Consider the following 72,089-nt stretch of genomic DNA (forward strand, 5'->3'; position numbering starts at 1 on the left):
GAAGCTTAATGAACAACATAAATGAAGTACAAAGTAAAAAAATTTCAAAGTCACAAAGAGCAATGATGTAAATAAGATTTAATTCCAGATTTTGGATACCATTCCTAAAACTGTAACGAACTTGATAGGGTATATAAGATATAACTATCCATCCACTTGTAAAACATTATTTTCCTCTCCAATTTACCCTTGAAACAACTAGCGTTAACCAAATAGTCTCAATCTTAAAACACTTACACCGACACACCGTACTATATATGAAAATAGATATCATCACATATTTTTTTCAGATAAGATAAAAGGAGTGAGGAAGTATATATACATTGACAAACAACCATAATAACTAATAAGTAATGACATCTATTTTGGATAAGATTATTATTGCAAGGAAGTATGAATATTGTGACAAATAGCTGAAAATTCAGCAGTAATTATGACATTTTATTTGAGATGGGACATAAAATTGTAAATGTCCCTACGTTAGAACAAATAGAAGAACAGCTAAGTTATGGCTTGTTGTGTCAGACTCAAAGTTTGTACATGTGCTCAAGGTTTTACCCTTCTTATGGTGGGTGGTCCTAGCCCTTGTGCACATGTTTTTTTTTTCCACAATTACATATTATTATCACTATACAATTTTTGAAAAATATCTTATTATTAATATCATGCATATATACAAGTACAATTGATACATGAATGATTCACACGGAGAAGAATATTCTTGATGTTATTCCAACGCAAGGTTGAATGGCTAACTATTAGTCACCTAAAGCCAAAAAAAAAAATGCCAATAAGGTAAAATCTTTTAACGACAGAGAGAGAGTGAGAGTATGTGTGCGCGACTAATAAAAATTAGAGAAGAGAGTAGAATTTCTTACAAGTCACGGTTTGTGAGCTAATTTGGCAAAATCTTTGACCTAAACTTCACATCACTTGAGGTTTTATGTCACTTAAATTAGTAGTGTATAAGGTCGCTGCTTCAGTAACATAAAGCTTTTCAAACATTTACAAGTTAAGGCTATGTGTTCTGAAGAAATTTCATAGACTAATACCTTGGAGCCTTGGAGGTTACGAAGTGTTCTATTGCTTCTTTTTATTGCTTCCACTATACAAGAAATCCAAAATTGCTGAAGCTTTTGATGGTTCGTCCTGTGTGCATCCACTACCACTACTAGCCCTTTCATTCTTTGTGAACTCCTTGGCAGAACTTGCTGAAGTCATTTTTATCCCAGATCCATATTTTGCCGCAAATGAGAGTGTGGATAAGAGAGCTCTTTGAGCTGTGCCTGGTGTGTTTTTAACTCCAATCTTAATTGGAGATTGACCTGAAGAAGCTGGAGAACCCCAAAGCTTCGGTTGTACTGCCTTCTCAGATCCATTTGCACTTTCGCTTTCTCTCATCTGGGAACCTAGATGCCCGTTATTAGGCAAGGTAGCTTGTGATTTGCCAGCACAATTTGAGAATCCACCAGAAGACAGAACACTAATTTGCTTGGGGCTCATTGGAACTGGGTTGCCCTCAGGCATCCCACAAACACTTAACACTTTGCTTGACATTTCCTTGTTTAGCTGATTACTAGTAGCAGAAGGATCATCGCTTTTGTGAGATGAGTTCACATTCTCCAACTTTCCAAATGAATAAAATCTAGAATTATCCCTGTGCTGTGAGGGGTTAGCTTGTTTTTTATCCCCTGAACTACCAGCTGAGTGTCTCACAAATGAGATAAAACCCTTCCCTTGTGGTGTGTCTGAAGCAGGGGTATCAATCAAATCTTTAACTACATTGACAGCTGTTGTTGCTATATTTGGCTGACTACTAGTTCCTGTAGCGCTGCCACTTTTCTGGGATAAATCAATTTCTTTAAGCTTACCAGAATCCTTCAGTGATGATTTTCCGGATGAAAGAAAGCTTAAACCTTTTGGTGTCTTTCCTGGCAAACTGGCTTGAGTTGCTATATTCTCCTTCAGATTCTTGGGGGTCGCAACACCAGAAGAGAAGGATGCATTAGCATCAAGCTGCTGTTTAGAATCTGACTTGTCAAGTTGATCTCGAATAGTAGTCCCAGAGTGGGAAACTCCTGCAGCAGTTTCTGCGACTTTCTTAGTTGGAATCTGATGAAACACAAGTGAATTAAATGTAGATAAATATTTTTCAGCAAGTAACACAGCTGATTTTAAAGATAAGATAATTAGATGCAAGAATAATTGAATATACCTTGTGTGAAAAAGAGCAGCTATCACCTCTGCTACAAAAATTTGTAGACACATAACTGTTACATGGATAATTGGATAACTGATGATCAAATGGACAATCATCCCCCTTCATGCAAGCTTGACGTGCAAAATGACAGCATGGCTGTAGCACAAAGTGAACAAGAGGATGAGCCTTAGAGAAAGAGAGTAGAGCAAATAGAAAAGTCCATGCAACAAATCTGACAAAAATGCGTAATGACACAAACAGAAATCTTTAACATACATGACAAGGCTAAATGACTCATTCTCTCCTCTGAGCCTTATAAGAGGCATCAGGTCAATGGTATGAAAACTATAGTGCATGAAGAAGAATCCAGTTCTTAGCTGGAAAACTTTCATTTCTATGTGAGCAGAAATTGATTATTCTTTTTCATCTAGACCTGATCTTTTTCTCCCATTATCAAATTTTATGAGATCAATGCTCAACGAGTGCCAGGCCAGATTTTCCAACAAGCATTTAACCAGGTCCCTAAATTGATCACCAAATAAATAGGTTATTTTATTTCCTTTTTTTTTCGTGGTGCAGGGTGTTGGAGGGTGGTTGGGGGGGGGGGGGGGGACAAGTTATGAACACACACACACACATATATATATAGAAGTATTAGAAAGACAATAGGATGTCACCCATGCCAAAATCAACACAGTAGGTTCATTCTTATCTTATAATCACAGCAACAACCTTACACCAACAATCCTCATTTTGAATTCTATCCCTGAGGGTGCTCCTATACATTTATAATAGCATACAAGTTTTTGCTACACTCATCTTCTATTATTTGATACTTCTTATGGTTCTTAGATGCCAAATATTCCAAGTCATTAACCATGTACGGAAACCTTCACTAAGGTGAACAAAATGAACATTAAATAGACATAACAAAGTGATTAATATGATAGCTATTATGTATGTAGACAATAACACTAATCAGTTAATCCTCAGATAGTGTTCAATTATTGTACCTGGGATTTTGTCAGTGGTATCACATCATGTGAAAACTTGCATTTCTCACCCTGAAAATAGAAAAGGCATATATGAGAAACCTATTATAATATATAAATAACTATTTACTCAAAACAGCAAGGAAACACTACCGAATAATATAACCAGACTAAATGCCCTTAGGTAAAAGATAAACTTGGCTAAAGACTAGAGGATCCAAAGCATAAATTATATAGTACTTGTTAGATATCATGACATACGCATTTATTCATATATTACATAAATTTGTTCCATAGTATCATCAATTACTGGACTTACGCAAGAACAATTAATCAAAAGACAAGAGAACTGTAGACCATTGAGCCGTAAACAGCTATATGAAAAGCAATCTCATGAGATGGTACATAAAATGCTAAAAAGAAGGTGCAACATCACATGAATAGCACAAGACAGAAGATACAAAATATCAACTTAAAATCAATTTTGACAGTAAAAATTATATAACCCACCAAATGCAGTAAACAAAATAAAACACATAACTACATGCTGATGATCCGAATGTGAAAATAAATAATCTATCAATTTAATTTCAAATCATAATTGAAAAGGAGAAAAAAAAAAACTCAAATAATAATATATAACCACCTCTTGGCATCTTCCCATGAGATAATGGCGACAGGGTGCAATAATTTTTGGTTTCACGATAGTAGTAAGTTTTAATCTCTTGACACCATGTTTCTTATCCATTTCTGCTCGTTTCTTCCTTTTATTCTTCTGTAGAATTAAATTAGCAAAAAAGAACGTGTTACCTCAAAAGTTAAATTACTGCAGCAAAACAAAACTTTTAAAATGAAGCAACAGGCACAAAAAATTCTGTTTACTACTTTCAAACAAGAAACATAAACTTATCGATCAAGAGAAATTAGTAAATTTGATAAAGATATGATCATTAATTACTAAGTTCCATGACAGATATTGAAGCAAATCACTGTGGGATGCAAGATAGAAGTTCGGTACTTCATTTTATCAAAGCTGCAAATGAGAAAACTCAATTAACAGCATCTAGAATGTGAAATACAGGTGTAGACACCTGATTGTGTCCCTACAACATGTAATAATTCTTAGTAGCATCCAGTCACTATAGGAAAGTGCACTATAATAAGGAACCATTTGGAGACTCGGAAAGCAAATGGAGAAAGCTCCAGTCATTAATAACGTCTGAACAGGACAATCCAGAAAAACACAACTCTTGAGATGAGCCCCAGGAAGAGCTAGGAACAATGCTTCTAACAGATATCCAACTACAGACCATATCTCAGTAAGAACCACCATATCTTCTATTGAAAGATACCTCCCCAAACTCCCACATGGTAACTTTTTGAAATGGCAAATAATTGCTTGTAGAAAAAGTCATCTTAAAATATTAGGTTTCTCCAAAATCTGCTTCGCATGATTTCTTGTAAAGTCTATTGTTGCAGTATTAGATTGATGCAAGTAGACAAGCTAAAGCCCCATAAATACAAAGGCTTTTCTTGACTACTTCATCCAATGTTAGAAAAAAATAAAAGAGAATATATAAAATAAAACAAAATAAATAAAACCTTTTTCTTTTCCTTCTTTGCCTCTGAAGAAGAGCCTCGTTTTTTATTCTTTGGGATGCTTGAGCCCTGAATAGATGGTAACACCAAGATGAAAAATGTTAGTAAATGTTGCAAACAATGTCAAGTCATCAAATATGGATGCTGCAAACAAATCAGCCCAATACATCAAAAACAAAATGTAAGTTACAATTTAAATTCAACAAATCATCTTAAGACACAAATTCGTAGAAAAAAAAAAAGTACTCCCCCATTTTTTAAGAGCCCCAATTTGAGTTTTTGTAAAATTCACATAATCCACTTGGACCAATGTTAGTGATTTATACATAAGACAAAAATATAGTCATGTGGCTACTTGTTGGAAACATCTCAAAGTATAGTTTTCAAATACCAACTTTTTATATTTTATACATAATTGATAGCTACAAGTATTATTGGTCAAAGTGCTGTATTGGCATGCATGCCTAATCACATTAGGGCACTCTTTAAAAAGAGGGATTTTTTTTTTTTTTTTTTTTTTTTTTTTAAAGGGACATTAAAATAGATAATTATGTTCTATGGATTTGAGGTTATAATTTTAACAAGATCTAGTTAACAAATCAGCTTAAAATGTCCCACATCAGTGTCCAATCAAAGGACCATGTCCCTGTGTTTGAAACTTTGGGTTCTACTTCTAATGGATACCCCTGTGAGGGTCATGGTTTTAATGTTGTGATGGTAAGGATGGAGTAGCAAGGGTTGGATGTGTGTGTGTGTGCTTTTTTTTTTTTTTTTTTTTTTGGGGGTGGGGGGGGGGGGGGGGGGGGGGGGTTGCGGTGTGAAGAACGAGGGCAGGGCTAGAGGGAATAAAGATTAATTGTAATTTGAAGTTAAACTCAAATATCTATGTATCAATGAGGTTTTGGAGGGTAAACCCCTCAAAACAATTTTATGAAACAAAGATTATTGACTGGTTAGGAACTTAGGTTTACTCCAAACCCCAAACAACACCATACAAAACAGATAAAAAAGAAACCTCAATGGTTCCAAGCAATATGTATAAAATTGCATCTAAAACAGAATAGTTTAATCCATGCGCATGTGGGGAACAGATTCAATTCATCTCCAGGAAAGCTGTTATATTGGGTCTTCGTCTCTTTGACCACCCACAAGTTGGGGTTTAAAACTCTACTCCGTATTAATTAGATCATTTTAGACACTCAAGCTTGAATAGAAGAAAACCAGGGAAGAGTTGGGATGAGGAAGGGCAGTGGGAAGGTCTTCATGTCCCCAATTTCAAAGAGCTAAATTTCATGCACCTGGCTCCCACATCTTTGTTTGATCAGCTGCAAATCCAATTTTATTCAAAAAACAAATAATATCACATAATATGCTAGCTATAAAATATACAGTTATCAGTTCTTGTCTTTTTTCATGCACCTGGATTCTAAGGAGCACATTAAGATTATGGAAATGGGCATGTTAAGATGGATGTGCAGGAACACTCCAAGAGATAGAATCAGAAACGAAGTAATTCGCAAGAAAGTGGGTGTTACAAGCATTGCAGACAAACTAAGGGAATATAGACAGCGTTGTTCCGGCATGTAAGACAGAGATCCCAGGGTGCACCGGTACAAAGAGTGGAAGAGTGGGATCATGGAGAGTTAACGAGGATAGAGGGAAATTGAAAATGACTTAGTTGGAAGGAGTTAGGAAGGATATGAAGCATATGGATTTGCATGACAATGAGAATGAGGTATTTGAACATAAGGTATGGAGGACTTTTTTTTTTTGGTGGATAAGTATACGGAATAATCACTTTTGATTCATGTAGACAACCCCACTTATGGGGCTTTGATTGATTCATTGATTGTCCTTTTTCACAAATCCAGGAGTTCTAATTGTGAAGATCAATCAGTCAGCTTCATACACTCTTTATAAATGTATATAGTCAAGATACTCCCACTATACCAGATACCTTTTAATTAGGTTTGCTTTCAGAAGTTATCATGTCAGCTTTCTTATGCTAACTTCCAGCTTACTGGTGTCTGTTAATTATTGTTTCATTTTATTTGTTAAATTTCCCGTACGTTCATACTTCCAAAAAGCCTAATATTCCATTTCATAGTAACTATAATAATGCACATATAAATAAATAAATAGATAAAAACTGCCAAAGTTAAATGTGGCAGAAAGATAAAGGTCATTATGAAAATCAAAACTGGACCCTTCAGAAAGGCACAGAAAATCAGAAAATGGATAAATTTAGAACTAACAGCATCAACAAAACTAAAGAGCATCAACAAAAATAATTAGTATATCCTGTTATACATAAATGAATGACACCATTTCTTTACCTCTTCTTCAGCCATTTTATTCTCTGTAGGAGGACCTGTGTTTTTCTTCTTAGCACTGCCAGCATCCTGTTATAAATTATCAACATAACCAAAAAAAAAAAAAAAAAAAAAAAAGAAGAAAAAAAAGCTTTTAATAGGCTAGGAGGAAGTGTAAAACATTAATGATGAAAACATTTACACAACAAGTAAGAGAACAAAGCGTCAACAACGACAAATTAAGAGGGGGGGGGGGGGGACAATATAAGAGCAAAACAAAATAAAATAATAAGATGTCAAATTTGAGGTAGAGATATAAAAAGTGAAAAACCTTCCCTGTGGTGGACTTTGAAGAGATGGGAGGAACAAATCTAAATGCCTTAATTTGTGTGCAAATAGTTAATGTTATGGGAACTTTGGAAACGGAGGTAGTAGTACATATTAACAAAAAAAATGAAGTATGATTTATAGCTATGGCTTGGTTATCTGTGCTTTTCCAAGTGAAACTATTAAAATAATTAAGTTAAAGGAGAAGTGGAAATTATTGACAATAATTTGTTTTTCCACATCAATTATAAGCCTAATGGCCCTAATCTCCTTTCATATTCCACCATGGAGAAGCCCAAACAAAACACTACCAAAGGAAACAAACACTAAAATCTATTATCGGAGAATCCACCATTCCTTGACACAAGAACCCCAATGTGAAAAACAAAGCATTTTCAAGGAAAAACAAAAAAGTCTTGTCAGTTGCCCTTGCCTTCACAAAGTCCAAATAGTCCAAATAGATGATACCTACTTTCTTAATTTCAACTTTCCATAGATAGCGCTACTAATTATATGAAAGAAATGACACTATAAGCATACAAGTAAAGCAGACAATAATTCACAAAGACTAATTTGAAAATATTTACTGCAGTGTTAAATAAGAGATAAAAGCGATGCAAAATGAGTTCCATCCAATTCACATTCACATATAATCATAATCAGCTTAGTGAGGAAGAGGATCATAGTAATATGATCATTCGACTATAATGTAGCCAAAAAAAAAAAAAAAAAAAAAAAAAAAAAGAGGATCAAGCTATCACATTAAAGCACAAAAAGGGAAAAACAATCAGAGCAGCCAGATACAACTCACAGTCTTTTTTCCAGCGGCAGAATCCTGGTATTTACTATGTACCTCAGCATCAATTTCTCGTACAATTTTCAGGATATCCTCGGGAACAGATGTCATCTTCAAGAAAATCAAGTAAAAGATATCATAAGAATAGTATACTAAGAATTTTGTAAAGATATATCTCAGCTAACTCATTTCAGAGAAGGACAGAGACTTGGAACAAAATATCAGCTGGCAACAATCTATGAAGACTGTGAAACAAACAAGAAACCAAAAACAAACTGGTTTCAAAAGCAACATGTCAACGGACACCAAAGAGAAGCAAGGTATACAAGCTCTACCCAGAGTATCCACACTCCACAGACACAGTACAGACAAAAACCCTACTTACAAAAATCCTAGTAACTTTTCTATCCATCAGTGAGACCTACAATATTGCCACATTTCAAATCCCAACAAAGCCACCAATAAGTGCATAAAAAATTTAGCAAAGGCAAGCCTGATGCACTTCAGAAATCCTAAACACTATGCTAAACAAGGGTGGCTAGCTAAGGGAGTGAGAACAAACAGTTCTCCCCTTACCATATTACAATACATATATGAGTGGTAAGCACCCAAACTTTTAACTAGCCTTATATCACACAGGTGAATGAAGCTTAATTATCCAAAGAAAAAGAGCATAAGGTGAGGATTTGAAATAATTATCCTTATGCATTGAATGGACTAACAACCCAAAATTGTAATTATGTGATGTTCTTGCTACCCTTAACTCAGCAATATCCCACTGGCCACAGGTGTCAGGCATGTACACTTAGAATGAATGAGATCGGCTATGGACACGGGTACAAGTATAAAAAGGATATGGAAAAAACATTAATCTCACATTATGGGTCACGGGTACAGCCATAAGACAACTGATATTATAAATGTAAATAAAAAATAAAAAAAATTTAAAATTTTTTTAAATAAAAAAATTTTAAAAAAAAAAGGAATTTGAATATTTATTCAACAAATCGCTAGAGAAATTGCATTGCATAAACAAAATTAAAGGACTTGGTCTTAAAATCAAAAATCCAGATAATACTTACATTCTTTTTTAATTACAATGTTAGAGTTTTCATGCTTGCCAATGCACACATTACACCATCAATATCATTTATTATACTTAACCAAGAATTATAAAAAAATTCATATTGTGGAACTGTATATCGAGAGGGATCTAACAAAACCCCACATGAGTACATGACTATGTTTTTTCTAAGTAAACCACAAAGGAGTGTGTGTGAAAAGTGCAATTTTTTCAATATTGCAATTAAAAACCAAAAGACTAACTTGACTTTCGTTCAACGCGATGCCGAAACGGAGGAAGTATAATTTTTATAAACTGAATTAGCATAAACTACTTGAGCAGTTGCACACATTAATTCTTTCCTCATTTTCTTTCTTTATACCCCCACTTTTCCCTCTTCTCGGATCAAAAACTATTACATAAACTAATTTAATACATCGAAATCAACAATCTCACTTAACAATCTTTTAACACTCTCTTTTGGCTTAATCTCTTCCTCCACTCCCCTCACTCTATTAATTAGCAAACAACACCTCGTTGCTTTCGTCCACCTCCAATTTGTATTTCTAAAAATCAGCTATGAAAACACCCATGATAATAACTCTCACATTCTCTCCTAAATAAAGAGAGAGGGAGAGAGAGAGTTCCAAAGATGAGGTGTGTTAAAAGGCAAAACAAGTCATATCATAGTACACTTTCGTGTCCAAGTGTTCAAAAATATTTTAAAAAATAAAAATAAAATAAAAAAGGGACTTGGTTTTTTTGGCATGTCTATGACATTGTCGTGTATCCAAAGCCGCGTCCAGACACACGTGTTGGGTTAAGTGTTTGTGTATCCTACGTGTTGTACACACTTAAGTAACCCTCCCCCCAAAGGCTCTCTTACCCTATTCTCTTTTATTTGGACGGTAAATTGCTCCTTCTACTTTAAGTATTATTATATTCAAGCTTGAACTATATAGGAAAATTTGTAAATCTAGCATTCATCTCATCCTTACAAGGTACATTTATACTAAGAGATATAACTTTAAATACATATACTTTGCAATAAGTAACAAAAGAAGAAGTTAATTTTAAATACATATACTTTGCAATAAGTAACAAAAGAAGAAGTTAATCCATCAAAGGGATTAGATTACAGAAAACGCATTAGAAAGCTATCTAGAGCCCTATAGAATGAAGAAAGGCCTTTGGTTCACATAGTTTCCTAACCAGTAGGTTAGTGACTTACGTACCTATTGGTAAAGCCGGCCTACACGACCCTATAGGTGGGAAAGAAACATGTTTTTCTTATGACTTGAAGTTGGCCACCGGGCCTTCCCTTTTTTTAGCTATGAGTGACTACGTTCCTTAAACCAAAGGACTACTAAAAAGGAACCCCTCATCACTGTTACCAGCAACGAGGTCAAGTGTTGTGTGCGTACCTGAAAGTGGTACACGTTAACCATTCATATAGGGAATCGTTAACAAGATGACCAGAAAACGAAATTTAACGCTATTCTTTCTATCGAAAGACCGAAAAAATAAGAAATAGAAGTCAGGGTTGTAATAGCTAAAGCTATGCTTTTGGAAAGAAATGTAGCTTTTCCACCTAAAAGAAGTTATTTTGGGGCTTTCGGACTAGGCAGGCTGTTTCTATTAGGTTTGATGGGTACTAAATAGCGAGTAAACCCATCTATCTACAGTAGGAGTTAACCGGCCTTTTACAGTAAAAAAAAAAGAAGAGGAAGAGAAGGTAATTCCTATTTGCTTACTTGGACAGGAGAGATCTAATTAATAGAGAAGTGAGGACAAGGGAGCAGTTGAGATGGTACGAATGGGATGGATGTCACTTGCTCTATAATCTTCCTTCTAATAAAAAACAGGACTAACCATAATATACTAAATAACGAGACTAAAGCACTACCGGTACCACCTAGCGTAAGAGTTAACGGTCAGTCCTATCTTAAATAAAGTACTATCATTTAGAAAGCATTCTTAATTAATGCTTTTCCTAATCTCTTGCAGGCTAGTTCCTTTCGATTGCAGCAAGTTCCAAACCAGACCAGTACTATACTAACTTCTTTAAACCTTCTTCCTTCGTTTTCTTTGCTTAGTCTGTTTTGGTCGAGGAATTGACACCAAGGATTCACATTTGGCATCATCACTGCCCACTAATAAGCTTTCTTCACTAAGAGTTGTTTTATCAATATCCGAATTTGGAATCTTTTTCCTCTTTCTAGTTTTTTTCTTTCTTAGAAGATCATCATCTACAACCGTAGCATCAATCTTAGTTTTATTACTAAAAAACGGAATTCTCTCTTCTTCATCTTCTTTTGCCATCTCACGTATTAAACATCGTAATTCATCAACACATTTGTGTAATTCCATTTTCAAACATCCTACAAACTTTGAAAAGAAAGATAGATATCTCATTTTAGACTGATTTTTATCACATTAAGCTAAAAGAGGGTGTTTTCTTTTTCATATGAGAGTCTCTATTCATAGATACAAGCTAACTACCGTTAGGTAGAAATTCAGTAAGAATAGAAGCCTGCATGGTTTTTTCACTCCGATCATAAGAGGATCTGTGCCAATACTGATTCTTCAGTATACAGATTTATCGACCGGAGTCAGACTTCGCTGGAAAAGAAGTATTTCAATACTTTATTCCCTATCCCACGAATTATCCATTCTCTAGAGATACCTCTAGTACGAGACACTTCTAGCTCTGATATCCGAATTCTACGTTTCAATATTCTTTTATATATCGAGTAAGCGACTCGCAACACCCTTAATTCAAACACTAAGCTAGTAAAAAACCACGATAAGAAAGACAAAATTCAACATCTCTAGGGAACCAAAATATTCTAGAATCTTTTATTAAACAGCATTCGATTAAACGAAAAGAGCGGGATGATAAGGACACACAAAAGCAGAAACATCTCATTAACAATACACCATCATTAGACACTTATTTAAATCTTCTAGAAAGAGTCGACGGACTCTTCTATTCTAGTCTTCTCGGCGACCGGGGGCGAGGTGGGTGGTGGCCTGCACAATCAGGGCTTGTTGCTCGTTGAGGAGGTTCCGTTTGCTGTCTTCCAAATCGCGAATGCGGCGCTGGATCCATAGCATGGCTGCAGCCACAAGCGCTGGATCGATGGGAGGCGGGTGCTCCCACAACAGAGCAAGCCTTTGCTCACATTCGAGCTTCTCGGCTTTTACCAAACGGATTTCGTTCTGAATTGTTGCTAGCCTTTCTGAGGTAGGGATATCCATTTTTTTTTTACTTAAAGTTTTTCTTCTACCTCTCTCTTTGAAAATATAGACTGAAAGAAGCTTCTATTTATAGGCCTTGGAGGCGCTTAACTCTTTCTTATTATTAGTAATAAATAATTGTTGTCTTAGTTTCATAACATGTTTCAACCCCGGCTTTTCATGAATATGGAACCATATCCACTAGATTTTAGTGTGCTTAATAATTCTCTTCGTACGGATTGGAGTACGAAAGGCCCTGCCCCAAAAACGAATAAATTTTTTGGCGGGTACCGCCACGCGGCTTAATTCCGATCACTCCCCTAGGAAGAGGAGGTAATAATAGAACGCACATTAGAGAGTACTCCCCTTTCTCATCTAATAAGGCAGGTTTCCAAAGCCCCTTTCTTAAGAGATAGAGCACTCCTTACTCGACTACCAGTACAAAAAGCATATGATCTGACCTTAACCTTCTAATAAGCGAGTACATACCTCGTTTACGTAACCTACTTGCACTATTTAGCCCTGCCTACTCCGATTGAACTCGCTTCTACTTGTCTTTTTTTTATTGGCTGATTTGTACCCGGGTACATCTGGAACTTCCCTCGCCCAATCCTCACTCGACAGCTCCGTCCTTTCTTAGGTGAGCTACGTGAGACCGAAGCTAGCTCTCTTTCTTTTCTTTCTCCGGAAAGACGGAAAAGCCCCTTTCCAGCTCACTCTGTCAGTCCACTAAGACCGGTATAGAGTAAGTGAGTACAGCACTAGCACTAGCACTAGCAATAGCTTTTTCAGTACAATGAGTCCCCTTCTCCACGACCACTCTTATTTGTTTTCATTTGGGCTTTCCTCATGCTTCTAATAAGCAACTACATACCTTGGAAATTTCCGTGTCCCCCATCAACTCTTCCCAAGTAATTCCATTCCATTTTGGACTCGGACGTGGGCTTTTCAAACCATCAAGTGGGCTTTGCAATTCAGTATCTTCAAAACCATAATTATCCCATGAGTCCCCCAATTTCTCCTCTTCCTGCTTGTCAATGGGCTTAGATGGATCAAAGCATTCAAGAGATAGCAAGAATGCCAAGTCCAATTCCTCAATATTCAAAAAATCTTCTTCTTCAGCGGCCCAAGCAAGATCATCTTTTTCCAAATCAGAGAGGATAGGGTTCAAGGGTTTCTAAGGGATGAACCGTTTGTCCTTCCCGTAAAGATAGGACTAGAAAGATTGTAACATGGGCTATAAACATAGATTTTTATCGCCTAGATCTGATGGTAGTTTACTTGCTTACTTGAACAACAAGTATGGATTTCACTTGAAAGAATCCTCCTTTTAATGCTTTTCTAACTGTTCTGGTTAAGGAAGGGATAAGTGATGGAACTGAACTAGCTTATTTGCTGTCTAGCCTTATAACTCACTATTGATATATATGGACGGCAAGAAACTAGCCGCTTGAAAAGGGAAGAAAAAGTTACATGGACTACTAGTGAATAACAGATACTTTGTATTATCCCTTGTCTATAAAGGGTACTGGCTCGAAGACAGAAGCACTCGAATGTGATGAACTTATTGATCTATCACTTGCCATTTGAAAGAATCCTTCCTCCTTACCTTTAAGTAAGCACAATGGTGCAAGGATGCTAAAGGAAAGGGGTTAGCCCAACATGAAAAAGGGCTCTACTTAGTGGAAAAGCTACTCCAGAAAGCTCTTTTATCACCCCTTTCAGGGAATCAGCCAAGAGGTGTCCCAAAGTCTCGTTAGAACGCAGGATTGGAGCCTTCTAGAGCATCCAGAGCTTGGCACCACCAACCTTGTGGAAATTCCTTGTAAGGAAGGCACTATTGAATAGCTTCATTTTGAACGAGATATCTTAGTTCGTATCCCGGATTCAAAAAAATATCGTGAAAAGGCGCCTCTTTCTGATCCTCGCTATAGGAATATCAACCTCGACTTTACCATCTTGAGATATACTAAAAAGACCCTCCCCACTCTTGGTGTCTAACCTCTTGGTCGAGCTTCTTTCATCCGCCACTGAACTATCTGCTCAGTTGGAATCCCTTACCTCATCCAAATTTTTGGAATAGAGGGGCGATTCTTCAGCTTCAGCCTTAGAGCTTCACTCCGCTAACCGACTTAGTCTTTTATCTTTCACTTCTCATTAAGTCGGGTTCCCGTAACATAAGGCACGCCACCCCACTCAAGCAACAAGTCCCTTCTCATGGCAAACATATGAACATAACAGCTCTGGGGAAAGCATATAAATCTAAGGTTCTAGAAAGAGAGAGAATGGGGAGAATGAGGATCTTACTAAATTTACATTTATACATGCCGTTGTTCCGACCTTCCCCAGCACCCTTATTATATTAGGAGTAAGGGGCCTGCCTTTTCTTATGCATTTCTTCCCTTTTTGTTAAGTAGCCCTTTCTTTGCTTTGGTGACAACTTCTTTTGGGTCTGGAAGAAGTCGCTTGTAGCTACATTGGTTGTCTTGACCAAAAATGAACTGCCAAGCGGATAGTGCCTCCAAACCCTCAAACAATGCACTACTGCTGTCATCTTTTTCTTTCTCCTGGACTGTATTGTATAGGAATTGCTATAAGGCCTCCACTAAACATACCCCATGAGGTAGAGAAAAAGCCCTGTAGAATATCATTCAAAAGTCTTGAAGAAGTTTGAATCGATCTATCTTCTGGTTTGCAAAGGCTGATTAGTAGCCCTTCAATTACATCTCACCTGCCCGCGGAAGCATGCATAGGAGTAGAACTGAATGGATTGGTCCTTTAGATTTCATCCATATTAACCTTTGTCTCTTGACTAGTAGCCTCAAAAGGGGCATGGATGCCCCTTCCTTTCCTCTCGAATGTATTGACTTCGCCTCTTGGGCTTTCCCGGTCAACAGTAGTTGACTAGGGCTTTAACGTCAACAGTAATGGAACAAATCATGAAGATCTCCCATAAGCTGTTGTGGGACTTTCCATTTAAGAAAGGTTGAGAGTATCCCACCTAGGTTAGTGGGCAGCGGAAGGGTGTACTCCGATCACTGAGTTAAGGATCGATCTTGTAAACTATATCTTTCCGAGAAAAGTCCTTTACCTTAGTCCTTGAAATACCAGGGATTTTTGCACTTGAACGGAATCGAAGTTTCTAGGCAGCTAACTTTTAGTAAGCTACTCTTTTTTTTTAGTAGATGCGGAATAAAGAGGCAATGCCGAATGAGTTCTCTTATTCTATAGATAATGGAATACGAAAGGTAGGCGGTCAGCCTAGGAGATCAGTGAAGTACCGACGACTTTACTTACTAGGTAAGTAAGAGGGTGAGTTTTCATACTGATAATAAACCTCATTTTTTTTTTAAACACAATCAACGTGAAAGCAGGCTCGGCACATGAAGTGGATGTCAGATTTTCAGCAATTCAATCTGGTGATAAGTTCGGAAGGGTTTCCCTAAGAAGCTGGCTGAGATGTTATGTTCTATGGGCCATTTTCAGCAATTCAATCTGCTTGCTGGTTGCTATGCAGTGCAGCCCAGTATGCCGAGTAAGTTGAAAGATATGAGCAGATTTTAACCTGCATTTTTTTTATAAGGGGCAGTTAACAGAATGAAGGTTGAAAGAAGAACTTCTATATTAGGGGTGCATACTGACGACTAGGTCACATACGTTTTCCAGGAATCGAAAAATTCCCTTATTCACACAGAAATATTTTAAAAGTTGTGCACTTTCACGAGGTAAATTAATTAAAAGAAACTTTGAAAAGAAGATCTCGGGCCAAGTTTGGTGAAAGCCAACGCCCTTTCTCATCTCAAAGTCCAAGGTATCGCGATAGAAAACGGCTGCTTCAAGAATATGCCTGATGTCGGGATATGGTCTTTCTACAGCTCCCCTGAATCAACCATCTGTCGAGAAAAGGTAGTTAACTACTTAAAAGTTAGAGTAAGGAAGCACTGGTGGCAGTAGAAGGGAAGATTTAGAATCCTTTGCTATTGAATCCGATCTTACTCTTCTCGAATCTGCTAAAAAAAAAGATTTAAAGACATATATATAAAAGCATAGAAAAGCGGAATGTGCACGAAAGAAGGCTTTCGCGGAAGCAAAAAACCTAAACCCATGGTTGACCGAGGCTAAAATAAACGCTGCTTTTTTTAGATTTTCTTCATCGATCGATTGATTGATTGATTGATCGAGATTGGGTCAGTATTCTGAAGCATACTGGTTCAGGTGGAGCGAGTGGTAATTCAGGCCCGGTCGAAGTGATCCTTCTCTCTCACAACCAAAGTCGTGCGAACCATTCTCTTTTTATTTTGCTTGGCTTACTTTTCCTGTTGAGTGAAAGCACATTTCGAGCTGCTTCGTCTGGACTGGAGCGAACTTTGCCGATTGCTGGGAAGACTTCACTGTGCGTGTTGGAACTCAGACGGCGCGTCTTACTTCCGGGTAAGTTGGCTAACCGCTATAACCCTTCGCAAGACGTTAAAAAAAGAAAGTAAAAGACTGACGGGCAAAAACAAAACCAAAAAGATTCACCCGAGCTGGAATGAAGGAGAGACGGAAACAAAGCAGGAAGTCTTCGTCGCATCATAGCGGGTTAAGGACTTGGGCTTAGTGAATCCCCACTAAAAAAAAATGTAAAGTAATCCTCTCTTCTCTGTTAATAGGGTAAGTTTGATCTATATTAATTTAAGTAGATCCTCTGGTATTGGTAGTCCTATCCTAGATCGATTTATCCAAACCCCATGGTATTCCATAGCATAAGGCTAAGATATCTTCTATTTGTGATAGTTCTTGAAGAATATCGATGAATGTAACCTATTGTTCGATCTATTTCGCCTCTTTTACCTTATGAATGTAAGAAAAAAATCTTTCTTCTTAGCTGTTGGAGGGATTATACCTCAAGTCTTCATATGTAAGAAAAGATACATTACATTTAAGGGTTCCCCCTAGTTACCAAGGAGTCTCTTTCCCGCTGCCACCGAATCGAAAGAAGAAACGAAAGGAATCTCGACGTATGTAATCGCTTAAGCGAAGCTTTTGGAAAGATAGTTAGCTCTCCAGGGAAAGAGAATACATAAGGACAAGACCTCTCACTGGCTGTCTTAGCCCACAGGATTTCTGAACCTAGTTTGCAAAAACTTTTTGTTAAGTAAACTCCAAGCTGAATAGGAGAAATGCTTTTTAATCCCAAAAGGGCTAAGAAGGAGAGTGAGGGTTAGATGACTTAGGAACGATCCCTGATGTGGAATAATGAGTAGGGGCTTAGGATACTTACTTAATCGACCTCAAAGCGAAAGAGATGAAGAGCTAGCCTTACTTATTCTATTAAATATAAGAGAGAGATGCTAAGAAGAGAGGAGGCGTGACTGTTCTCAGAGCCCAGAGCATAAGCTTATATAGTTAGTTCGTACTACTACAAATACAAAGCATGCAACGCACACTAAAAGCTTTCTTTAAGACAACAACCCAGGAATTGATTGATTCGAGATCCCTGTTCCTCAGTAGCTAGGAATCTTCTCGTTTAGGAGTTCATGAGCTAAGCTAGACCAAACCGCTATTCCTGACTTTCTAAAGGAATAGCATTACCAGCGGGAATGAGAGCAAGTATAGCTGATGATATTGCTAGGAGTGAAGGAATCGAATAGGCTGCTAGACTTTGCTGGCTTAGACTGATTGAAGTATGCCAGTTTGCTAACTCTAGCTCCTTGCTCTTACTAGCCTACGGCTTAGCCAATTCAATACAAGTAGTGCCCTTTGGGCTCGTGCAGAAAGTCTCGATGATAGGAAGCAGAAGGACAATGACACTAGCTAACCAACTGAGAGAGCGGAAAGAGATTCATTTCATGTCGGTAAAGCTAAGCCTCTTAATAAGAAAGAGCAGGACAGCTTCTGAAAAGACTTTACTTCAGAGCGGGTTAACTTCAAGTTGTCGATCTAAATCCTTCTTGATTGACTTACCCTCTTATTAACGTATAATCTCGAGTTTAAGGAAGTCTGATCTTTTATTACAAGTATAAAGAGAAGGGATTACGAGCTAGTCTAAAAGACTTCACTCTAATGAAATAGCCTGGCCTTACTGCTTATCCCCTTAACTCCTAGTTAATAGTAAAGGAATTGAACTAAGAAAATGCAAGCCAAGGTGATCTAACCCGCTGTCCTGCTCTTTTTCTTGCTTGCGCCGTAATCTCCTACGATGAAACTCAATCATCCTATGGACGAGTTTATGACGGATCTTTCTGTAGAGCAAGTAGGTAATAGTGAGAAGCTTCACTGGATCGAAAGGATAGAGATGCTGGCCTCTTAAAGTAAAGAGAAAAACCTGATCTTATGATCTTACTTGCTTGTGAGCCCTGAGGGTTAACTAATTAAGATATTAAAGGATAGTTCTTAAAAGTGACCAAGAAGAGAAGGACCAGATCGTCTCAACCACTGGCATTGGATAGGTTCCGTCCTAGGTCCAAACCATGCGCACCATTCAGCCTCATCATCATAAGCTCGGATAATGGAAAGCTCTATGTATATCCTTAACATATCCACGTCGAATGACTGGCACAACTTCTTACTGGTGGGTAAGGAGAAAAGGTTAGATCTCAGCCCAAGGCTACTTTACATAGCTATGATTCGATATCTCAAGATCTCAGATTCGGATTTTATGCTTTCATCTCTGTTAACCAAAGCTTGTGTGAGTACCAAGAATTCTATATCCAAGAACAGATGGTATTCCAGCAAGATAGCTAATTGGTTTACCATTTAACTGCGTCTAATTAGAAAGAGTTTTAGTAGAACAGTGACTTCTTATTTCTTTAACTTCAAAAGCCCTAGTCTTTTATCAAAAGAATCCGATGCAGTTAGCTCAAGTGAAGCAGGCGTGTTTTGCTCTTTATTCAACAAGACATCCCAATAGTCTTTATCCTTTGTAGAATCCACTCCTCTAAGCTTGACGTATGTTCTTACTTTTAGGACTGTAATATGAGTGAGGAAGGGAAGGAAATGAAGCTACATCCTAAGAGCAGGAAAGAGATTATTATACTGGTTAGAATATCCCCTAGCTTCCTCTAAACCTATAGACAGGAGGGCGGTCGTAGATCAGAGCACTCACCTTATGGACAGCACAAGAAGTAGCTTTCTTCCTTCTTGTGCTTGTAGTTCCATAAGGTTTGAAGATCTTAGTCGTAAGACTAAGGCTTCCTAACTGCTTTTCTTATTTGTACGAGCTAGTAGTTTGAGTTCCTCTCCTAGCAGCTAGCCGTAGTTGGAATAGCTATTGGACTAGCAGACATAGCAGACGAGAAGCAGCAACCATTGATCTTCCGTCTTCTCCTCTTCTACGGTCTTATAGGCCTAGTCGTCAACCTGGCAAGGAGCTACCTCACCAGGCCCTTTAGAATCATTTTGTGACATTCCTTCCTCACACAAGGGAGCCAATATTAATGGCTTTACCTTGAGTTCTTGAGACGCCAAATCATAGTCCAAAGTAAGCCGAAGCGGACCAATGTAGGGTCCCCGGCGTGGAGTTTCTACAGGTAATCTAAGAGCGTGAGGAGCCGAGTATATGGATTCTCGGCTACAGTAGTGTACCACTTCAACCATTGAAGCCATTGTTGCATCCAATTACGGAGAACACTCCAAGATCTCCATTTCCGGTTCAGAGAGCAATCCCCATCTGCTGCATCTAAATATGTTGTTTCATCCGCTGAGACAAAAGCATATGAATCAACTCTTTCAAATGAAGATGCCACCACTAAAAAAGAAAAGACGTCCATTTGGGAGGGCGGTGAATAAGGCTTTTAAGCCTGAAGAATAAGATTCTTTCAAATATACAGAAGTAGTCGATGACTAAAAGGCAAGTCCGACGGCAAGGGGTGTTGTCTGGTATAGAACCATCACAAGGCTTTAAAGGATAGGGGGAGTTTGTTTCCAGTAGCAGCTTTCTTTTTCCTGGCTAAGTAGTTTCTCAAATCCCGAGAAGGGTGGTGGATGGGAATAGATAAGTAAGCATGCGAGTTCATTGTTTCAGACGCCGAATACGTTAAATCACCCACCGAAGACGCATAAGAATAATCCGATGAATCATACATAACATAGGGATGAATCATTCCTAAGAACCAGAGTCTAGGGGAGCTGCTCTTTCCTAATCCGAACCAGCGGAATAGGCCCGGTCCGGGTCGGAAGGCTTCCTTCCAGTGGTTGCTCCGGCTAGAGATTATGTCTAGGACAAGGCTATTGATCTAGTCTAGTCTACCTTCTCTTCTTTAGCTTGAGTATATACCCTCTGCTAATAGTCTGCTTTTCCTTTCTCTAGGTTTTGGGTGACTATTCCTTCAAGGAGAGTTTCGGTGAGGTTCTACTTGATCTTAGTTCTTTTCCTCAAAGTAGGGAGCTAAAAGTCTTTTTTCTCTTTATCTCGGTACTTTTGGTACTCAATACTCTAGTTCTCGCCCGAGAGAGTATCTGACTTGTTTTCCGAAGTTTCAGTTGAGGATCCCTAGTTATCGAAGTTTCAGTTGAGGATCCCTAGTTATCGAAGGGATAGTAGCTCGTATTCTAGAGTGAAGCGAGCCTCCTCCTTCAAGTAGTAGCCCAAAGTGAAGTCAGTAGTCGTAGAGTAGAGATCTAATTCATTCTAGAATTTTTCCCGCTGAAGAGACAAATCAGGGTGAGAAAGAGAAGGCTATTGAGAATGTCTAGTCTAGCTTTAGTCGTAGATCCGGCTAAGATAAAGAGAAGGCGCAGAGACAGAGACGACTAAAGATATAGTTCAGTCCCCTTGATTTTCTCTTTCCCGATGAAAGAAGTGTGAGCCATAGAAGGCGTAGATACAGATACAGATAGGGCTCTTTCTCGAGTTTCTTCCCTTGATTTAGTGAAGGAGATGGCTAGGAGAAGGCTCTGTCTCTAGTGAATTCCCGTTCCCGTAGTGCGTGTCTGCCAGATGTGAGTGACCTACCTCAGTCGAGAGAGAGATCCAATTAGCTTACTTTGAACTCTTCCTATCCGAGTAGTTCCTATCCCAGTAGGTAGTAGGAAGCCAAGCAAGGATAAGAGAGAGATCCTATGGTTAGGCCAGTTAGTTAATGCTGGAAGGTTATAAAAAGATATACTTTGATTTAAATCAATCAAGGTTGAAGAAGCGGCGGCTGTTTTGGTTGAATCGACTGCTGGGAGGTGTTTCAAGTCTATTCTATTTCCCAGCAATCGGGTTGTGCTTAAAGTGTTAATTTTTCTCTTGCTGGGTTGTTTTTGGGTTTTTTGGGTTCGATTTCTAAATCAAACCTTCGGTTTTCTGGGTTTTTTTTTTTTTTTTGCTTTATTCTGTTCTAGCTCGCTGGTGACTGGGTTTTTCTAGCTTATTTCGCCGGTGATTGGTCTAGTTCAGTTAGTTTTCCTTCTTCGATTTTCTGGGTTTCTTGCTTGAGGTTGAAGAAGGGTCTGAGTTCATTATTCCGGTGGCTGTTTTGGTTGATTCGGCTGGGTGGAGTTTCAGGTTTATTCTATTTCTCGGCAGCCGGAACTTCCTAAAAGTGTTGATTTTTTCTTCATTCGTTGGGCTGATTCTGGATTTTTGGGCTTCGATTTTCTAATCAAACCACCCTCGATTTTCTGGGTTTCCGCTCAAGGATGTTGTGATGTTCTGGTCTTGTTTGCCGGCGACTGGGTTTTCTTGTTTGGGTTGCTTTGCCGGTGATGGGTTTAATTTAGTGGTTTCGGGGTGGTTTTCTTTGTGGTTGGCGAGTCAGTTGGTTTGTCGACCGTCTTTCATCCCCTATTGGTGTTCTGTTGTCGGGGCTTTGCTATGGTTTCTGGGCTTGTTTCTCCGGGGTTTTTTTGCTGTTTTGCGGGGTTTCTTCTTGGAGGTTGAGCTCGGGGGTTGGTGGCAGCTCCTCTGTTTTGCGTTTTTCTGTTAAGATTGAGGTATTTCCTGTTGTGCTTCAACTGTTAAAGGAAGGATAAATATTTTTATTTTCCTCCTATTTATTATCTTTGTATAAAATGGGATTTGCTTCTTTGGTTGTATCTACTGTCTAGATGTATTGTATTACTTTTTCAGCTTAGGCTTCCTAGTGATTAGTGTTGTTGGTTGATGGTTCATGGTAGCGATCCTTTGTCCTGTTTTGTATTGTATGCTTGCCGTGCTGCTGTCCTAACAGGCTGGTTTCTGGGTTGTTATTTGGGTTGTTATTTAGCTGTTAATTTATGATTATGTCTATTGATGGTGGATAGTTGTTGGAGGTTGGTTGTCATTGTTAAGTCTGGGTCTTGTTAGCTTGCTTGGTGTGTAGTGGGTTAAGGCCCGTTTTTAGTGCTGTCTCCTAGCATGAGGTGCTAGTTGATTGCCTGGGTTGTATGGTGGGTGGTCTTCCTATTGCTACCTTGTTTCTTGCTTCTGTCTGGACTTCTTTTATGCCTCTTCCTTTGTGGTAGTTGTTGACCTATCTTTTCCTCGGCATCTTATACTTTTTTGCTTTGCTTGAGCCCCTGTGTTTGTATCATGGCTACGATCCTTTGTCCTGGTTTGTATTGCATGTATGCTTTTGTTCTATCCTGGCATGCTGATTACAGGGTTATTACCAAGCTAATTTTATGGTGGTGCTGGTGGAAGGTGTTCTTTGTTTTATTTGGTGGAAGGTGTTCTTTGTTTTATTTGGTGGAGGTTGCCTGTCATGGTTGAGTCTCGGTCATTTTAGCTTGCCTGGTATGTAGTGGGATGAAGCCCGTTTTTAGTGTTGTCTCCTATCATGAGGTGATAGTTGATGGCTTGTATTGTATGGTGGGTGGTATCCCTCTTTCTACCTTGGTTCTTGCTTTTGTCCAGGCTCCTTCTTTTACCTCTTTTGTTGTGGTGGTTGTTGGTCTACTTATGCTATAATGTTTTTCTTGAGCCTCCTTGTGTTTGTGCTGGTGGCTGATGGTTCATGGCTACGATCTTTTGTTCTGGTTTGTACTGCATGTATGCTATTGTTCTGTCTTGGCAGGCTGACTATGGGGTGTTATCAAACTATTTTATGGTGATGCTGGTGGTGGTGTTTTCTTTGTCGTTGTTTTGGCGTGGTGGAAGTTGGTTGTTAAGGGTGAGTCTTGGTTATCCTAGCTTGCTTGGTGTGTAGTAGGTTGAGGCCCTATTTTTAGTGTTGTCTCTCATACTAGCTGATGGCCTGGATTGTATGGTGGGTGATACTCCTATTGCTTCCTTGTTTGCTAATTCTTCCAGGACTCCTTCTTTTGCCTCTTCCGTTGTGATAGATGTTGATCTTCCTTTATCGTGGCATCTTGTGCTTCTCTGTCTTGCTTGAGCCTCCTTATGTTTGTGCTGCTGGAGGATGGTTCATAGCTGCGATCTTTTGTCTTGGGTTGTACTGCATGCATGTTGTTGTTCTGTCCTGGCAGGCTGACTATGGGATTGTTATCAAGCTGCTCTTTATGATGATGTTGGCGGATGGTGTATGCTCTCAAGCTAAGCTAATGCTTTTTTATACTCACCTTTTTTGTTATCTTTGGATTGTTGGGTTTATTACCTACTTTTGGTTGTAGCTTCGGTTTCCTCTACCTTTGTTAGCTAGAGGTTCCGTAGTTGTTGTCTTTGTTTTGCCTTCGAGCTTTGGTTTTGTTGCTTCTGTGGCCCAGAGGGCATGTACTGCACTTTCATTTCTTGTAGTTACTACTTTTTTGGGTAGTAACTCTTTACTTTTGGTAATAAAATTCTTTATTTACCAAAAAAAACAAATAAAAAAAGCAAAGAAAATTAATGTAACACTAGACAGCTGGTTTGTTATTATTGTAAGTTTTAATTCAGATTTTTTTTATTAAAACAAGTTTGAAAACCAGACTTAGTTTTCATTATCAGTTGCTAATTTTCAAAATTAATATGACTAGAGTGAGTATAACTAGTATAATATGACTAGAGTGACTGAGTGAGTATAACTAGTAAGATATCTTTGGTTTAAAAAATTATAAAAAAAAAAAAAAAAAAAAAAAAAAACCCTAGTATGATATCCATTATACTCCATACAACTTACATCATGCGCAACTTTTGATAACTAAAGCCATATTATAACAGCAGTGACATCGAATAAACAATTGGCACTTTAATAACAGGGGGAATAGTTTCCAGGTTATGTTGACTTACCAATAACTAATCCAAACAAACCAAGAATAGGATACATCAACAAGCTTAAGATTTGTCACTTGTCAGCACAAAATTTGGCTTAATAATTTTAAAATTTTGAAGTTGATATAAGAAAGAATGAAAGAAGACAACAAGTAGTTGACTTCCAAATAAGTGCACATGTCTTCTCAATGCTACTCTAGTATTAAGCTCAAATTAAAGAACCAATACAACAATCCGCAGTAGACATATAAAATTATTGAATATGCAAAATAGAACCATTGAATAGGACCAATCAAACAGAACATGCTTATCAAACATAGCCACACTTCACACCTACCTTCCAAATATTTAGTAACTCCTGGCGAGAGTAATGAATCTTTGCACAACTCTTGGGCCGATTATTTCCAACCTAACAAAGGAAAGTAGAATATCAACAAAATTAAGCATTTTAAGTATCATAAATTCATATTGAACCCAAACATAGTGGTCATCAAAAGACATAATCTTTCTCGTAAATTCACCAACATCAGAAGATAATACATGCGGAAGCGGAAATAAGGTAGAACACTAGAACTACCCACTTATAAATAAGGAGAATGTAACTAAAATGTGAGAAGAAAACTTTATATGGTTTATACATTTTCATTTTTGTGGTTACTTAAGATCAATGTGCGCTTTTATATCTTTCATAGACCAATTAAAAACTGGAATGGTTTAGGATAGTATAATCCGGTGAAATTTTCAAGAGAGATATATGAAGTAGGATTAAAAACAGTTTTATTTTATTAACAATTAAAGTTAAATAAACACATGATTCAGTCTTTTATTTCTCAACAAACATAAGTTTAAATTTAATTTAAAGTACTGTTAAATTAGCTACACAGAACCTCTCAACCAAATGTTGAATGTCTTTATTAAAAAAATATGAAAAGAATTGACAATTAATGAGAACCTGCTGCTTCGCAATTCCTACCTCTTTTACAAAGTATGTATCAATATAGATATGTTCCAAACTTCTGATAAATAGAACTCCATGGAAAGTAAGAAAACAAATTTTTGCACACATTGAATACTTTGTAATTAGTAATATAAGCTTTATCCTAACTTATACATGTCTTCTACATATCCAGTTGAGAAAATAGTTATTATTGGAAAGCTTGCAATAGTAGCAAAATGTCTGATACAAAATTAACCTCACACAACTCTCAAGATTTGGAGATCAAGGAAGATTCTACCATCAAAAGCAAAAGCTTCTCAAATTCAACTCTATAGAGAAGAGGAAAAAGAATAAAATTAAGAGGACTCCAAAACAGATTATATTTGATATAGAAGGAAGGTCAGACGTGGAAGAACACACTGTCAAGTGTCACCAGCAGACCTCTTCTCTTCTAGAAAGAAACAAAAGTTTATATGCTAGTACCAACCGTCAAGAATGAGTGAAGTGGAAAGCCACAATGGGCACCTCTCCAATCCATGAAAATAATTAGAAACAGAAATTATTCCAAGAGATTGCAACATTGTAAATAACTAACAAACACATACTCCCTAAGACAAAGGCGTCATCTTAAAGTAACTATTAAATAATTTAAAATTCACAACTTTTGAACAAAAACATCAAACTTATTTCATGAATTACATATTTATAACCAAAAAGAAGACAATACCTTCCTTGCAGTAGATTTTCCTGTGTTACCATATACACTTTGCTTCACCATCTTCTCACAGACAACTGGATCAACACCACCAGAACTCATGTTGTAGGAAGTCCCACTATCTATGGATAAAATCTTACTTTTTCCTGAATTGACATCCTTCGCAGATGTCTTCTTAACCTTCTTTATTTTTCCCTTAGTAACAGCACTAGATTTATTCCTCATCATAATGCTATTTGAGATAGTTCCTCCTGTATTGTTGCTTTTTGGTGCAGCAAAAGTAGGATTTTCAGATTCAGATAAACCTTGAGGAGCTTTTCTCTGCTTTCCCTGAGGCATCTGAGCCTCTCCAGGACACATACCAACATGTTGGATTCCAACCTCTCGACGGTCAGATATCTCTCTAACCACAGACAGATGAGTATGAGATTTTGCTTCATCACCTCCAGAAGTTGATGTGCTGACTTCCACATGCTTTCGTTTCTTCTCCTCTGCCCCATCTCCCTTCATATTCCCATCAACAGTCACTTTTGCACTATTGCTGCTTTCAGCTATCACAGAATTATTAATAAAAACATCTGTGTCCAAAAGACAGCCAAATTCATTCAAAATATTAGAATTTACATTTTTGTCTGACAGTTGTAATGCACTAATATCATCCGATTCATCCATCAGAATTCTCTCAATACCTGACAATTCTTCATGCACTTTGTTGACCTCAGCCATTCCAGTGCTGGTGCCCTCCTCAGCAGAAGGCAGTTTTTTCATGGTTTTACTTTTATTGGTCCTACCCAACTCATTTATTAGTTTTGAGCCACTGAAACCAATGTCTTTACCACCTTCCCCAGGAACCCTCTCGTTATTTGCTTCATGATCATGAACAGACAAAATATGAGCCTCCACAGTATCAGATTCAGCCAATGTATTAGAAGCTTCTTTCTCAACTCTTGGCACAACCACATGTTCCACATCACTGCATAAATTGTCTTAAACCAAAAAATAAGGGAATGAACAAATAACATCAAAATTTAGCCTCATAAATAATATTTTTACATCCTCACCCAGCATTTTCTTACTATTTAAATCTTATCGCTATAGAATTTGCAAGACTCCACCATTTGATCATTCATTTCAAATGATGAAGTTCATAACCAAATACTCATCAACAATAGAATGACCGAGAAATTCATACATCGAGCGCAAATGAATCCAACAGGTAAACTTCAGACACACCTATGATGCAGACAGTGACGAGAACAATAAACACGAAATATACAACCTTAGACAAACCTAAATTATGCATTTCAGAGACAATCAAGTGCATATAAGCCAAAAATTAAGTTGAGTTCACTGTTTTTTAAGCTCGAATCGAATCGATTTCGATTACACACAATAATAAAATACTCATAGCAAATTATAGCACAAAAGTACCTGAACTTAGTCGCCTGGAATCGATCAGATTATCACGACACTGCCTCGGAAACTCTACAAATTCAAACAAACCCATTATAAAATATAATCAAATTAACATTCCCAAATCACCCAAATAATCAAAACCAATCAAATCAAGCAACAAAATGACAAATAATAATTAAGTACCTGGAAGTTTAGCATTAGATGCACACTCAGAAAAGGGGTTTTGATCAGAGAAGAGAGAGAAAATTTTAACAAGAGCATCGAAAGATTTGCTGGGAATAGGGCGTCTTGGAGGTGGAGGACCAAATAGTTCTTTGATTGGATCATTCGACGGAGCTCCGGGATTGGAATTATCCATTATAATCGAATTTGATTAAGTAGAAAAGGCCTGATTTTAGCAGACAAATTTGGGGTAATGGAATGATAAACCCTAGAAAATTGAAAAGGGTTTTACAGTCAAGGTTTTGGGAAAATGAAATACTTATATAATTTCAGGAACTCTCCGTAATATGCATGATTTTACAAGGAGAATGTTGAATTTTGGCGGGACTTGGTTTGCGACTTGCGCGATGAGCTATGAGTGTGAGTGTGTGACTTCAATCACCTACTGTACTCAATTTAACTCGGATCAGGTTGACCTGTGAGAAGTTCAAGATCAGTAGGGTCCTTCTCCTTACCATAAAATCAAAAAAAAATAAAACAAAACAAATCAACTACTCCAATGTACTAAATGTAATGTGTTATTTTTTAAATAACCCTAACCAGTAATTTGAAGCCCTTATGGCCTCATTTGGCAATGCTAGGAGATTGGAAGTGTTAATGTTCCGTTTTTTGTCAGATTGGAACCTTTTCTTTATGAGTTTTGGTGTAAACACCAAATAAAGCATAACTTGTTATGTTTTTTTAAATAACCACAACAAATTTGAGGTAGTTGATTAAAGACATTTTTTTTACTAATGTAGTAACTTCTGTAGTCCCTCCAATAAATGGTGACAGAAGATTGTGTCGCATCCTTGAGTATGAAACTAAATCTTCCTCTTATTCAAGTGATTCAAAAATGACATTATCATTCATGATCATAACATCAATTAACTCATCACTTGAACTTGAAGAATAAGTATTTCAGTTCTTGTTATTTTTGGGTAACAAAAGAAAAGTTTAGTTATAGTAGTATATAACTTATTAGTAGTGAGGGTTTTTTTTTACACAAAAAGATCATTTAATCAAAAGACATGATTACAACCTAGACTATGTAAAATTAAAGGAACTAAAAAGCAACATACACTTAAAACTACCTCATACAAACCAAAGTGAAACAAAGCAATAAAAGTTGGTAAATCGCGGCTTTTGCACTTGATGGATCCCTAATTGTTGGATGAAATCCACAAACGATAGCGGTACGTAAAATCTGTCAAAACAAACTATACATGTGCTTTATATGCATTATCGGCATCAACCCATAAGACATGTTGGCTGCACTATTGTAGACTTGTAGGAGTCTAGGAGAAAGTGTAGAAGCTACGATAGAATACTTAAAACCTGCAAATTAGTTTGTGAGGCTGTACGTGTATATGATTTGCCAATATATTGCATTCAAGTGTTCAACCAAGCCATGTAACAAATTTTCTAAACTAGATCGCGAGTATTTCATAACTTTTAATCATTTTAGATCAATTACTTTAGAAATCAAAGTACAATTCAACAATAGTATACTCAATCGATTTACTTCGTATTTAAAAGGTTTTCGAGTTTAAAACTTTAAAATCCTCATTGACTCACTTCACTAGGAGTAGCGGCTACATGTACAAATACAAACGTTGAGACGTGGTAACTGGTAGTAAGTAGCTTCCTTTGTTTAAGAAAACAAATGCCAAATAGGGGGCAAGTGAACCTAAATTAGCACCATATATGACAGATTTAAAAGGCATCTTTTACGTAAAAGGTGGTGAAATCATGATTATGAAGCAAATACGTACTTAATTAATGCCACTCCTCCTTGTTGTGGGTAAAAATACCCCGTACACGTGGACAAATCCCATAGTGACACGTGGCCCAGTTATAGGGTGACACGTGTCACCACGGGAAGATGCCACGTAACTCAGAGCCCTTAAGGACGCAGGCCAGTCTCGTCGCGACACGTGGCTCAGTTAGAGGGTGACACGTGTCGTCATGAGAAGATGTCATGTGTTAAGGGCATTTGTTCCCTTAATAATCAACATGCCAGAAAACCCTAACAACGTCAGGTCCTAAATCCCGAGAGATATCAATGAAAGCCGCAAAGCGGCACCCCCAGAGTAGCACGTGGCATTCACTGATTGCGCAGCCAATCACGTCACGTAAATCTAGGGTATAAACCCTAGAGAGGGGCACGAGTCCCACCCCTATAAATACCCCAATCATTTATGATGGGAGGGGATCAAGACATTTACAAACAACAGAGCATTAAATAGCTCCACCTTCTCTCTACTTTCTCTCTCTAGCCTTTTCCGTTCTGATCACTAACTTGATCGTCGGAGGCGAATATTCCGTTTACCGGAATATTCGTTATTTTGCAGGTGGGACCGTCTCGTTGCCAGGAGAGCGTGACCAGTATCCGAGGAAATCCAAAAAACACCCGAAACATTTGGCGCCGTCTGTGGGGATACTCGTACGTTATGGCGATAGACGGTCAGACACCTAATCCAGGCGAGGATGGACATGTAGAGGATTTAATCCCTACGATCCGTACTAGCGATCCTCTGATAGCTACATTTGAAGAAGTTGATGACCCTCCTGTTACCGCTGCCTCTCTTAAGGCCGCGCTTAACAAACTCATAAAAGAAATTGAAAATGGAGCCTCTACCTCTAGGCAGCCGCCCAGGAGAGAGGAACAGAGGGCTTCAAAGAAGACACACAGCAAAGCAGTCCATGCAACGGACGCTGGAAACACTCCCTTTCGAAAGCCGACTGGAAGGTCCCCGAGAGTACCGCGGACTAATTTCTCTGACTTGCTGGCGAAAACGCAGTCGGCTGAGGGGAGGGGTAGGCAGCCTCGAAGAGAGGAGCCTGAGTCGTCCAGACGATGGAAGGACGCAAGAAATTACCTTTGGCATAAGCAGCGGGAGCGCGCCGCCTACTCGGACACGGCCTCAACCCCAACTATGCCGGATGATTTTTCACATCATTCTCTTTCCCAACATACCAACACGGCCATCTCCAGTGGAAGTCAGGCAGTCCGCACCCCAACTCCTATTCCAGTATTCCATGCTCCAACTCCTATTCCAGCCCAATCACTGCAATATCAACCTCCTCAGGGGTTCAATGGCTTGATGAACCAAACCCCCAGGCATACGGACAATTTGGGCCATACGGGCAGGTGTACGGACAGGCTCCCTACCTGGCTGGACCGTCCGTGCAACCACATCTCATCGATTGGCAGATGCGCCTACTTACTCTGGGAGATAAGCTGACCCCATTTTCGCAAGATATCTTAAATGCCCCTCAGCCACCAAAGGTGAAGAGTGTGCTTGTGGAAGCCTATGATGGCACGGGCAACCCAGAAGAGCACATCACCTCGTACAGGAACCTGATGTACTTGCAAAGCGTAGATGACGCCACTTGGTGCAAATGTTTCCCGGCCACTCTGAAAGGTGTGGCGCAGGATTGGTTCAACAGTTTGCCGGCCGGTTGCATCAATTGTTTCACTACTCTTAGTTTGCTGTTCGTGGGAAATTTTTCATACAACATACCGCCTCGAAAGACTAGCCTTAACTTGGCGACAATCGTCCAAGAAAAAAATGAGGGCTTACGCTCATACGTCCAGCGATTTAACCAAGAAAAAGCCCAAATTCATAATCTGCCGGACGAAATGGCTTACTCTGAATTTCTCCGGGGATTAAGGCACAATGGTTTTAAATTTGACTTGGTAAGGAAGAAGATTCGGACATACGCAGGTGTTCTGCGGGAAGCCGAAGCTTATATTGAGGCGACGGACTTTTGTTCGCTCACAAAAGCAGAAGCGCCGGCTAAGGGGGCTGAGAAGAAACCTTCTCAGCAAGACTCGGCCGGCCAAAATAAAGAAGGAAAAAAGAGAAAGGAAATCTGGGTGGCTGATGTCCAGCCACAGAAGTCCAAGAAGGTCAAGGCGTACGAGCCTCAGTTTGAATTCAACAAGGATTGTTATTCTATCTTGATGGAAATCAAGGATAAGTTCGAGTTTGAGAAGCCACAGCCGCTGAGAGGCCCGGCTCAGTATAGGAACAAGAACAAGTATTGTCATTACCACAAGGACGTGGGACATGACACAAATGATTGTATCAACTTGAAGAGACTGCTAGACAAGTTAGCCGAGAAGGGCATGCTGAATTCATATGTGATGAAGTCCAAATTCACTTACACACGGACAAACAACACGTCCGAGCAAAGACAGAAGAATGATAAGAACAAAGATAAAGAAGATGATGGCAACAACACTGATTCAGGCTTTGTGGCCGTGATATCAGGAGGATTTGCCTCAGGCGGTCCCACTATGAAAGGGATCAAGCAGGACGCCCGGAACCTGGGAAAGGTGGTGTAGACGGACTCAGTGAAGGCTGAACCCTTCCCCGAAGTAATCATCAGTGAGGCCGATCGGGGGGAGGTTAAAGCCTTGCACAATGATCCCATGGTATTCATTATGAGGATAGCCAATTTAAAGGTCGGACGGATATTGATAGACACGGGTAGCGCGGCTGATATTATCAGCCTGGCCGCCTTGAAAAATCTAAGCTTCCCAGAGGATGCTCTCCAGGACATCACTCACCCGTTGGTCGGATTTGGGGGGAATGTCATCCACCCGGTAGGCCGGATAGACTTACCCGTCCGATTTGGGCAAAAAGGGGAAGGAAGGGATATGGTTGTCCGCTTCTTGGTTGTGAAAGAACTGACTGGATATAATGTCATACTCGGCCGTCCTACACTAAATGCAGCAAAAGCAGTCATTGTGCCTCACCTAATGCTGCTAAAGTTTGAGAGGACGGACGGGAAAATAGGTACAATCCAAGGAAGTCAGAAGATGGCAAAGGAATGTAATCAGTTGGTGGTTAAGCCCACAGCGCGCGGATAAAAGTCGTCCGGGCCAAGAGAAGAAGGAACCTCACTCCCAACACACCAGGCCGGCCAGAAGCGTAAGGCGGCCAAGATAGAGCAAGCATAGCAGCTAATGACTGTCGGTCGGCCAGAAGAGTTACGACCCCAGCCGGCCGGCAGTCACCAGGATATAGTGCTTGACCCCGATCAACCAGGTCGGACGGTTAGTGTAGGCACTATAGTTGTGGGTGTGCTTGGGGATGAGTTAATTCAATTATTGAGAGAGTTCAAAGATGTATTTGCATTTGATGTTGGCGAGATGCTAGGTATAAGTCCTAACCTGGCCGTGCATAAATTGGATGTAAACCCGGCCGTTAAACCTGTCCGCCAGAAGAAAAGGAATCATGGAGAAGAGAGGAATCAGGCGGCCGCAGCAGAAGTCAAGAAGCTTCTGGACGCCGGTTTCATTCGGCAATGTTATTACCCAGAATGGGTGGCCAATGTGGTCCTTGTGAAGAAGCCGAATGGAACTTGGAGAATGTGTGTGGATTACACCGATCTAAACAAGGCATGCCCCAAGGATAGCTTTCCCCTGCCCAAAATCGACCGCCTGGTTGATTCGACGGCCGGGCATGCCCTGATGAGTTTTATGGACGCATACTCCGGATTCCATCAAATTCCATTATGGGAAGAAGACCAGGAGAAAACAACGTTCGTGACTGAGCAGGGGTTGTATTGTTACAAAGTTATGCCATTCGGCCTTAAGAATGCCCCAGCTACTTTTCAACGACTGGTTAATACAGTCTTCAGAGATCAGCTCGGCCGGAATATGGAGGCGTACATTGATGACATGATTGTCAAGTCTAAAGAGTCGGCCGACCATTTGAATGATTTACGAGAAACTTTCACCGAACTCAGGCGGCATAAGATGATGTTAAATCCGAAGAAATGTGTCTTTGGTGTTGAGTCCGGTAAATTTCTCGGATTTTTAATTGATCAACGTGGAATTGAGGCCAACCCTGAGAAAATCCAAGTTGTTATGGACATGAAGTCACCAAGGACAATTAAAGAAGTCCAAAGATTGACCGGCTATTTAGCCGCACTTGGTAGATTTCTGTTAAGATCAGGGGATAAGTGTCGCTATTTCTTTCAAACCATAAAAAAGAAAGCCATGTTTGAGTGGACAGAGGAGGCCGAGGAAGCATTCGTACAGCTAAAAGGCCATCTACATACATTGCCTCGGCTTGTCAGTCCACTTAAGAGCGAGAAGCTATTCATCTATCTCGCTATCTCAGAACACTCCTTAAGTGCCATCCTACTTGCTGAACGGGACGGCCGCCAGATCCTTGTCTACTTTATTAGCCACGTACTTCATAACGCCGAGCTAAGGTATCCCCCCATTGAAAAATTTGGCTTGGAATTGTACATGGCATCGAAAAAGCTGCGGACATACTTCTTAGCACATTCAATTGTGGTCTACACAAACCAGCCTTTGAAGAAGCCATTTACAACTCTAGAGGCAAGTGGCCGTATGCTTAAATGGGCCTTGGAAATGAGAGGCTTTGACATTGCATTTGAGCCAAGAAAAGCAATTAAGGGGCAAGCCTTTGCTGATTTTTTAGCTGAAATGACTCAGCCGGATCTTCAGACAGCCGGAGACCAAAACTGGAAAGTGTTTGTGGATGGTAGTGCGACAGCTACTGGTTGTGGTGCAGGTGTTATATGTTAGTCTCCTGAGGGAGATAAGTTTGAGTATGCTCTAAGATTCCAGTTTCAAGCCTCTAATAATGAGGCCGAGTACGAAGCCCTCTTGGGCGGCCTTAGAATGTGTAAGGCGGCAGGAGCAACAAAAATTGATGTATGCTTGGACTCCCTACTTGTAGTCGCCCAGGTGAATGGAGACTTCGAGGCGAGGGAGTCGGCCATGATAAAGTACCTGAAGATTGTAAAAGAGGAAGCTAAGAGCCTAGATCATTTTACTTTACAGCAGGTCCCTCGTTCGTCCAATCATCAGGCGGACGCCCTCTCTAAGTTAGCATCCTCAGCATCATGTGATACTCCCAGGTCAGTGTTTTGGGAAGTGAAAGAAAAGAGGAGTATTGACGCTGAACCAGTACACGCCATTGATAGAAGCTCCACTTGGATGGACGGGATCATATCTTACCTAAAGGACGGATTACTCCCGGCCGATCCCAAAGAGAGCTGGCTGATGGAGAAGAGAGCGGCCTGGTTTGAAGTTAAGCAAGGAGAGTTGTTCAAAAAGGCATTTGTAAAGCCGTACCTGAAATGCATCACTCCTAAGAGGGGGCATGATGTCTTGGATGATCTTCACCAGGGGCAGTGCGGTTCTCACATTGGAGGACGAGCTTTGGCTGAAAAGGCTGCCCGCCTGGGTTACTACTGGCCGAGCTTAAAGTCGGACGCAATGGAAATGGTAAAGAAGTGTGACAAGTGTCAGAGGTTCGCAACTTTAATTCACCGACCCGTGATAGGTTGTCGTACACCTGTCAAAAATAAATTCCAAACAAAACCAACTAACAATGTAGTAGGGTAAGTAGGGTCGAATCCACAGAGAGATGGTATTCAATCTAACTTCTAAGAAATTGGAGAAACTAAACTATGTCACGAAATTGGGATAGAAAAATAGTCTAAATTAAAAGAGGGATAAAATAATTAATAAAAAAACCTAGGGTTATGGTTCACCATGTTTATAGTTCTAAATCTATCAAATATCAATATCAATTCAATCAATCAATTATCTAGAGCAATTGCTAAGCCTACGATCGGGTCATAACGCTCTCAATTCAACATATGTAGTTCGATCGCTAACATAATCAGAATTGCTAATTGTAGGTAAGCCTCTAAAAGTAAGATCTTTCGATTCAAACTCTTATTAACAAGAATTAATCAAACAGTTGATCAGGTTGCAAGATTAATAAGAAAACACTATCAATTAGAGAAATCAATAATCAAAATATTAAAAATACCAATCACGATTCATAGTATACACATGGATTCCTAAACCCTAGAAATAAACTACTCTAGCATGAAATAAATAATTAAAACTAAAACTAATAAAGAAAGCATAATCAAAATTAAAGAAATAATATTACCTCTATAAATTAAAGTAACAAATTCAAGGACAAATCCATGGAGGAATCCATGGAGTTGTCCATGAAAAACTAGGGCTAAAGAGAAAGCTAAAACGAACGTAAAATAAAAAGTATAAAAAGGCATAAAAAAGCATAAGGGAAAAATAATATCCCTTGGAGTATTTATATTATCCTAAAACTAATCTAAAAATAATTAAAGAAAAGTAAAATATAAATTACACAAGTTGTCAAACGATTGGACGATAGAACTCGATGGAATCGAGGGCCAAGCAAAAGACGTGCTACGATGCCCCTTGCTTGCTGCTTTCATGGGTAAACTGGAGCTATAGCTCCCTGGTCGAGTGAGCTCTCTCTCGGGGCTGCTATTGCTCGAGGCCTATGCGAGCTACCTTGCGAGCTTTCGCTCGGGGCTACTGGGCATTGTGTCAACTTCACAGGCTTGTAACTTCTGATTTATACGTTGTATATAGGCGTGTGACCTACTGTTGGAAAGCTCTTTAAGTCTAGTTTCCAACGCAACTTGAATCACTTCAATTCAATTTGTATAACTCAAGTTATGATCAAAAGAGTGAGCAAAGGTCAGTTTTGCCACTTTGTAAAACATCGTTTTACTTCGTTTCTAGCTCAAATTCATTTCCGAAAGATGCATAGCAACCCTTGTGGATATTATATTCATTCCTTATGCATATTAATCTCAAAATAATATTGCACAAATATATATCCTTCATTGAACAACCTCGATTCATCGACTTTTCATCCTTTCATTGTCCTATTCAACTCCAAACACTACGAAAGCGTCCAAATGTCTATCAAATCACCTGAAACATTAAGAAAAACACAAACGGAGCGTAATAGAGTAAAAAATAAACAACTTATGTATTTACGACCTAAAAAGCAACAAAAGACCTATAGGCTACTATAAACTTAGCATAAACGTGCCTATAAACTCTATATAAATATGACTCATCAACCCGCCGACAGTCTTTCGGCCATCAGTAGTCCGCTCCCCTTTGCCAAATGGGAGATGGACATTTTAGGACCGTACACACCAGCGTCCGGCCAGAGGCGGTATGTGTTTGTAGCAGTAGACTACTTCACAAAATGGGTAGAGGCCGAGGCCGTTCGGGGCATCAAATGGACGGATGTTTCCGCTTTCATATGGAAGAGTATCATTACACGCTTTGGCATTCCTCAGTCTATAGTGTTTGACAACGGACCTCAGTTTAAAACGCCTCAACTCAAAGAATGGTTGGAAGACCAAGGCATAGCTCATTGCTTTGCTTCAGTCGGCCATCCACAAGCAAATGGTCAGGTAGAGGCATACAACAAATTGATCTCCAATGGAATTAAGCGCAAGCTTGAAAGAGAAGGCGGCTTATGGGCTGACGAGTTAGTTAATGTGCTGTGGTCCATACGAACCACGGCCAAGAGTTCCACAGGAGAAACTCCCTTCTTCTTAGTCTATGGTGCCGAGGCGGTCCTTCCAATTGAAATGTATGAGCTCACCCTTAGGGTGATGCTATATGATGAAGCGGCCAATTGGGAAGTCATGAAGACCGCCCTAGACTTCCTTCCTGAAGCTAGGGGCAACGCGGCGCTTAGGCACGAAATCTATCGTCTTCGGATGACAAGGGCATACAATCGCCGAGTGTCAAAACGGCCGATAAAATTGGGAGATCTAGTCCTAAGGAAGATGGAGGCTGTGGGACGAGCAAATGAGGATGGCAAGCTGACCCCAAATTGGGAAGGGCCGTATCGAGTCAGGGAAGAGGTCCGAGATGGGACTTACCGTCTTGAAGCCATGAACGGCCGACCCATCCCGCGTACATGGAACACTGACAATCTGAAGAAATATTATGTTTAATTACTTAGCCAAAAGTTGTGTATACAGTTAGGTCTGTTGACCGAGCAATGTAAGACGTACGACCACGACAATGTAATTTTGACAAATTAATGAAAAAGTCAAACATTATTATAATTATTTTTCCATTTAATTTATGCTTATTTGCACAATCATAACTTATACGAATAGGCCGCGTGAAATTTGCAAGTAGGTTGCTTGCAACATAGCAACTCGGTCGCAGAACCAAAGTAAATTAAATAAAATAAGAATGGGCAACTTGATCCCAGGTCACATGAATGCGTCCGCCCTTAATTAAGGCGGACGGAAAAGGTAAGGTACCCTGTGAAACCCGTATAATGGGGCAAGGGAATTCCTAGGCATTCCAGCCCAGCCGAACATGAAAATTTTAAGTTGAGATCATACTTGGAATTTTCTTAGTGCGTCCGAGCGATAGTTTCAACGGACAAACTCACATAAAGTCAATTAAACGGCCAAACAATGTGTTGATTCGGCGTATCACCTAGTCCAAGGGCAATCATTACTATGATTTGATTAACTTGTTAGAAGTCATACCACCTAAGGTATAAGCTCTACCAAGTCAATCAAACCACCCAAAATATGGACTAAGCGAACGCCGAATAAAGGGGCATACCCCCCAATTGTACGAAGATACAAAAACTCAAAAAGTATGCGTACGAAAATGCAAAAACTATGCAAAAACTTGTTAAGTATAAAATGTGCAAAGTATGAAGCAAAATTTGGAAGCTAAATTAATAAAAGGGCCGCTCAAAAGGCGGTAAAATATCTTACATAAAACCGCTCGAAAAGACGATTGAAAAGGTCAAGAAAAATATACATAAATGATTAACAAAGGCAGAAAATTAAAGCTGAAATCATAGGGCGGCTGGAGCAGAAGCTGGACTCTGGCCTGGGCCGAGCTCTTGAACGATGGCAGGGGACGCGTCATCAGCAGGCGCCTTCTTGCTCTCAGCCTCACCGTCTTTGCTGGCCGCCACTTCTTCGATTTCCTCCTCCTCTGAGGTAGTTGGCGTGACGTCTAGCTCAGGTGAAGGCTGCCCGGCCTTCTTAGCCTCTTCTCTGAGGCAGACAAAGTTAAGACGCTTGGTAAAGTGTTCCTGATAATAGGTCGCCTCTCCCTCGTCCACCATAAGCTCAAAACCTCAAAGAAGTGGCTCTTCAGCCTGTCCTCAGCATTCTGCTCAATGAGGACCACCTCATCCGCACTGGGGGCCCGAGGTGTTTGAAATTGGAGAGTTAAGTCTTTAACGGACTTCTTTAAACTTTCCACCTCGGCCCTCAGAGCGTCCGACTCGTCCAAGGCCTTCTTCAAGAGTTTTTGGGCCAAGGCCACATCACTCTGAAGCTTCTCGGAGGCCTCAAACCCTTCCCTCCAGCGCTGGCCGTCTAGTAGGGCCTGGTCCCTCTCCTGTCTCATGGCATCTCTGGCCATGGACTCTTATTGAAGGGCCTCGCCCAGCTTCACCAAATCTTCCGCCTGCCGCGCCGCCTTGTCGGACAGCGCGTTGATTTGGGTTTTGAAATAGCAGCGCTGGACGGCCACTTCCCCAGTAATGGCATCCTGGGTCTTCTGAATCTGGGCCCAGGCATGCTTCAGCCGCTCGTTCTCCTTGTCCTTCCATTCCAGGAAGGCATTCAGCCGCAGGAAGAGCTGCGTACAGGGTAAATGTGTTAGCAAAGTGAGAGCGAAAAATTGACTAAGTGCATTTGAGGGTAAAAGTTACCTCAGCGCTGTAATTGATCATGGGCCCGAGGAAGCCCTCATGTATCCCCCGCAGCTTATCTCGCTGCTCAGCAGGGACGGCCCGGGCCATGGCTTCCCGCATAGCCTTTCTGTCCGCCCCAGTAAGGGACTGGCCGGGCGTCTTCATGTGTAGCTCCTCTGCAATATCTGTATGCGGACGCAAAGAATTTAATGTAAGTTCAGTAAACAAAAGAGAAGAAACGAAATAGAAAGTCCAAAGTTACTTGGACTGACCGTTAGAGAAGCTTGGAGGGGTAGGAAGGTTGAAAGTGAAGAGCGGAGGTGGCGCAGGTTCGTCACCCTCTTCTCCCGTCTTGCCAGGCTGGTCTCCAACCGACTGAGTGACCTCCAGCCAATCAGCTTTCTTGACTCTTTGAACGGGCGGAGTCAATTCAGGCCCGGTCGGTTTTGCCGGGGTCGACTTAACCCTATCGTCCGATTTCTCGGACCCAACATGACCCGGCATGGCGGCCGGATCTATGGACTTGGAGGCCCCGCTATCGCTCAGCCGGGGTTGTTCTCCTTTGAACTGCTTAGAGGCAGTCCGCGACGTCGTCTTAGCCGCAGAAGTGGAAGTGGTCTTGGACGCAACCGTCTTCCTTTGTTTGGACGCCTTGCCGTCCTGGATGCAGGGGACGACTGCTTCCGTTTGGACCTGGGGGTTGGAGTGGCCAGCTGTAGAGACAAAATTTAGTAAAAAGAGAACAAGATAATATAATTGATAGGCCGAGCCAAGTTAGAAAGAAGATCTCTTCCGTAATACATACACGGACGAGAGGAAGAAAGCTAGATGGGTTTACTTACTCCTTTAGTTTGCTCGTATAGCCTCTGGCGAGCCTTGTACCGAGCCAAGTCAATCTCGGACATGTTGACCTCCCCTTTCTGCTCCTAGTCAAGCATCTTGTACACTTCAGCTGAAAGAGAAAAGGAAAAAGTGTTAGAAAATTCATCAAGTTCAAATAATCTGCGTATTTGTAAGGATATGTGTCCATGCGTCCACCTTGGGGCAGGTTCTTGTACAGGCCATAGGCGGACATAAAAGTGGGATCCCGCAGCCAGCTGGATAAAGGGACCCAGTTACTTGGAACGCGCTCAGTTTTGCCGCCCCTTTTCACCCGCTTGACTTTGAAATATTCAAGCTGGTACTCTTGGCTGGGGTGGACGGGTGGCTTATCGGGCTTGAGGTCCCCGCGTCCAAGTTGAATAGGCTCAGCATTGAACCGATTCATCCGCAAGTTAAATTCAACGTCCTTGGTTTTAATGCGGTAGAATCGGTGCTCCCAGTCACGCCACTTAGAGACGCGGTCCACCACCATCATATAGTCTCTAGTGGAGCTCAAGATGAACCAGCCGTCCGTATCCGCGTCCAGCTTAGTCAGTGAGTGCATCTCACAGAAAACTGCAAATTCTGGCTTGAAGCCTTTGCAGATGCACGTCACCAAGTATCCAAAAATGTTCAACCACCTGTTTGGCATCAGCTGGAAGAGGGCTATGTCATACTCTTCCAAGATTATGCGGACGAAAGGATGGAGAGGGAAGCGCATTCCGACGTCTAAGGTCGCCCTGTAAACGCTAAAGGATCTTTGGCGCGGCCTCGCTTCTTCCCAAGCGGCCACGGCGCGAGACTTCCGTGGGGGCTGAATCTCGAATCCCTCCCCAAGGTGGAGGAATGCCTTGTAATCCTCAAATTTGTAGTTCAGGTAGCCCAAGGCTGTGCTACCCACCGTGCAGGCGTACGGATCCTTGAAGTTGTCAATGTTGGCAACATCCTCCTCGGCCGCCTCTTCGCCCTCTGCGACTGCCGCTCCACCCTCGGCCGCATTCTCAGCTTCATCCTCCTCTCGCCGAGGGGCGATCCCAAACTCGGAAGACAGCACTCTGTCCAGATCGGCTGCCTCCGCAGAGCTGCGGCTCCTATAACTATGGCCGCCTCGGGGAGAGACAATATCTTCAAGCGGCCTTTTGCCTTTATCTTTGGCACCGGCCGCCTGACTTCCCGTAGGAGGTGCTCTGCGAGGGGACAGGTCGAACGGTTCGTTAATTGAAACCCCCGTTCTTGGTCTGTCCGACCTGCCATATCGGAGATAGAGTTCTGAGGGAGTTGGGACGGACGTATCAGCGCCCGCCCGAGAAGAAGAAGGAGACCCTTCACAGAGTAGCAACTCGGCCCCATCCATGACCGAGCTGGCATATTGGGGGAACCTCAACCCCGGAGTTCGCCCGGACGTTCCCCCTGCAGTAGAAGCGCCTTGAGTTCTTTGGCGCTCCTCGAACGAGGAAGTTACTTCCACGGCTGAGCAGTAAGTGCCCGTGGAAGCGGTCGTAGGAGTGGTAGAAGGGGTTTCTAAGTCAACATTATTGGGGTCATAGGGAGGTTTAGGATTTACTAGACTTCCGTCTGGATTTCTGGCCGCATGACGATCGTACGTCTACATCGTCCGTGCCATGTGAAAAGAGGATGACCTAATAAACGGTTACAATTTGAACGGTTACAATTTGAAAATGTGACCTATAATTTGGAGGGACAAGGAGAAACTCCGTTAAATTAGGCAGAAAAGAGGATGACCTAATAAACGGCGCGTCCAAAGGAAAGTTGGCAGAACTAAAGCCCTCTCCGCGATGGCAAGACGGCCGCATCTCCCATAAGAATGACAGCCTATCTTCGTCCACGCCATTTGTATAGACAGGCGTTCGCTCTAAAATTGTAGGGCGGACGGAAAACTGACAAAACCATAATACACTTGTACGCGCCAAGGCTATTTGAGGTCAGAGGGGTCGGCCTGTAAGCGTACGAGCCACACCCTCTGAGGGGCAAATGTTGTGGGTAAAAATACCCTGTACACGTGGACAAATCCCATAGTGACACGTGGCCCAGTTATAGGGTGCCACGTGTCACCACGGGAAGATGCCACGTAACTCAGAGCCCTTAAGGACGCAGGCCAGTCTCGTCGCGACACGTGGCCCAGTCATAGGGTGACACGTGTCGTCATGAGAAGATGCCATGTGTTAAGGGTATTTGTTCCCTTAATAATCAACATGCCAGAAAATCCTAACAACGTCAGGGCCCAAATCCCGAGAGATATCAATGAAAGCCGCAAAGCGGCGCCCCTAGAGTAGCACGTGGCATTCACTGATTGCGCAGCCAATCACGTCACGCAAATCTAGGGTATAAACCCTAGAGAGGGGCACGAGTCCCACCCCTATAAATACCCCAATCATTTATGATGGGAGGGGATCAAGACATTTACAAACAACAGAGCATTAAATAGCTCCACCTTCTCTCTACTTTCTCTCTCTAGCCTTTTCCGTTCTGATCACTAACTTGATCGTCGGAGGTGAATATTCCGTTTACCAGAATATTCGTTATTTTGCAGGTGGGACCGTCTCGTTGCCAGGAGAGCGTGACCAGTATCCGAGGAAATCCAAAAAACACCTAAAACACTTCTCCACTATTTTCTTATTATGAGCTCTACATTATTGTCATGGTAATATAAAAAAAACATAGTATAAAATTAACATTTTTTTTCTTTTTATCATGTGTATTAACATCTCGTGTCACACGAGCATTATACTAAAGGATAGATGTTATTATACACGAGTATTACTGGTACATTATTTTGACTTTTGCACTAATCACATATCAATTTTGACTTGATATTATACTATTATACTGAAGGATAGATGTTATTATATAAAGTTTGCTGAATTAGTCACAGTATATCAAAAATATCAACTTTTCACTTGCTGAGTATTCCGACCTTAAGCTAATTGACATTGACTAGAGCTTGTTCTGATTTACTGAATTGAGCTAAACTAAACTGAATTAAATAGAGCTGAAATGAATTGTTTATGAGAGAAGAAAATTAGGAACTGAACTGAATTGAACTGAAACTAAGCTGAAAAGAACAGGCTTTAAACTGTCAAAACTATAAGTCAAATTGAGCATATAAAGAAATCTAGTCGATACATCAACCCTTGGGATTTGTGATAACCCAAAAAAAAATGGAGAAACAAGAGAATCCATCATCACCTATTCTCTCTCTTAGCCTACCACTACCAAAAGAAAATGAAAAACTTCATGATTTCATGGAGATTGACCTGAAAAATAAAAAGGGAAGTTATAATAATAGTTGTAGTTTAGTGAAAGAAACCAAGAAACAAGTATGGTTAGCAGGGCCATTGATAATAGTTGGGTTATTAACATTTTCATTGCATGTAATTTCTCTAATGTTTGTGGGTCATCTTGGTAAGTTACCTCTTGTTGCTGCTTCATTGGCTACTTCCTTTGCTTATGTTACTAGATTCAGCGTTTTGGTTAGTTGCTCTTCATCTCTTTGACTAAACCTTTTTTTGCTTTTTAGAGTATAATGGTTTTTACATACTAAATAGATCTGGATTGAAGTTTTCGTATATAGTTTCGTTGTTTCTACTTCACCTATAGATTATGATGAGTACAAGTAGCACGCGTGGCTTCATGTATATTTTGTTGGAGTTTTCCTCACTAGTAATGCAAATCGGAGTTTCATCAAGTGAGTGTGCAAAGAGTTATAGAGGGAATGATGGAGAATGCAAGTCTAGGGGATTGATCAAGGCCGAGCTAGAAAGAGAGCTAGAGCTCGGATGCTGGGAATGCCTACGGGATGGTCAAGCTAGAGCTCGTTGCCATCAGTAGTGTCCAGCAGATCCGAGCTATAGCTCTCCTACGCGTGAGCTACTAGCTCGCTTCTTCTTTGGCTAGCTGGAGACCCGAGCTATAGCTCTCCTACGGGAGAGCTACTAGCTCGCCCCCTGTTTTCACTTGTGGCAGTCCGAGCGAGAGCTCCCTGCAAGTGAGCTATAGCTCTCTACTCGCAAGCCCAACCGAGTATATAGGCCTTGCGTGAGGCTCAAGCTGCTTGTCTCTTTTCCTTATTACTCCTATAAATACAACTCATTGACCTTTATTAAAAACCAAGTTTATTTCATTATTGAAATAACCTAAACACAAAACAAAACCTACTCTTTGAGATCTGAACAGTTCTTGAGTAATTCCACGCTTCGGGTTCGGGTACACGAATTACGAAGGAGAGTTGCGTTAAACTTGGGGGGCGTGCGTCATCAGGAAACCTGTACCGGTGGTGGCGTATTTCGCTTCTAAGGCAGTGGATTATTGTTCCACGGCGCGACTGTGAGTTGAGATCTTCAATCAAGTATTTTTCCCTTTCATGTTCTCTATTTTGTTATTGGAATCAACAGGTATTTTACCAACAATTTAGAAGCGAAATAGTATTTTATTTATACTGTTGATTCCTTGTGTATAGCGTTTTGTTCGATCATATGACGAGGGAAATTGATGTTAATTCTATTTGTCGATTATTGTTTACGGGTTAATTTAATTTGGTTAATTAAATCAAGAATTCAAAGCAGTCAGAAGCTAATTGTTCTTGCCTCATGATTGATCGCATACCGAGATACCCGTGTCAAGTGCCGACAATTACCCCTTAAATTTGTTGGCTATTCATTGATTAAAGAAGCCAAATTGGTCCTTTTTTTATGTTTTGGTGGTTCTTTTAATATTGGTTTAAAAGAGATAATAATCTCATAATTTCATTAAATTAAAAAGGGGATTATGCTGCTACTGTAACGCCGTCTTCATGGGGTCTTTAATATTGAAGTTGGGCGTCAAGAATCAATATATATGCAATGATTATGTTGCTGTCAAGACTATATTATTAATAGTGATTTACTAGTTAAATGAACTTTTATGATGGCATTATTAATGATGAGATTCGTGGACCAATGCTCCTATGAGCTGAGGGTGTTGTGGACGACGATGATATCAAAGGATGTAACTGCGGATGGAAATTACCAAGGCTCGTTACAGCTCTTTAGTGTTTTGAAATGTCAAGTTTGGTCTCATTGGATTTCTAGTAGCAGCTGACTTGATGAAGTCTCGTAAAGGTGCTGAGTGCTCTACATTAATGGAGAAGCAATGCACGACTAATCATGCTTGGAGGTAAGTCCTTCTCAATTTATTTAAGTTATTTCTAACTCTACTCTATATAATATGTTTATTATTATGTGCCCCTGTATATATGCATAATTTATTATTATGAGCTATTGTAAGGTAATGTGGAGATGAGATGAGTTAGATCTTGTAACTGACTAGTATGTTAGTTTTACTCTTGTAAAATGAGTGGTTTTGAGGAGGAAGGTCTCCGTAAAAGACGTTTATATGTGGCTATTTGCTTGTTGGTTTGCAAGTAATTTATTTCTGCTAATGTATGTTTCGTCCAATGGTAACTTATTTATGTTCATGGACTATAATGTGTTTTGTCCTAGTAGATTAGGGATGACATTTGTTCTATCTTACGATAGTGTTTTTGTTGTTATTTCTCCTAATCATGGATAAAGTTTCATTTAGCACGGAGTATGTGATAAGCTTGTAAGTGTCCCTTTTTTAGATTAAAAAGGGGATTTAGAATTATTGGTTCTTTTAATTCTTGTGATCTTAATTAGCTTTGTTCACGAACTTGAAATGTATTTATTTTGCTAGAGGTTTAGCAATTATTTTTCTTGTTGATGGTCTAGATGAGACCGGGTTGTTTTTCGTGCTTATTATTAGCAGAATTAAAAAGGCTTGACTTAGCAAAGCTAGAATGGCCATGCAAGTTTGAAGTGTAAGTGCCCACATGAGGTAAGGATGGGAATTAACATTCTATATGTCTTTAAAAACTATTAATATTCTGTGAATGTTAGTATTGTGGGGGTTGCAGATATGTATCAGTTGTTTATTTGTTTAGTAAGTATTTCACCCAAGAATTTGGTTGATACTCCCTATTTTGTTATCTGATTCATGATTATTTTCATGTGGTATTCATGATGTGGGGGTTTCCAATAATAAAGAATTGACTTCTAGATATGTTTCACGTAAAGCATGAAGGCTTGTGGGACTGTGGGTGATATGTATGCTGAATATCTGCTACGTTTATCATGTACGAGCTTGATATGTTAAATCCTTGAAATGTCTCAAGTATATGTTTTCCTATGACATGACATGTTAGTTTTGCTCGTTCATAGGATTTGTTCTTGCTTCATAAGCTTTATTCTGCCAGTAAAGTTGATGAGTTCATCATCTAAGGTGTATTGGAATAAAGCTTAAACTAGTGTTATATCATCTTGGTTTTTCTTTCTTGATCGAAAGTTATATGTAGATGTTTGTTGTGTGGTATATATTCATGTAGTGGTGAATGGAAAAATCCTGAACCATATGGATAAACCTGATTGACTAGTTGTGGAAAGAAGCATGTTAACGCGAGTTGTGCACTCTCTTTGAGTCTGATATCCTTGAGAAGAGTATATCTTGCCTTGCTATTAGAAATCCATCTGTTGTAAGTATCTTTCAAGGTGAGTTGAAAGGTGGTTGATTGGAAATGGGCTAAAGGAAAGATACTATGTTGTTAGGATTTATTCTGTAAGTTTGGTGCTGACCAACTCTTATGACTCACCTGGTTTGTTCTAAGCTTGTCTGGTTTGCAGTAAGGTTGCTTAAGCTTCCTAGCATGATTGATTGTAAATCAAGGGTGTGTATTTTAAAACGCATGCACATGTGACAACTTAGAAGATGAGGTATTTTTTGCTCATGGTGTTATATCCTTTGTGATATGTATGGTGAGTGGGGGTTAGATTTGAGTACTCTAACTTGTTATGTTAAGTTTTTCTTGGCATGTGAGTTGAACTTCTTGATGTATGTGTGATGTTACTATGGTTCGCATTGATAGAGTTCATTTGCTAGAATGATCATAAGTTGTTAACTTCACATGCATGTTGTTAATTGAGATAAAGATGTATGTGTGTCTCTAAGACAAGAGACAAGTACAAGATAATGTGATAAGCAGAATGGTTCTAGGCAGTATGCCGATGAATTAACAAAGGTACGCATCAATCTCATTATTGTGATGTAGAGAAAGTGGTTTGGTAAATTATATTTATCATGTCTAAGCCAGAGTTATTTTCGTGATTTGGCCTTGATGTTTGATTCAAATGTGCTAATGATTTGCAATCTAAATGATGAACAAAAAATTCTTGACGTGTAGTGGTTTTGTTGTAAACTATATTGTTCATTCTGTTTGTCAAGAGAGAATTACTCAATTATTGTTTGAGTTTCAGTTAGTACAGGGATGAAGGTTAAAGTGAGAAAGTTTCTCAAGTACCTATCCAGTAAACTATAAGAGACAATGATTGAATGAACAACGATGATTAGTTGAACCTCTTCAGTGTATGATTTTTACATGATGAAGAGTGGTGCTCTATTTCGAGTGAGCTACAAAAAAAATTGTTGTACACTATCCATTATGAAGCAAAGGTTCATTAGATTGGATGACATGGTCAAGAAGATGATTGTTGCAAAAATTAATCTCTGGAAGTTTGTCCATTGTGGGGGTGAGTTGATCCTCATGTTCTCTACATTATTTTTCACAAGTGTCTATGTATGTTGTCAGGAACTACAGATGTAGTGACAAAGTTAGACAGATCTTGTGGAGATGATACTCATGTTAGAGTACGTGAAAGCAAAGAAGAATCAAGCAGGTCCTTATACTAGGATGAAGCACAGGTAAGTGCTTAATTGTCTAAGAGAATATATTTAAGATCCTGTGGGGTATTTTAAATTATTCTAGTGACGAAGTTTAAAAGTTGAGTCTACATCCTGAAGTGATCTGGCGTAATGACCCTCTAATTTATATAGTTATGAGATGCTTTGGTAGACTTGTTGCTTGATGCTTGTAGGTTGAGCTTTAAGTGCTCTTAATATGTCCATAACCCAGATTGGGTGATCAATTGTGACAGCTTACATGGACACACCGAAATGTTTAAATTTGTTGAACTTTTGTTCTTAATGGGTCTGGAGCCTTGTTTTGGTTGACTCATTGTTGGATTTACACCATTTATGTTTATTGAATCTATAACCTTTTTCAGTGGTTTGTTGATCGGGTGGATTCAGTAAGGTTGAGCGTGTCTCTTAATGTCATTTGTCCAGTTATTCTTTGAGCAAGGATTGATAATGGTTCTTAAGTGGATTTAAGACCGTTAGCCCAGTGGCTCTTAGAGTAGGATTGATAATGACACCGAAAGTGGAAGGTTGAGCATTGCTTGCTCTTAATACTACTAGCCCAGTTGCTTGAGAGGTGGGAACGATAGTGATTCTTAAATAAATTAGAATCACTAGCCCTGATACTTCTCGAGTAGGGAACGATAGTGGTACCGAATGACCTGAGGTTGGGAGTATCCCTTAATGCATCTAGCCTAAGAGCTCATTGAGTAGTGGATTGATAGATGCACCGTCGAGTTGATAGGGTTGAACTTTTCGTTCTTAATGTTCTTATTCCACTGCACAGAAAATCTTGGGTTTGCAAGGTGCTTGAATGTGTTTTAAGCCTGCAAGGAAAGACCCTAGATGTGCTGGGAATGTGTATTTTATACACAGACGGAACACCTACGTGAGTACGAGGGGTGGCCTCCTTCAAGGGAAAATTGTGGTGTAGTTTTCCTGAAGTACTCATGAGAGCCCAAGGTGTAGGCCGAGATTGGCGGAGTTGCTTAAGCTCTAAAGTCAAGGTATGTGCATTCAAGGTCCCTTCCTCGCTCCTAGGAGTTCAAATCTTAGGATACTCACTAGGGAAGTGTTGAAAACCTTGTGTACTAATGTGTTAGTTCAAACCTTTGGATACTAGCATTTAAGTACTAAGACTTTCATTTTACTGTTCAGATTTCATGATCTCATGTCCATTTTGCATTAGTGGGGGATTGTTGGAGTTTTCCTCACTAGTAATGCAAATCGGAGTTTCATCAAGTGAGTGTGCAAAGAGTTATAGAGGGAATAATGGAGAATGCAAGTCTAGGGGATTGATCAAGGCCGAGCTAGCAAGAGAGCTAGAGCTAGGATGCTGGGAATGCCTACGGCATGGTCGAGCTAGAGCTCGTTGCCATCATTAGTGTCCAGCAGATCCGAGCTATAGCTCTCCTACGCGTGAGCTACTAGCTCGCTTCTTCTTTGGCTAGTTGGAGATCCGAGCTATAGCTCTCCTACGGGAGAGCTACTAGCTCGCCCCCTGTTTTCACTTGCAGCAGTCCGAGCGAGAGCTCCCTGCGAGTGAGCTATAGCTCTCTACTCGCAAGCCCAACCGAGTATATGGGCCTTGCGTGAGGCTCAAGCTGCTTGTCTCTTTTCCTTATTACTCCTATAAATACAACTCATTGACCTTTATTAAAAACCAAGTTAATTTCATTATTGAAATAGCCTAAACACAAAACAAAACCTACCCTTTGAGATCTGAACAGTTCTTGAGTAATTCCACGCTTCGGGTTCGGGTACACGAATTACGAAGGAGAGTTGCGTTAAACTTGGGGGGCGTGCGTCATCAGGAAACCTGTACCGGTGGTGGCGTATTTCGCTTCTAAGGCAGTGGATTATTGTTCCACGGCGCGACTGTGAGTTGAGATCTTCAATCAAGTATTTTTCCCTTTCATCTTCTCTATTTTGTTATTGGAATCAACAGGTATTTTACCAACATATTTGAAGTATGCATGTATTGTCATAACGTATACTCGTACCTCGTAAATAAATTGTGAGAACAAACACAACATTGATATCATTAGATTAGTAACGAAGCTAATTATAGGTGGCAAATGGATCATTTGGTTTAAATTTGACTTATTTGAGAGAGGTCAATGTTAGTCAAGTTACTTCGGGGGTTATAGTCAATTTGATTGTTATTATAAATAATAGATGATCAATCTTAGCTTTGCTCATTCAAGTTAAGTTAATTCGAATAGATAAAATATTGATAAGAGTCGAATTTGAGTCATCCAATTTAAGGTACAATTGGGTTAGTTTTGATTGTTTTGAGAAATTGTAGGATAAGTGTAACTAGTTCATTCATTTCTTAATTAAATAAACTTAATACCAAGGCCTTTGACACATTTTGGTCATCGTAAAAAGCCCTTTAATTTTATGATAAACGAACTAAGAGTTGTGAGTAAGTTTAATAGCTAGTTATAAAATTGAAACTGGTATTGTAGATTGTAGATTAGTGTAGTATTTGCCTACATTCAACCCCAACTTTTTGTACTAATTAATGACATATGTTCTTTATTTCCCTTTCTTTTGAGCAGTTGGGAATGGCAAGTGCATTAGAAACCGTATGTGGTCAGTCATACGGTGCAAAATAATACAAAATGGTAGGCGTACACACACAAAGAGCCATGTTGGTGCTTTGTTTAGTAAGTGTCCCAATCTCCATAACATGGTACAACACCAAATATATTCTAGTTGTTGTTGGACAAGACCACATGATAGCATCAGAAGCTGCATCATACGTTAAGTCCATGATCCCTGGCCTAATCCCCTACGGTTTAATTCTGTGTCTTTTTCGATATTTTCAAACTCAAAATATGGTCTTTCCAATGATACTTAGCAGTGGAATTACTACTTTATTGCACATAATAATATGTTGGTCATTGGTATTTACATTTAGCCTTGGAAGCAGAGGAGCTGCCATTGCTAATGTTGTATCATATTGGATCAATTTGGTGATATTAGCTCTCTATGTTCAATATTCTTTGTCGTGTTCCAAGACTTGGAATGGCTTCTCGATTGCATCGTTACAAGGTATACCGGCCTTTTTGAGACTTTCCATACCTTCAACCGCTATGCTATGGTAAACTTCGTTTACATTGCTTGAATCCTTTTTTTCTTCATATATATATATATATATATATATATATATATATATATATATATATATATATATATATATATATATATATATATCGAATCCAACAAGTGTATGTGTCATTAAATACGAGATTACCAACAAGTTAAGACTTTTCTCATTATTTAATAAGACAATTTGGTAAGGCTTTTACCTTGGATTTAAAAGGGTGTTTTTTTTTTCAAATCATACCAATTAAGGTTGCTTAGCTTGGAGCCTCAGAGGGGAGGAACCCCTAAACTTTCCCACCTATTTCCGATAATATATATGGCCTATTCTTCTCTTACGTAAATTCTAAATTATTATGAGTTTTCTATGTATTATAATTTTCAACAGCTTGGAATTTTGGTCATTCGAGATGGTCATCCTCTTATCAGGTTATCTGCCGAACCCAGTGTTAGAAACTTCAGCACTCTCTATATGGTTAGTACTTAAAAATATGTACACCATATAGTGGGTATTTGATTTGTTTTCTTGTGAGAGAAAAAATGTGCAAGATATATACGAAGTATGTATTAATGGTTATATGTTATGCTATGAATGTTGCAGCCTCAATCTCATCACACTTGTTTGGGTTATTCACAAAGGCTTGAGTGGTGGAGTGAGGTAAGTATTTTAATATCAAGATCTTCTGTATGTGTCAACGCCTCCAAGTTAAGTTAGTGCAAGTTTTTTAAACACCTACCCTACTCTGACTTAACTCTGATTCTAACATATTTTAATAATCAACTTTAAATTAAACTTAATATGATTTTTCCAACGGAAATTTCACCAAATGCAACTCAGCAATTTAAAAATTCACCAAATGCCATCGGACTTTTCAGAATTCACCAGATGCCACCCAGTTTTTAAAAAATTCATCCAGTGTCATTAATGACCAACGGCCGTTAACTCCGTTAGTAATTAGGGGTTAATCATGACACGTGTCATGACATAATTGGATCATTTATCTTAATTCATAAAAATAAAAATAAAAAAACAAAAAAACAAAAAAAGTTAAAAAAAATTAAAAAAAAACCCCAAAATTTTCCCAGCCACCCCGACCACTGCCAAACCCTAACCCCTCCCCTCATCTCGCCGGAAAACGGTCGGTCACCACCGGAACCACCAACAATCGGCCGGCCGACCATGTAGCTCCCCACATGACCCACCATGCACCCCAAAACCACCCACGCTGCTCAACCCGACCCCAAAAACCACCTACACATCCGCCCCGACCCCAAAAACCACCCGTAAAAAGCCCCTCCTCCCTTTCCCCACCTTAAAATCGGTCGTTTCGACGGTGGGAGAAGGGAGGAGAGGCTTTTTTACTGGTGGTTATTAGGCTCGGGGTGGCTCTGTGGGTGGTTTTTGGGGTGGGTGATGTTCGTGTTTGTGGTTTTATGGGGTCGGGGCAGTTTGTGAGGGAGGTTTTGGGGGTCGGCGGTGGGTCAGGTAGGGAGCTACAAGGTCGACTGGCCGATTGTTGGTGGGTCCGGTGGTGACTAGCCGTTTTCCGGTGAGATGAGGGGAGGGGCTAGGGTTTGGCAGTGGTCGGGGTGGCTGGAAAAATTTTGGGGGTTTTTTTTAATTATTTTTTTTTAATTTTTTGTATTTTTTTAACTTTTTTTGTATTTTTTAAAAAATTTTATGAATTAAGATAAATGGTCCAATTATATTATGACACGTGTCATGATTAACCCCTAATTACTAACAAAGTTAACGGTCGTTGGTCATTAATGGCACTGGGTGAATTTTTTTAAAAGTGGGTGGCATTTGGTGAATTCTGAAAAGTCCGATGGCATTTGGTGAATTTTTAAATTGCTTAGTGGCATTTGGTGAAATAGCCGATTTTCCCAAATCAAGTCATTATCAATTGTACTAACAAGTACGGAATACTATCCATTAATAATGACTTATAACCATATGTAACCTAAAGTAAGCTCACGGAAACAGTATTTTCTCTTAGGTCTTGTTTTTGAAGATATTTTCAGTTCAGTTTAATTTGGTTTAGTTTAGTTTGGTTCAATTCAGTTTAATTAGCTTAGTTCAGTTCAATTTAGTTTATCTTAAGTTAACTTAATTAGCTCAAATCAGTTCAACTATTAATTTAGCTCAAAAGAATAGAGCCATAGTATATAAATGTTGTAATAAGAAGATTTTATTAATTATCCTTTTAATTTTTTAAATTGTGCTTAATTTCTCCAGCACTCGAGTCTCCAACGAATTAGGAGCTAGTAATCCACAATGTGCAAGATTAGCAGTTCATGTGGCTTTAAGTATGACGATTTGCGAGTGCATTTTAGTGGGATTACTTCTCATGATGTTACGAGATGTTTGGGGTTATGCATACACTCAAGATTTGGAAGTTGTCAAATACTTGGCTACTATGATGCCCTTAATAGTAATAGCCAATTTTTTAACCGGAGTAACATGTGTTCTTTATGGTAATACTGGTCTTTTCTGTACTCAATATTCGTTCAATTATTTTCATTCACTTGCGTTTCTCTTAGATTTTTATATATCATTGTTTCGACATTTTAATTGTTGCTTATACTCGTAACTCGTTTATGGTTGTGAACATGTAGGTATTGCTAGAGGATGTGGTTGGCAAAAGATTGGTGCATATATCAGTCTAACTTCCTTCTATCTCATAGGCCTTCCGATTTCTATTCTATTAGCATTCCTTATGCACATTGGAGGGAAAGTAAATACATATTATTTTTCCTTTCACTTTATTATTTGACTTCGAACATATATTAAACATATATTGAGTATATATTGTCATTTGATGCTTATTTGTTGATCTGATCATGTTACTTGTCCTTAAAACTCCCTATCCTTTTTGTTGTAGGGTCTCTAGTTAGGATTTATTAGCGCGTTCCTCATTCAAGTCTTATCTCTGTCAGCTATTACAATTAATACAAATTGGGAGAAAGAAGTAAATCGTTCTAACTACTCTAATTTCTCATTATTTTATTCAAAATCTTGACTTGATACTCAATAAACATCGTTTGCATCACTTGTGTTTTAATACTAAATTAAAGTTTATATTTAATTTTAAGCTCCACTTTACATATGATCGCTCCACTATATGAAAGTGTAACTCGAAATATTATTAAAAAAATGGTCGCTTTAATGATGAAAATATACTTGTAAAAAAGATCAATTTTAACTTATTGTATATATTATTATATTGTTGTTCGTGGATTAGTGATTACCTTGTCTCTAATCTTGTTCTAACACAACCATTTTTTTTCCAGGCCAAGAAAGCCACGATTAGAGTTTTTGGATCCAATATTCCTGAAGATGAATCACAAGCTCTATATATCATGGAAGATGGAAGACCCCTATGCCATGACAGAGATAAAGGAAGCAAAGTGGATCAATGGAAACACACATGCAACACATAACTAATGCATATGGCTGGATTAGGAAGTTCATGCAATAATTACTCTAGTCATAAATGACAATGACAGTGACAGTTGTCCATTGATATTTTTACATCTCATGTGGTATAATATTATACTACTATAAGATCTTAAAGTACCAATAAGCTTGTTAATATTTTTAAACTTTATGTTGATACAATTATTACACTAATGTAAGGTTTACAAAAACCAACACACTTGTATTATCATTCATAGGATTCACTCATGCATGACTAGAGTAATTTTAGGTTCAGACAACCTTGCAGATTGATGGGGGATGATGGACCGCTACCTGGTATAAGCTACCCCGCCCAATACCAAGTGACGTCAAATTTTTATTTTTTTTAATTTTTTTTTATTTTTATTTTTTTTGATATCTTTTATTTAAGATAAATAACAGTACTTAATGACTTAATAACAGTATTTGATAAATTAATAACAGTACCTTAATTTAATATAACAGCTTTTAATAATACACTGATTTTTACTATAATCCGATCTGATAATTACTTTAAATGACTTTTAACGGTACTAGTTATCACAACTCTACTACTTATATATCAAAATAAATTATTTTAACAGTTTAAAAGCCCACCATGCTTCGCAATAATAGTTATTTAACTAGAGAGTTTTGACCAATACCTGAACTTAGTCAACAATGGAACCTCCGGCGTTCTGAGCTTCCGGCTTTATCAAGGTAGCTAACCCCAACCCTGTCTTCCTTAGATCAGGCTCAGCACAGATCTAATTTGTTTCCTACCTTAGACCGTAATCTCTAATTAGACAATCCTTATTGTGTTTATGATGGAACTAAATAGACAGATAACTCATTTGATATATAAGGTTCAAGAGGATAACGTTCCCTTCTTGAACGAAACTTTTATTTAATTTGAAAAGATTACAACACTCATATATTACAACAAACACACAAACTGAAAGCTTAAACAGACATAAGCTGAACTAGAGTTTTTCTCTACTTTAAGAGAGATGGAGAACCAATCTGTCTCTTAAGGTGAGTATTTTTCTCTAGAGGACTCTCTAATGCTTTCAGAGCAATTCTCTAGCTAACTCTTCCAACTCTGCCTTCACTTCTTGACCTAAGTCCCTTTATATAGGGACGCAAATTTACATAGGATCCTTATCCTCAGCAAGCAATTCTACACCATTGCTTTTTTACAAAGACACTTTAAGACAGAAACAATTAATAAAACGTGGCTACAGTAAAGATGCCTTGAATTATTGCTGGTGTGGGCTCATGCATTCATAATTTCATCCATCATCATTTCTTGTAGGCCTCCCTCACTATCTTTACTGTCTTCGTACATAGGATTCTCTCTGCAAAGGTCTGCGACACACTTGGCTGCATACTCTTCATCCCAACTCATGAATGCTTCAAACAGATACTCATAGCCTTCAAATGACAGAAACTTTCCTCTTTCGATATCTTCTAAATATTTGTAGATTGACTCGGTATTGTTTATGTCATCTACTAAATATTCTTTCATCTCATTAGGTACCACAATTGTTGTGTTACCAACACGAAATATGACAAGAGGAATTTCTTTCCTTTTTATAAAATCGTTAAGATATTGTGAAATGTAGAAAAATCCCAATGCTCTTGCTTCAGTTGGATTTCTAACCGTCTTCTGACGAATTAGTATGGGATCTTTGCAATACCTCACTCCCCCAAATACTATTAAGTAATGCGGTGGACTAACTTTTCCTTCTTTAACTTCGATGTTAGCACATTGTACCTTTACGCTTAACCGAAATTCGTCTTTTTTGTCTTCACAATATTTTCGAACCTTGTTGAATGCGTACTGCTGGAACTTGGTAAGTCTTGGAAAGAAAGAGTCATTAGGAGTAGGGAATTCATAAAAATCATGTACCATTCCATAATCCCAAGCCTTGTAATGTATACTAATGAATGGAGCATTTTTATTAAGAGGATATGGGTAGATTCGCAATGATGCAACTTTAGAGTTTTTGGGAAACTCTACTCTTTCTCCCCATAGATCTCGAAGATCAAAGAATTTACTGGACCTTGTAGCCACCAACTCGTACCATGTCCTAAAATCATTATCTCTTATTTTGTTTAATATTATATTCCGTACATCAGGAATGAGCTGAAATAACATAATTATTATCTCGAACATCAATATCCTTTGGACTGCTCGATGGCAACCCTTAATTAAACCATCTCGCGAACGTTGTTTTGTTGATATAATCAAGCCTTGCATTAAGGCCCAATTGGAGGGTGAAACCCGCTCCATTGCCTTCTCGGTCTCATCAATGAGATTTTTCCTCTCTACATCCATCTTTTGAAGTTGGTATGCAGGAGGTTTTTGTGTAGTCTTGAGCTTCTTGGACGACATTAGCTAATTCTCTGGTCAAGCTGTCTGCCAAAGAATTCTTTGTTCCCTGTATATGTTCAACAGTAAAGATAATTGGTTAAGCCATAATTGCCAATGCAGGAGTCTCCCTTGCGCTTGCATATTAGACAAATTCTTTTTAACAAAACCGAGTATGCCTTTGCAATCTGTTCTTATTAAGAACTGTTTAGGGGTTAAGAAGATTAAAAACTTCTCGATCCCTCTAATAACTGCAATGATTTCCTTTTGCATTGTAGGATAGTTTAACTCAACTTTATTAAAACTTCCACTGCTATATCTGCAAAGTCTTTTTCCTTCTTTTATTTTTAACACAGCACAGCACTCCAGTGCTCATTACTAGCATCTGTTTCAAGGATTAAATCATCTTCACTAGTAGGTAGTGTTAGTACAGGAAGGTCTTTACACATAGCTTTTAAATCTTGAACAATTTTGGAATCACTTTCCTTCCAGTTCCAAGTTATTTCTTTCTTGAGTTTTTTCTGTAATGGCTTCCTTAATAAAGCAAAATTTTCTATAAAATCAGAAGCATAGGTTAAACATCCTAGAAACCTTTCTAGTTGCTTTCTATCTTCAATTTTATCAGGAAATTTTTCAATCTTTTCTAAAATATGTTTTTGCAATATTATTTGTCCTGCTTTAATTTCTAATCCAAGAAACTCAATTTCTTGTTTAGCATAAACACATTTATCCTTTCCAAGGATTATACCATGCTCTGCACATTTTTGAGTTACTGCTTTAAGATCATTCTTATGTTGTTCTAAATCTTTTGAGAATATTAGAATATCATCTATATAGACCAAACAACAATGATTAAGTTCTCTAAAAATATTATCCATTCTTCTCTGAAATATTTATGGAGCATTTTTTAATCCAAAAGGCATTACTAGCCATTCATAATGTCCTTGAGGGGCACTAAATGCAGTTAAAGGAATGCTTTCTTCTTCCATTTTAATTTGTCAGTAGCCACTCTTACAATCCATTTTAGAAAACCATGTGGCTCCTTGTATTCTATTAAATAACACAGTTTTATTAGGAATATTATAGCCATCAAAAACAGTATTATCATTTAGTTGTTTATAATTAATAACCATTCTAGCTTTACCTCTTTTTTCTTCTGCATGATTTCTTACCATGAATGCTGGACTATTATGAGGACTTTTGCTATTCCTAATTAGCTTTTTATTAAGCAACTCTTTTATTTGTTCATCAAACTCCTGAATATCTTGGTAGGTATAAACCATTTGTCTCACTCTAATAATCTTATTGGGATTTGTTAGAGTTATCTTAGCAAATGCTTTATCCTTTTCCCAATGTTCTAAAGGATTTGTTGAATATAATTTTTCGCATAGTTTTTCTTGTTGCTTATTTATCTGATATATTAATGATGAATCACACTCAGAAATTCTAAGTGCAACCTCTCGTTGTGTAGGAGTAACCCTATCACCACGCTGGCTGCGCGTAAATTCCATTGTCTGATGAGTATATGCCTTTGTTATTTTCTGTATGGGAACAGAATGACCATTAATAGTAAAGGTTATTTGATCAATAGTTTGAGTGCATGGGGAGTATAATCTTTGAAAATTATTTCCTATTATCATATCATGACTAGGTTGATTAGTTGCCCATAAAATGGGAATAACACATTGAACTCCTCCAATTTCTATTTTTAAATCTTCAATTATCTCTGTATGCATCATGACACTATTATTAACAATTCTAACTTGCATAGGATTTTTGGCCTTTTTCCACAAGAATTCTGGAAATAATGATTTCTTTCCAAAACATGTAGAACAACCACTATCAATATATGCACATAGTCTATATTTATTGTAATCCTCAATGCATATATCAATTGGATTATAAATGCTATTAGGATTAGTACTGGATATTTCATTACAAGCTTCCATTTGCATATTAACTTCATCCTCATATACTGGTTCACTTACAGTTTTGGTTTTATATCCAATTACCTTTCTTTTATCAATAGGATTATTTGGATCTTCATTTAACTCGAAATTAGAACATGATCCCATATCAATGCTATGCCTTGCCGGTTGTTTTAAGGCTTTTTTGCTTTTATATTTTTCATTTAGTTTCTTTAGTAGAACTAATATTTCTTCTTCATCCTCTTCTGGCTTTTCATCACCTTGTTTTTTCATTTTTATTATTGTTGAATTTTGTCTACTTAGACTTGGTGTTATAAAACTCAGATTTCTCTGTAATTTAGGCTTTGTATTCATTCCAATATGAAGTAGTCCTGATTCATCAATTAACATCTTACTAACTGCAGGGTTCATAAAGAATTCTTCCCAAGTTTTTTCAATTTCAATTTCATTAGGATTTACCTTTATAGGTATAATTTTCTTCTTAGGACCTCCTCCTTGCTCATATTTTTGAGCATCGACTATTTGTTTCTTAAAAGATGAGTCTATAATGTTTACCAACTTATAAACCACCTTCCATCTTAATTGTATGGGTCGTGTTCCTTTATGCATTTTCACTCCTTCTGTTAATAGCTTGATAGCTAAGAACTTTGACGCAAAGGAATCCTCTAAACTCACATAATATCTAGGTTCACATATATAGCTTACCGTTCCTTGACTTATGTTACATGTGATACCACTAATTATTTGATCATAAAATTCTTTATGTCTAATATCACAAATAAAACTCAAGCATTTAACATCCTTGCCAAAATCTTGCAAAGGAGTTATGTATACTTGTACTGCACCAATACAAATATAGCTATAATTTCCCTTTTCTTTATGTTTTTTAATACTTTTCCAGTTTATGATATTAATTTCGGCTGCTTTTTGTTCACAATCTTCGATTACTATACTTCCTTCCATTTCTTCACATACATATTTAGTTCTAGTTTTAAAGAAAGAAGTTTTAAATATTTTATCTTTAGTAATTTGGGGAAAATTCCAGCTTTCTTTGTTTACTTGATCTAGGTCATTATCTTCAAATGAATACTCAGCTCTTTTTAGTTGACCTATTTTCATTTTGCTTTTATCTTCCTCATTGTCATCTGATTCTGAATTTTCTAATTCTTCTCCTTCCATCATGTTATTTATTTCTTCATAATTTTCATCTTCAAACTCATCATTAACTTCAGGTTCTTCATTATACTCATTTTCCTCTTCTACGATCTCTACTATTCCTTTATTGTTATTTAAAGCCAATTCTAAAGCCTCGTCTTCTGGTATTTCTATGTAATCCCAACTTCCTAAGGCTTCCATTAGTTTATGATTAGCTTTCTTACATTCATTAGCATAATGTCCTAGTTCTCCACAAGACCAACACTTGCATGTTTTCTTTTTCTCAGGACAATATGTTGCCTTTCTGAAAAACCTACTTGGCTTTCTATATTTATGTTTATAATACTTCTTCTTATAGGTTTCTCCTCTTGATCGGTCAAATTTATTTTTCTTATAGCTCTTTCTTTTATTATAGTTTTTTCTTTCGCATCCATAGTTATTTGGGAAATCCCAACAAGTGAGAAATTGTCTCTTCATTCGTTGAGTTCCTGCAACCTCTCTACACTTCTTTTCAATCCACTTTCTAAGGAAAGCAATTCTATTACCTAGGGCATCCCTAGCTAAAAATTTCTCTCTCCATTCTTGATATTTTTCACTAATCTCTTCATTAAGAGGACTGGGTAATTTGTCGTAGAACATTCCAAGATTTGTTTCATTTTCACCAATTTTATAATAATATGTTTCAAATTCCATAATATAATCATCAACATATTTCATATTACAGATGGATAAATTACTTAACTTTCTTTGATATTCCATTCGTTTCTCATTAGGATCGGTTCTAGGACCAATGAACTCTAACTCAATATATTGACATAACTGCCTAAACATTCTTGTAGGTGATTCACTAGCTCTTAATGCAGTCTTTACTTCTTCATCTATTCCATCGTACCAATCTTCTACACAGCCGTAGAGACTATGTTCAATATAGTTTAAGAAATTTTCTGAAGTCCATTCAGTATTTAAATTAAGTACACTACTCATACTCTTCTTCCATTGATCTAAAACATCTTGTCTATCTCTTACACCGTCTAATTTAAGTTTATAACCACTTTGACTAATGGGTTCAAGAGTCACTTCTTCTTGTTTAGGTATATGAGTAGGCATAACCTTGACACTAAACCGGGTAGTCTTCCCTGGTATGTATCTTGGTCGTGTGCAACTTCCTTCTCCTTGGTACCTAGGTCTTTGGATAACATTGTTTACATTAATAATTTCTTCTCCAACATCATTATTATCCATAACTCTTTTTCCTAGTTTTTTTTCGATCTTTCGTTGAACAATTTCTATGGGTAGAAAGTCAAGATCATTTAACTTCATTATTCCCATTTGTTGATATAAATCTTCCTCTAAAGTAGCATAATTATTTTCCTCTATTTCATTATCAGAAACAATCCCCTTTTTAGAAATTAAATTCATGATTTCGTTAAGCTTATTAGGGTCTTCTTCTTTGTCGAATAGGCCCTGTAATTCATTTAGTGTTTTATCCTGAAGATGAGGGCTCATGTTTAGTTTCTTTATTCTTTTCTTGGTTACTAGTCGGTCTTTTAGGGAGTGTTACAGTAAACTTTTTATTTTTATCTAGGTTTTGAAAAGGATATTTATATTTATATGGGACGATTTTATCTTTATTAGGTGATACTTCTTTTCCAAGTTGATGCCTAACTTCGTTTGTTAAAGCAAGTTGAACCTGTTTAACCTGTTCGTTTAGATCGCTTACTTTTTTATTAATATCGGTTGTGGTTATTGATATCTTATTTTCGATATTAATACAACGAGCATGTATGTTATCAACTTCCGATCTTAATTCGCCAATTTGATCTACTATATAATTAAGGACTGTGCCAAAATTATTAGTATTTTTAGGAATATGATAATAATGCTTAAAATCAGGTTTCTTACACTCTGTAGAGGGCCTAGTATTCTCCAGTTTTACTTAATTATATATAATTTAATTTAGCTTTTAACCGTTATGGCTCTGATACCAAATCACGCAGCTTAACAAATTCTAATTTAGAATAACTGTATTGTCTGTCTTAATAACAGATTTCACTTATATAATAATGGTATTTAAATATAATACTTAATTTTTAACACAAATACTTATTCTTTTAATATATATAAGTACTGCTGAAAAGATCAAAATAACACCTCGAAAACAATATTAAAGAAACATATAACAGCATTAAATTTTATTTTAACAGGTTAGAACATAAAATAACAGTATTAAAATAGGAAATAACTTTTTTCCAACACTTAGCGAAATTTTTTTTTCAACGGTGGTATGGACTTTCCTAGTCCCTACCTGGTAGTGGGCAATACTTTCTCCAGATTAATAATGTTTTGGGCCCAATAAAGACTACTAACATTGTAAAATTAGTCATACTAGCTCTTAAAGAGACGATGTTGAGTGATAACTTCAACTCCACATATACCCTACCCTTTTTAATTGTAGAATCAATTCACTAATAGTTATATAACATTTATAAAAGATATATGAATTGAAATACATAACAATTCAAATCGATTAATGACTTTTCATCAAAACTAATATCGTTGAATTGATATTTCACCATTATTGTACATTTCTCGCACATATCTTTGAAATATACAACTTTTTCGCGGAGAAGATATAATAATTTGTTTGTAAGCAATAAGATAATTTTTATCTGATTCATCAATTTATATTCGAAAAACTTAAAACTTTTGCGATATCGTATGATTCTTTATCAACGAATCAAATTAGTGATACTTCACTATTACTAAACTAAACTCGTACATACTAATACTTAACAAATCTTACCATAATGGAAAATTTTGACTTTTAATATCTTTAAAAAACACTAATTTGATTTTTATTACCTTTATAAAATTTAATTTTATTTTACTACCATAAGAAAAAAAAAAAAAAAAGCTCCCACTAATAGTTTTTGTCAAAGAAACTGTACATAAATCGTTAGTGGAGGCCATTCTCCAACGTTAAATTATTTTTTCAATCTGCGTATCGAAAAATATTATGTTAAGGTTTTGAGGGTCATTTCAGCCCTTACCAAATTGAGCTTGGAATTATCAAAAGATAGCACAAATTACTCGAGTAATTAAGGTTATGAGGCTATTTTAGCCCTTAAATTACAAAAATTAGATTGTATTCGTGCTAACGCACGGTATATAAGATGTGGAAGTTATTAGGAAACAGAAATGAAGAAGTGAAAGTTATTTAATTGGAGGTTATAGAAAAAAAAAAAAAAAAACCCTCAAATGCATGAGATTTGTGAATTGGCGTTTTGAAGGATTGTGGTTAAATCTCTTTGCAATTATATTAAAATATAGGCACACACCACTCAAAACTTTTGTATACATCCGATATACAGTAATATTACTATAAATCGAGCTTTGTAAATTAGCACCAAAAAAGGGACCTGTTTTGAACTTACCACCCGTTAAAAATTTTATTTTAAATTACCACCCCTTAAATTAAAAAATATTCAGATTACCACCTTTTTAGAAAATTCGGTGGAAAATCCGGTCTCCTTTTTGGGTGGTAATTTACAAATTTTCCTAACTTTTATTCAATTTAGCATAACTTTTAGACTTATTTGGGTAACTTCTATTAATAAAACATAAATATCTTTTATTTATAAAGTAACTTATATATATCGGAAACTTTCATTAAATTTAGGTACTCCGTAACTTTTATTACAAATGTATAATATTTTATTATACTTAGTATATTGGATTTTTTTTTTAATGTTTCACCACACCAAAATTGATTGATGCACAACAAGACCACAAGTCCACAACCAATCAAATATTTTAAAAAAAGTTGGGACTTCTCAAAAAAGAGTTTGAAAAGGAGGGAAAAACCTCCCCCACTTTGCACACAAACCCCATTCCTCATTTCCATAAACCCTAAAAAAAACCAGTGACAATTAACACACTCTCTCCCTGTTCTTCCCTCTTTCTTTCCTTCAAATTCTTTAATTACTCCCAGAAAATGCTCTGACATTTTTAAATTTTTCTTCAATTTCTCTCTCCAATTTTTGAACCCTTTTCCCAAATTTCTCAAAGGGTTCAACCTCTCAAGCTCAAGCTATCTCCCATGGCGAGGCTTCTTCGCCACGCTTCTTCTTTGCGACGCTCTCTGTTTCCTCCAGAGGTCTGTTTTTAGCACACCCTTTTTTTAATTTTATTTATTTATTTATTTTTTTTGTAATTTTTAGTTGTTGATTATTTATGTTTATTGTGGAAGAATAGTTTTTGTATTTTGTTATGTGATTTTGGTATTTATTTAATTTTTTGTATGATTTTATATATTTTTTACTTACTGCTTTCAGTGTTTTGGACTAGTATAAAATGTTTCAGAATATATTGCATGTTTATAGGATTTTTTAGATTCGTGCCAGGTTCTGACAAATATTTAAATGTTGAAGAAAGAAGGAAAATGTTTGGTATATTTTCCCTCTTTTGGGGAATTAATTGTCGCGTAGATAATGTAATTTAAACTAGTAATGCGACGACAGAATCTGAGTGGAGGGATAGTACTTAATTTTTTAGTTCAGTTTGTGGAAGGAAGAAATGCGCTTGCTATAGTTATTGTGTTTCTGCAATTTGTTGAGTGGGTGCCATTGTTACAAGTTTACATATAATTATGAGAAAGGCTTTTTTTTTTTTTTAAATGGATTGTTTTGCTGCTTGCAGAGCTTCAGGAGAGAGGTGTTGGGAATGTCGTCTTTTCAATGCAAAGAGTTTTCTTCAAAAGGTGCTAATACTTTACAAGCTTGTCTATTGAAGTATGCCGATTGACGGGATTGTGACGAAGTTGTTATAGACTTTAGTTGCTTCATTATCGTTGTTTTGATAGTTGTGGTTGAATGGTGTTTTTGTTTATATGCTGTATTGATATTATTTAGAGTGGATTCCATTTAGAGCATTGTGTTAAATTTCTTTTTCTTGTTCAAAGAGAAGCAGTTTTGTTATTGCAAAAACATTTTGGTTGTCATGATGCATTTGTTTTCTTTGCACGGAATAATCAAATCTGGTTCATATAGCCAACCCCACTTATGGGATTAAGGCTTTGATTGATTGATGCTTTTATTTTCTCATTTATCTGCTAAGTTTAACTTTTATGGGTTTATTGGTGAAGGTCGAAAGAAAAAATCAGATGGAAGTGACTCTAATGATGAAGGCCTGTCAAAGAAAGAATTAGCTCTTAAACAAGCGTTAGACCAAATCACGACTTCATTTGGAAAGGGATCTATTATGTGGCTTGGTCGGTCTGTAACTCCTAGAAATGTCCCAGTGGTGTCTACTGGGTCATTTGCTCTAGACATAGCATTAGGCATTGGAGGACTCCCTAAGGTACTTTCTATTGTGGTACTTGTTCGCTTTAGATATTCCATGCATAAGTAGATATCTATTTTGGAAGGGGAAAAGTAAATATGGTATGATAATGTTAAGATAGCATAGACATGCTTATGATATTCATTTAGTTTAGTAGGTGTTTGGATTATTTGTATTTTGTCTTCTTCACATGCATGTCTTTTGATTAAAATTTGATAGTTTACCTTTAGTATGTAACATAATTGTGCATTAAGCTTTAGGCTATTTATGCTTTATGACACGTGTTTCGGATTTTCCAGGGGCGTGTTGTTGAGGTTTTTGGACCAGAGGCATCTGGGAAGACTACTTTAGCCCTTCATGTAATTGCTGAAGCTCAGAAGCAAGGAGGTAGTGTTACTGAACAGCATTTTAATTACCTGCTTGCAATTTTCTATGGAAACAATGATAATGAACATTATCTGTTTTCTGTCATAGTCTGATACTCCCTGCGTCCCTATTTTTTCGCCCCATGTCCATTTTCTACTTTATTAAATTTTGGCTGAGTGAATTGATGAGAGAGAAAGGTGGTGGTCTATATAGACAATTAAGGTATGTTGTAATATTTAAGGGGCATCCTTCTATGGAAACTGGAGCGAACAAATAGGGACAGAAGGAGTATATATTTGGTGAACTGGTCAAACATGTGTTTGTTTGCTGATAGTAGTCCTTCCTTTCAACCCTCCCCATACACCTCTTATTTGTGTGGAACACTTTTTTTTAATTATATTTTCAATTATTGGACAGGATTTATAAATGTATGAGTTCTTTGATGACATGCCTGCATAAATTTTTTCACCCTTAGCTTTCTTTTTGCTGTTAGAACTAAGTCTATGCGGTGATAGTTTGGAGTTGGAGTTGTTGGATACTAGGCTCTAGTTTGAAAGCTTATAGTTGTTCAGTATCAAGGCTACTGCCCATAATTGATCTCTTTCTGGCTAACATGTATGTTGAACATTTTAATTCTTTACCTATGCTGATCATTTCATTCCTCCTACTTGTTACTGCTCCACTATTTTTCACTTGAGAGGATAGGACAAAGAACAACTTCTCTACAGTGACCATTTCTTCATGAACTATTGTCTGCATTGATCTTTTTACTAGTCAATTTTTATTTTAATTAAATGCAGGGGCAAGCTGGATTTAAAATCAACATTGTCTAGTTTTTTTCCTCATGTCTGTATCCGTGCTAGTCATTACATGACTCATGTATCATCTTTTATCCATGTAGGGTACTGTGCCTTTGTTGATGCTGAACACGCTCTTGATCCAGCTCTAGCAGAAGCTATTGGTGTAAATACTCAAAATTTGCTTCTATCACAGCCAGATTGTGGTGAACAAGCTCTTAGCCTTGTGGATACTCTCATTCGAAGTGGTTCACTTGATGTTGTGGTAGTTGATAGTGTAAGCAAGGATCCATTTTCACTTGCATTTCTCATGTGTCTACAGTTACCTTTGTTTTGGGCGAGGAAGTTTAAATGCACTTATATTATCTATTATTGGTGTTCATTGCCCAGGTAGCTTGGAGATCATTGTATTCATTTCAATGTACTATGCTACTGTTGCCTGCTTGTTGAATTGTAATCTGTGTGGTTACTATGCTCAAACATATTGATTGTCTATATCATTAGTTGTAAGATCTCTCATATATAGTAAAATATTTATTCCTGAATGCAGGTTGCTGCCCTTGTGCCAAAAGGAGAACTTGATGGTGAAATGGGTGATGCACATATGGCAATGCAAGCAAGATTAATGAGCCAAGCACTTCGAAAATTAAGCCATTCATTGTCTCAGTCACAGTGTATATTGCTATTTTTGAATCAGGTAGAGATTAAGTAATTTTAAATTGTAATCCTCTGTCCTCTCCTGTTAATGGCTGTTAAGAGAGATACATCTGATATAAACTACTGAAACTTAGAATGCCAGATTTTGTTATGAATTGGATATGTTTTCTTGAGAGTTGAGGAAGGTTTATGAACGGCTTGTGTGTAGTCTGTTAAATTATCAACATTATTTCCAATAATTTTTGGAAGCTGTTCAGATGTTATTTTAGAGCACTATAGACGTGCAATGTTCCTTGGCTCTTTCAGAAGAGCTTATTCTGTTTCCTTTGGTTGAAACAATTGTCAGTCTTAAGCTTTTGTCTGGATGACATTTTTTCAGGTGAGGGCAAAGATTTCAACTTTCGGATTTGGTGGTCCTACCGAAGTTACTTGTGGAGGTAATGCTTTGAAGTTCTATGCGTCGGTGCGCCTGAACATCAGGAGGACTGCATTTGTCAAGAAAGGAGAAGAGGTATGTAAAATGTAATCTATGTATAAACTTGCTTTGTCCTTGATAAGACGCATGGATGGCACTATGGCAGTAACACACCAACAGTCTAACATGGCCCTAAAAAAACCATTTTTCTTTGTGAAATAAAGTACAATTAATTTATCATTTTATGGTCTTTGTTTATTCCACCTTATTCCGATTTGGGGTGATCTGGTGAGACGACTGTTACACATTAGAGATTTCCTGCTATAATCCCAGTGACAACTTATTCTGGACTTCATACCTGTTGAGCTATTGAAGGTATTTAGTCTTAGCTTCAAGATTCATGCGACTGTATTCTAGCGATTTCCACAATGCATGGACAAATGGTTCTGTTATCTCTTATTTGGAGTTTTGGACCAGTCGACAGGTGTCTGATGATGTCATGTATCTACTGTGTACTGTCTTGTCTATGTGGGACATGAACTGGACCAATCTTCAAACAATTACACTCTTGTTCATTTGCCCAACTTTTTTAAAGTCTTAGTCATTTTCCAAATGCCTGACAGTTTATAACAAGTGTAGGAGTTTATATTAAGCATAATTAAGATTTAATTGTAACTCTTTTGTGATCATGAACTAATAAAATATTGTGGCAAATAGTGTATGAATTTCCATAAATATATGCACTGTTTCATTCTGCAGATTGTTGGGAGTCAGGTCCTTGTGAAAGTCATAAAGAACAAGCACGCACCTCCTTTTAGAACTGCTGAATTTGAAATCGAGTATGGCAAGGGCATATGCAGGGATGCAGAGCTCATTAGTCTGGGTGTCAAGCACAAGCTTATAAATAAGCAGGGTGCTATGTACGCCTTCAACGGCCATAATTTCCGTGGGAAAGATGCAGTTAGAAAGTTTCTCATTGAGAATGGAAGAGATAGAGATGAGCTTGAAACAACGCTTAGAGAAAAACTACTACATTCAACAGAGGAGGCTGTAGAAGGAGATGTCACTGAACCAGCAGAAGAAACAGTTCTGCCTGATGCAACTGATGAAGATGTAGTCACAGCCGCAGAAGCATAAGATATACAGAAAGTTCTTTTCTGGATGGCTTTTGGTGTCAGATAATTCAAGCAGCTTCTGCTACGGAGTAGTTGTGATCAAGCATGTGCAGGAGGTAATATAAGGTTCTGAATACGTAGATGATTTTTGCTTGCAATTGTCAGGGTATACTTCAACCTATAAGTTAATATATCAGTGCTTAAACTGGGATGGGTGAGAGAGTTTTGGCGGGTCTCTAAGATTGGAGAGATCCTTAGCTACACCCAATGTGTTGTAGGAGTGAGGTTAGTTCTTTGAAATTTTGAATAGTGTATATTTCACTAATTTAAGACAGCTCAAATCTCCTTGTTTATGGTGGTAGCAAAGCTCAGTTGTGTATCATAGTATCTGGAGGAATATTATGAAGAATTTTGGCCTAAAATGCAGTGATTGGATTGACACACAGATAGCTTGTACAGTTCGATTTAATTTCTTACTAGGTTAGATTCTGTGTCATGCACGATAATTTTAAATTAATATTATAAATTTTTCGATTTCTATGTTATTTCATATCAATTGGATGCTGAAAAACAAAAAAAAAAAAAAAATGGTAAGAATAATTAACACATTATTGTTTTCGGCAAGTGTTATTAAAGTATACATATTTGATCTTCGCATGTCACTGTTAAAACTTGTAGCATCTATAACATAATTTTGTTGGAAAATATAAAAAATTAGTTAAAATATTCATAACTTTTGTTCGTTCGCTCAAAATAATCTCAACTTTAAAATATATTTTTTTTGAGGAAATAAATTATTTTTAAATAATCCCAACTTTGTGGTTATTTTCTAAAAATGATTACATACTATTTAATTGGTTGGAAAAAAAAAAACTTTTAATTTATTTTTTTTATTTTTTTGAGTAAAACATCCCCCAACCTAAAACCCCTAAAAAACACTCCCCACCACTTCAAAACTCCAAATCTAGCCCTCCCCCACCCTCGGAACTCTGTCACCCACGGTTTCGAGGGTGAGAAGGGTCGGGTTTTGGGTTTAAAGTGGTCGGGGAAGGTTTTTTGAGGTTTGAAGTTGGGTATTTGGGGGTTTCGGGTGGTGGGTTTAGCGGGTAGGGGGGAGTGGGGATGGCGCCGGCGCAGGGAAAGGTCGGCGACCGGCGGGAGTGGGGGTGGGCTGGCTGTTTGAATGGTGAGGGTTGTCTAGAGCCCGAGATGAGTGGTGGTGACAGATGGAGTTATGGGGTTTTTTTTTTAACCTATCCCGCTGACACATGTACTTAATACAAAAAAAATCTCTTTAATAGGTTACCAGTCACTTGAGATCATTTTGACAATGACCCCAAAAATAATCCAAAATTGGGATTATTTTAAGCGTACGGGCGAAAGTTGGGATTATTTTTGCCAAATTATCCAAGTTTCTACCAGCTTACCTTGTGGACTAGTGGTAAGAGAATGAAACCTCTGAAGTCTAGGTCCAGAGTTCAAGCATTGGTACCACCTCTCTTTCTCTCTTCTCTCAAAAAAAAATTATCCAAGTTTCTAATGTTAAAATATAAACTTGATAAATTACCATGCTACCTTGCCTACCCACACTTATTTAATATAGTTTACTATTTTAATCCTAAATAAACTGGTAAGATAAATCATCAATAATTAATAACATAATACTAAAACAGATACTAGGAATGACACGTATCAATCCCCGGGGTAATTTTTCTCCTTAAAAAAAAAAACCTTTCCTTTTTTTGCTAAAATCTTCTTTGAGAAGTTTGGTATAATTTTTTTCGTTCAACGATTAATGTAATTTATAATGACGAATCTATTAAATAATAGATTTGTACTACACAAAATATTATTAAATGGGAATTTTGAATTTTTAATACTTTAATTAGTTTCTCGCTTAATTCTAATACAAATAGCCTAATAAAAATATGAAGGGAGTTTAACAATATAGCATAGCATTATAAACACTTTATCTATACATGTAATCATGTAAGATAATTTGATTAAATTATTTGTATTTGCATCTCCAATACTTTCATATAGTATCATAATTAAGGGAAAAAATTGACTAATTATCAAAACCGGGTTATTAATCCTGCCCATAAAGTGAATACACAATTTTAAATACTTATTTGATTAATAAAATGAAAATTTTATACTAATTTATCGTTGAATATTTATAACACTTATATGGCCTAACATGTAGATATAGTTTTCATATACTCATTTGTCTAATTGACTCTTTCGTTACATATCATGTTTCATTTCATTATATACGCAATAAGAAGATAATAAAGAGATTAGTTAAAATGCGGTCCTTCAACTTTGTCATTAGTTGCACATTTGGTCCCACATCTTTCAAATGAGGCAAATTAGTCCCTCTACCACCCTTGCCGCACCATTTCTGGTGAAGGAACTTCTGAGTCAGCAAAGTTTATGAATTTCTGCTGCTAAGTAAGCCAACGTTCAGGGGCTAGCAAAGTAAGGACTGGGAGAGATGACTAAACAAAGTTTAAGGACTAAGAATGATGTCTGAGAAAAAGTTTAGGGCCTTTATAATTTTATGTTGAAGGATATTAGTACAATTAAAGTAAAATTAAGCTGTTACTCTTTGTGCTATTTGGATGGATAATTGATTAGCATTATCTAATTAAATAATGACAATATTAACATATATGACAATAAAAAAAAATGAGCAATATTAGAATATAAATAACTATATCATTTGCAAATAAATAGATAAATAAATATCCCGTAAAAAAAGATAAATAAATATATCATATACGAAGTATAAGTTAAAAATGATTTTAAAATATAATTTAATTTACATAAACAAGTTGATATATTCACACATAAAAATTCTTCTTAATAATAGCATCTAATAAATTGACACACTTCTTACAAGTGCACTCAATACTCAATTGGGTCTCCCAATCAATCTTTGGGAAGTCGTGCATAACAAGAACATTTTGACAAGAGAAGAATGGGTTAGTTAATTATTAAAAAAAAAAGGCATAATAAAAAAAAACCGTACACCGTTCATTATAGTTTTTTATAAAATAATAAAAAAAAATTTAATTATTTTTTACATTTAAATATGAATGAAAAAAAGGCTTATATATTTTTTTTTTAAAAAAAATGCTTATATGAATATTTTCAATTGAATTTGATGATATGATTTTTAAAAATATCTTAAATATTTTCTTATAGTTTGATATAATATTTTTTTCGAAAATAAAATGTCTTTGCCTAACTATTAATCCTTAGGGCCGGTTCACATTTACTGAACTGAAATAAACTGATTGGAGCTGAAATGAATATTTTATGAA

The 72,089-nt window shown here is 37.8% G+C and overlaps 2 protein-coding genes and 1 pseudogene across 4 annotated transcripts; 2 read left to right on the forward strand and 1 right to left on the reverse strand.

Annotated features, from left to right (window-relative positions):
- Positions 1 to 823: 823 nt before the first annotated feature.
- LOC145634574 (uncharacterized) lies at positions 824 to 28,164 on the reverse strand. 2 transcript variants are annotated; one of them, XM_081685993.1, is made up of 12 exons: positions 27,875 to 28,164; positions 27,707 to 27,760; positions 26,965 to 27,261; positions 26,288 to 26,853; positions 24,961 to 25,032; positions 8,242 to 8,337; positions 7,128 to 7,193; positions 4,795 to 4,860; positions 3,839 to 3,967; positions 3,214 to 3,264; positions 2,216 to 2,356; positions 824 to 2,112 (listed from the first exon to the last, which is right to left on the reverse strand). In XM_081685993.1, exons 1-12 carry the CDS (start codon positions 28,047 to 28,049, stop codon positions 1,081 to 1,083), a joined length of 2,745 nt encoding a protein of 914 aa, XP_081542119.1. In that variant the 5' UTR covers positions 28,050 to 28,164; the 3' UTR covers positions 824 to 1,080. The 2 variants fall into 2 exon arrangements, with proteins under 2 accessions (XP_081542119.1, XP_081542120.1); XM_081685994.1 differs by having other exon boundaries at positions 26,965 to 27,248; positions 27,875 to 27,955.
- Positions 28,165 to 43,467: 15,303 nt separating this feature from the next.
- Positions 43,468 to 54,618, forward strand: LOC145636661 (protein DETOXIFICATION 16-like; annotated as a pseudogene). The gene is made up of 8 exons (XR_014114142.1): positions 43,468 to 43,790; positions 50,628 to 51,172; positions 51,563 to 51,649; positions 51,776 to 51,832; positions 53,414 to 53,652; positions 53,794 to 53,912; positions 54,060 to 54,146; positions 54,469 to 54,618. The product of XR_014114142.1 is annotated as a protein DETOXIFICATION 16-like (transcript).
- A 9,323-nt stretch (positions 54,619 to 63,941) lies between these two features.
- Positions 63,942 to 69,285, forward strand: LOC145634575 (DNA repair protein recA homolog 3, mitochondrial-like). Its single transcript, XM_081685995.1, has 8 exons — positions 63,942 to 64,226; positions 64,769 to 64,829; positions 65,214 to 65,428; positions 65,710 to 65,797; positions 66,678 to 66,850; positions 67,124 to 67,270; positions 67,610 to 67,741; positions 68,405 to 69,285. The coding sequence occupies exons 1-8, from the start codon at positions 64,170 to 64,172 to the stop codon at positions 68,780 to 68,782; spliced, it is 1,251 nt and encodes a 416-aa protein (XP_081542121.1). The 5' UTR covers positions 63,942 to 64,169; the 3' UTR covers positions 68,783 to 69,285.
- The last annotated feature ends 2,804 nt before the right edge of the window (positions 69,286 to 72,089 follow it).

This window comes from Chenopodium album, chromosome 6 (genome assembly GCF_948465745.1).
Source record: "Chenopodium album chromosome 6, dcCheAlbu1.1, whole genome shotgun sequence".
NCBI lineage: Eukaryota > Viridiplantae > Streptophyta > Magnoliopsida > Caryophyllales > Amaranthaceae > Chenopodium > Chenopodium album.

Coding starts and splice junctions, on each gene's coding strand:
- LOC145634574 (XM_081685993.1), bottom strand. CDS start 28,049: ATGGATAATTCCAATCCCGGAGCTCCGTCGAATGATCCAATCAAAGAA. Junction 27,761..27,874: donor ATCTAATGCTAAACTTCCAG/GTACTTAATTAT, acceptor TTGAATTTGTAG/AGTTTCCGAGGCAGTGTCGT. Junction 26,854..26,964: donor AGTGCATGAAGAATTGTCAG/GTATTGAGAGAA, acceptor TTTTGGACACAG/ATGTTTTTATTAATAATTCT.
- LOC145634575 (XM_081685995.1), top strand. CDS start 64,170: ATGGCGAGGCTTCTTCGCCACGCTTCTTCTTTGCGACGCTCTCTGTTT. Junction 64,830..65,213: donor CAAAGAGTTTTCTTCAAAAG/GTGCTAATACTT, acceptor TTATTGGTGAAG/GTCGAAAGAAAAAATCAGAT. Junction 67,271..67,609: donor TATTGCTATTTTTGAATCAG/GTAGAGATTAAG, acceptor ACATTTTTTCAG/GTGAGGGCAAAGATTTCAAC.